The sequence below is a fragment of the Chionomys nivalis genome, chromosome 4 (genome assembly GCF_950005125.1).
Source record: "Chionomys nivalis chromosome 4, mChiNiv1.1, whole genome shotgun sequence".
In the NCBI taxonomy this organism is placed as follows: Eukaryota; Metazoa; Chordata; class Mammalia; order Rodentia; family Cricetidae; genus Chionomys; species Chionomys nivalis.
Genome location: NC_080089.1, coordinates 120,090,880 through 120,162,968, shown reverse-complemented (window position 1 = coordinate 120,162,968; position 72,089 = coordinate 120,090,880). Strand labels below are relative to the sequence as shown.

The 72,089-nt window shown below is 40.5% G+C and overlaps 1 protein-coding gene across 1 annotated transcript; it reads left to right on the top strand.

The window, feature by feature from the left end:
* Positions 1 to 36,689: 36,689 nt before the first annotated feature.
* LOC130873070 (signal-regulatory protein beta-1-like) lies at positions 36,690 to 64,102 on the top strand. Its single transcript, XM_057767596.1, has 6 exons — positions 36,690 to 36,802; positions 40,875 to 41,225; positions 49,321 to 49,638; positions 50,079 to 50,393; positions 55,329 to 55,443; positions 62,687 to 64,102. The coding sequence occupies exons 1-5, from the start codon at positions 36,730 to 36,732 to the stop codon at positions 55,439 to 55,441; spliced, it is 1,170 nt and encodes a 389-aa protein (XP_057623579.1). The 5' UTR covers positions 36,690 to 36,729; the 3' UTR covers positions 55,442 to 55,443; positions 62,687 to 64,102.
* Positions 64,103 to 72,089: the final 7,987 nt, after the last annotated feature.

Below are 72,089 nucleotides of genomic sequence, written 5' to 3'. Positions count from 1 at the left end.
GTACATCTTAAATATGTAAAATAACAGTTCTTTTAGGAACGGGAACACCATTTTATCCAGTTCTATTTTAGTCAGACTAGTACAACTACTGTAATTTGGTTTCATAAGTTCGGTTCTTTATCCCGGTTCTTGATTCCTTACTCTGTGGAAGCAAGAAATGGCCAGTCAGAACATTTAGCAATCATCAAAAATTGATTGACTCACTACCTACTTCTTATGTGAGCTATGGTCTAAGGGGGAATGCTTTCATGTTCCTTCTTGCCCATACCTCTCTGTGCTGGAACTATACCTGATTTACAGTTTGTCAGTGAACTCAATTCTTATACGAGTCCCTCTTCATTTGCAAGTTCACAGTAAAATACAGATTAGTTGGAGGACACTCATCTATTTTCCTTCTCACTGACCAATTAAGGCCCAGCCTTGATTGCAGCTGCAAGACTTCCTTTCCAGCACTGAGCTACAGAAGCAGGATTGGGTGTTCAAAACAATTCTAAACTACATAATTGTGAGAAAGGCAGGTCTCTATAAACTCAAGGACAGCCTGGTCTACAAAGCTAGTTTCAGGACAGCAAAGCTACACAAAGAAACCCTGTCTTGGACAACAAAAATGTATTAATTTAGTTGTCTGTGATGTGCCCAACTATAATTCAGGTACATTGAAGATAAGGTGGGCAAATCACGCTGATTTTCTACAAGATCCTAGTCTATACAGTAAGTTCCAGAACAGCCAGAGATTTATAATGAGGCTATTCTTTAAGATAAAAAAAGAAAAAACCAAATTATTAATAAAAGTAATAAACATGATATTTTTGGTATGACTAATTTGGAACAGTGATGAAGATATAAGGTGATTAATTTATCCTTGAGGTCCTAACAGGTTTAGATAGATGGCAAGGGATATACACAACTAAGTTAATACACCTAAGTCATATAATGAAAGCTTTCCCATCTCTAAAACCCTCCCCAAACCTCAGCTCCTGTCTCTCCTGTAAGGTGGTCAGATAAGGAGTAAATGTTTCTTCAGTAGACACGGTCTCACCTGGAGAAGTCAGTCTTTTTCCACAGTGAAATTCCCAGGGAAAGTCAAATTTCATAGTGTCTATTATTTAACTAGTTGTTAGCCAAAGGGAGAAATTTAAATGTATCTTAGATTATCCTTAATCATACCAGGCAGACAAGTAATGGAGATTGATGGGGTGGAGACTAAAGAGCTTTATGCTGCCATGGAGACAGCAAAATGGGGGCTGTAGGATACTGTCACTGACAGTTACTTGAGTTGCCAAAAATGAAAATAGTGAAAGATCTACCACCATAGTAGAGTGGATACAGGGTACAGATGGTTCCAACTTACTTAAGTCCACCCTATGCCTTGCTATTTGGCATTTGATCTTTGAACTTTTGCAAAGCTTCTTTCGAACTCCACAGCTCTTTGTAAATGTCTGAGTAGCTTAGACTTACTTCAGTTCAAGTCTCAGGATCTCCCCACAACCTGGATGTCATCTGGTCACCACCATCCAAAACTCCTAACTAGAGATTTTGTAGGCATCAGGGAAAAACAATATGATTCCATTCAGATAAGTCAGACTTCATGCCTGCAAGTTCCTTTTCTCTCCTTCACAGGAATTTAAAACTCAACCTAGGGTTCATCTGACACCCAACTTCTCAATGGAAACCAAAAAAGCCAGAAGGCCCTGGTCAGATGTGCTGCAGACACTAAGAGACCACAAATGCAAGCACAGGTATCTATACCCAGCAAACCTTTCAATCACCATCAATGGAGGAAAGAAGATATTGTAGTAATAAGAGCTGTGGGCTGCGTTCCTGGTGCCCAGCCGCCCGCACGGCTTTACCCGAAATAATTACACGGAAACTGTATTCTTTTAAACACTGCTTGGTCCATTAGTTATAACCTCTTATTGGCTAGCTCTTACATATTGATCTAACCCATTTATAATATCTGTGTAGACCCACGAGGTGTGGCTTACCAGGAAAGATCTTAACCTGCGTCTGTCTGGAGTGAGAGAATCATGGCGACTCACTGACTCGGCATCTTTCTCCCAGCATTCTGTTCTGTTTACTCTGCCTATCTAAATTCTACCCTATAAGAGGCCAAGCAGTTTTTTTATTAATTAACCAATGAAAGCAACAGATAGAAAGATTACCCTCCTCCATCAAGATATTTCATGACAAAACCAGATTTACACAATATATATCCAAAAACCCAGCCTTACAGAAAGTACTAAAAGGAAAACCACAATCCAAAGAAACTAACTTCACCCACAAAAACTCAAACAACAGATAACCTCACATCAGCAAAACCCAAAAAGGGAAATGCACAACCACTCCCACTGAAAAAGAACAGGAATTAACAATCACTGGTCATTAATAGAACTTAAGATCAATGGTCTCAACTCACCTATAAAAAGACACAGGCTAATAGAATGGATAGAAAAACAATATGCAGCTTTCTGTTGTATACAAGAAACACACCTCAACCTCAAAGACAGACATTACCTCAGAGTAAAAGATTGGGAAAAGGTTTTCTGATCAAATGCACCTAAGAAACAAGCAGGTGTAGCTATCCTAATATCTAACATTAAATTTCAAACTAAAATAAATCAGAAGATGGAGAAGGACACTTTATACTCATAACAGGAACAATTCATCAAGATGAAGTCTCAATCCTTAACATCTATGCCCCTAAAACAAGAGCAATCACATATGTAAAAGAAACACTACTAAAGCTTAAAACATACATCAAAATCCACACGCTAATAGTAGGAGACTTCTACACTCCACTATCCACAATGGACAGGTCCACTAGACAAAAACTTAACAGAGAAATAAGGAAACCAACAGATGTCATGAATAAAATGGACTTAACAAACATGTACAGAACATTACACCTAAACTCAAAAGAATATACCTTCTTCTCAGCACCTCATGGAACCTTCTCTAAAACAGACCAAATGAAAAAGCAACTCAGGTAATGAGGTTTATCTGGTTGATATTCCTAGATCACAGTCCATCCTTGTGCAAGCTTAGGATAGATACTCAAGCTAATAAATGAAGACAAAACATGGGGAAACATTGCTTCCTAGCTTTCTATCTTGTTTTGTCATGGAATCATGCTAAGCTAGTTCTCTTCTGCAGGTCCACTTGCTTAGAGATATTGCCAACTCAGTAGAAGAGCCTTCCAACATCAGTTGAAATCAGTACAATCTCTCTCAGATGCAACAATTAGATGTTATCATCTAAGCACACCCTCAACTAATGCTCCTTCAGACAACCCTAGGCAATGTCATGTTGACAGCTGAGATGAATTAGGAAAAAGACAATAATATACAAGGAGGTTTTATTTTTTTTATTTTTATTCTTTTTTAATTAAAATTTCCACCTGTCCCCGTTTCCCATTTCCCTCCCCCTCCTCCCAAATATTGCCACTCCCTCCACTCCCCTTTCCCTATCCCCACTCCTCTTCTCCTCCCTCCACTCCATTCCCCCTCCCTCTTGATACTGAAGAGCAGTACAAGGAGGTTTTAAAGATCCAAAGTCAATGTATTAATCGCATCCAATCACTTAAACAGCAAAAACCCAAACATGAAGATAGCAAGAACTGGAAAACACAGATATGCCAGGGAATGGAAAGAGGCAAGCCTCAAAGAACAATAAATAAAAAAACTAAAACTGACTCTCCACAGAAACTTCTCAAACCAACTAAAACACAAGGAACTTTTAACAAGAAATTTTCTAGATACAAAATTGTTGAAGGCTGATCTTTTTCCAGAGGAACAATATAATCAGATGATAATAAAACTAACAATATAGATTGCACCACTAAAAAAAATGAGACATAAAAACATAGCTACCAATATAGATTATAATCTCTTAAACAGAAATTATAAGACTCTAATCAAAATCAAACTACAGGAAATCACTGACCATAACTCATCCAGTACACCCCATTCTTTCCTTTGCTAATAATAGAGAATGTGTTGTGTGAGGAGGGTGTTCCACCATAATTGGAGAGATTCACTTGAAGCTTTCTGAGGTTTTAACTTTGTAGAAAATATTGTGACTACTAAAAGGATATCATTCTATTGTGATAAAGAATAGGATGTCTGTTAGGGTCACTTAGACAGCATTTTGCTTACTATTGTTGGGTCCAGGTGTCGTGCAATTATTGAGAAGCGGGCAGACCACTAAAATCTACTAAACCAGAAGCAAACTTTATTCCAGAAAAAGGAAGGAAAAAAACACTGCATGGGGCACACAAAGCTTACCAGTTGTATGTGACCACAGCCAGAGATTGGATTTCTAGATCTGTGGCAATGGGCGATTTCCAAAATAGCCTTTTTATAGCAAGAAGCAAGCATTATGCATGGAAAAAAAAGAATTTTTATAATCTCGAAGTAAAGCTCAGGTACAAATTGCTTTGTTTGTTGTTACAATTTCCATAACAGGGTTTTTCAGTTAAACTTGGGTTTGCATTTAGCCTATGTTTCTCTCTGCCACTTTCTGATGGTGTTTATTGAAGTTCTGCAATCCCTTGATACCGACAGTTTTGCATATCAGGAAAGCATATGAGAGAATGCAAAACAAAAAAGTCATGTGCATCACATCATTTAAAAGTTAACCCAGCTCATGATAGTAGTTAGTCATGAGTGGTCAGGGGTTATCTAAAAGCTGACCCTCAGTTTGAAGAGGGACTCTCAGTTTGCAGAGGGATGCTTCAGGCTTTAAGGCAGAGGAGCTATCAGTTGTAAATCAAACTAATCCACTAATCCTTAATGTTGTAAGAAGGCCACTTGTTGGTTTTAAGCTGCTCAGCAGTTCAGATCTGAAATAATAACAAAGAAACTATATTATTTAAATAACTGCTTGGCCCATTAGCTCTAGCTTGTTATTAGCTAACTCTTACATCTTAATTTAGCCTGTCTCCATTATTCTGTGCATCACCATGAGGTCCTGAACTACCAGCAAAATTTCAGCATGTCTGTATCCAGCAAAGGTCTATGGCTTCTCCTGACTCTGCCTTTCTTTCACCCAACATTCAGTTTAATTTTCCCTGCCTACCTAAGTTCTGTCCTATCAGCAAATCAAGGAAGTTTATTTATTCACCAATGGTATTCACAGCACACAGAGGGAAATCCCACATCACCTTAAGCTGCAGAGAACGCTGCTGACAGTCTGTTCTCATTCTCCTAGGCTTACAACTTTATATTTTGTTACTTCTACAATTCTATTTCTGGAACCTACACTCTTATATTCTTATTCTTGGAATCTTCACTTTGATTTATGATGGCCAATAAGTCTGCTTCAAAGTAAGGAAATGAAAATATTTTAAAACATAATACAAGATAACAGACTATTAAAGAATTGGTATATACCTAAAGCAACTCAGTTTATAATTGTTTTATAAATCACAAGCACTTTTTTTTTATTTGGTTTTTCGAGACAGGGTTTCTCTGTAGCTTTGGAGCCTATCATGGAAATAACTCTTGTAGACCAGACTTGCCTTGAACTCACAGAGATCCTGCTGCCTCTGCCTCCTGAGTGCTAGTATTAAAAGAGTGTGCCACCACCACCCAGCCACAAGCACTTTCGAAAACAAGTTTACTGCTATTTTTTGCAAATGTTTTCACATGAGAATGAATGTTCTATATATGTATGCAGGATCTGGAACAGTAGATATTTATGAGTCTCTCAACTGGAGTGTTGGTATCTGAAATCAGAATATATGAGGAACAACCTGTAAAGACATTTTAGCCAATAAACCAAAAGTCTTTCACAGATTAAGAGCAAAAAGAATAACAAACCCTAAGTAAATAAAGAAGCAAATAATTCCTGAGAAAATGATGCCTCAAAACTAAGATTCTGTGTATAGTAAATTTGCAGCATAAAATGAATACAATTCAATGACAATTTCCAACAATTTATAACAGAAAATTTGATTACAAAGTGACATTCATAGTGGAAACACCCAGAATGATCAATGAGATTATGGAAAAATAGTACACAGATTGACATAATATGACTTCTTGCTGGAAAGTGGTAATGTACATCTTTAGTCCCAGCACTTGGGAGGCAAACACAGGCAGATCTCTGTGAGTTCAAAGACAGAGAAACCCAAAAAAAAAAAAAAAAAAACACCTTACAACAAAGCTATAACTATTAAGACTGTGAGCAATATTTAAGATAAATATATAGAAAAATATTTAGAAAAATAGAATTTAATATCTGCTTCCTGTCACAAGGATTATAGCACAAGATATAGATTATGCCATATCTACCTGCCCAACACCATGCACACCTGAGAAAACTTGGTAGCTCTTTTGTCACCTGGAACTAAACAGCACTGAATCATATCATTGTGCCTGATGATAGCAGAAAGTTAGAAACATTCTAATTGTGTGTTGCAAAAATACAATCAACACCACCATAGTTCTACCAACTATTAAACTATTTGAAACATTTATATTATAAACTTGAAAGTGAAATACAATATTCAGAAATTCTAGAAACCCCACCATCAGTTTTCCAATCTGTCTTCTCACTGCACACCAAAAGCATTCCCCTATGTGTACACTAGACAATAATATTACAAGCATAATATCCTACCATACTAGAGCTAAATTATTTCTCTTCCCAAGAAATCCATATACTGGGAGACTCAGAGGACAAGAACCACTGGCCAGGTCAATACATAAAAAAACAGAACCATAGCCTGGCTCATGGTCCATACAAATCCCAGCAGAAATGACAGCTCAACAGATCATCTCTGAACACCCTGCACTCACCATGGCATAGCTTGTGGTCTTCCTTACAACTCATTACAACAGAAGCAGAGAAGAATCCTGGAAAGAACCACCTGTAAGCTACCTACCAGTATTGTTCCTGCTTGCTAAGCTTTCGCAGAGTCCCTCACTGGCTAATGCCACCCAGCTGGGCATCAGAATATTATCAGTTCCCCTACTGGGTGAACAAAGATCAAATTACTCAGATATCACAGAAGTTTCTGCTCTGCCCTTCCAGTCCAGTGCATAGGGCCCTAGTCTAGAAAGTTAGTATATCTGAGAGCATATCCTGTTCCTCATCCAAAGCACAGGGTCGTTTGTATGCACTTCCCATTACACACTCCATGTGCAGCCAACCCATCGTCTCATACCTAGGAAATCCTACAGCCAAACACAGATCACATTCACAACTGTTGTTAAAGAAAAGCAGGCCATGAATTAGAAGACACTGAGGGGTCATGGTAGGGCTTGATCACAGAAAAGAGAATGTGGATATGATATAGTTATACTCTCAGGAAATTATTTTGAAATGTTAAAACAGAATTTATGGCCATGTGTTCCAGAAACTAGGGATTTGTATTAGAGCACATCAAAGGTATCTCAAACCTTTTACCTTATGGTATATATCTAAAACCAGTAAAAATAACAGTCCTTTTAGACAGTGCCACAACATTTCACTCTGATCTATTTTGGTTACTGTTGTAACTATAACAATTTGGTTTCATAATAAGGTCAGTCCAGATTATTGATTGCCTGGTATGTGGACACCAGGAAATGACCATCAGGACATTTATGGAGCATATAAAATTGATTACCTAGTTCCACATAGCTAATCTCAGCTACTGTTGAAGTAGGAAAGTTCTCAACCACTATCCTGTCTCTCCCCTTCTGCACTGTGACTCTAACAACTTCAAGTTCTGTCTATGCACTCAATTCTTGCACAGATCCCTCTTCATCTATAATCACACACTAAAAGTCAGAGAGACTGGAGGTCACTCATTAGCTGGTTTATATTTCCTTTTTACTGACCAGTCAAAGCCCAGTCCTGAAGAAGTTGTAGGGCTATCTACCCAGCACTGGGCAGCAGAGGCAGGATTAGGTGTTTAAAGAAATTCTCAATTACATAGCACAAGGCAACATATCACAAGCTCATAGTCTCCCATGCCAGGATGGCAGAGCCTCCCCACACTCAACAAAGGTCAAAGGCCAAGGGCCACTAAACAGGTAAACACAAAGAACAAAAGAAACCTGTCTGGCTCATGGTTCATTCCTGTCCAAGCAGCTCTGACAGCTCAGCCAACCTGCTCCAGTGTAGCCAACCCTTTACTACATAGCAGGGAGGTCCTGCAACCAAACACAGATCACATTCAAACAGTAATTGTTGTTAAACAAAAAGAAGTCATGAATTAGAACACAATGAAGGGTCTATGGCAGGGCTTAGAGGCAGGAAAGAGATAGTGGAAACAATGTATTTATAATCCTGAAAAATTCTGTTCAAAAGTTGAAACAGGCTTTATGGTCATGTGCTCCAGAGACAAAAGATTTGTATTAGAGTACACCAAGCACTAGTCATATCATCATCCTCAGAGTATGCATCGTAAACCTGGAAAATAAATCATGGTAGACAAGGCCACACCATTTTATCCAGCTCTTCTATTTTACTTTAACTACTGTAACTACAGTAATTTGGCTTAATGATAAGTTCAGTTCTTTATAGAGATTCGTGAATGCATGGTCTATGAACCCATGAAATGGCCAGACAGAACATTTATGGAACATCTAAAATTAATTACCTCACTACTCACGGCTAATGTCAACTATTGTCAGAGCAGAAAAGCTTTTACCATCTTTCTTGGTCATCCCTTTTTCTGATGTGACTCCACTGGCTTTGCAATTGGTCAGTGAACTCAATTCTTACACAGGTCCCACTTCACTTGTAAATTCATAATAAAATCTAGAGAAGTTAAAGGATACTCATTCACTGATCTATTTCTCCTTCACACAGACCAGTCAAGGTCCAGCATGGTAGGAGTTGCTGGACTGTTTTTGCAGCAGTAAGTAGCAAAAGCAGGATTAGGTGTTCAAAGTAGTTCTCAGTTACATAGTATGATGCAAGCCTGAGCTACAGGAGACATTATTCTAAACCAGTTGTTCTCAATCTTCCTAGTGCTGTGACTCTATTCAGTTACTCATGATGTAGTGATCTCCCAACCTATAAAACTATTTACCCTACTACTTCATAAATATGTTTATGCAAGTTATGAATTATAAATATCTGTACTTTCTGATGGTCTTAGGCCTGTCCTATGATAGGTTCATTTGATCCCCCAAAATGAGTCATGACCCACCAGGTTGAGAATCACTGCTCTAAAATGATATAAATAAAAAAATGAATAAATAAACAGCACTTAAAATGGAATGAAATTCAAAACCTGGGAAACATTAGAAAATAGAAACAAAGAGATTATAGAAGTAATGCCTTTGAAGAAAATGAAATCTAAAATATGATAACCAATAATTAACTTCTTAAAATGATAAAAAAAATAATTGAACACTTAGTTATACTGACTTTGAAACAGAGTAGGCACTTCCCTGGTAGGGAGAATGCCATTAGTAAGAGAAAACATGACTTTGTCCCATGTAAAATGATAGCTGCTGAGTGCTGTAAGCTGATGTATGGAGTTACAGCCAATGGCCTGTGTTTCAAGCATCTGAGCTGACTTAACTGTGTCAACCAGGATTGAACATATCTGCATGGGAGTGTTCACTAACTGGAAACTGAATATGTAGTAGTTCAAGCTATCCTCCCTAAATTGTACACCCATTGGTGTCTGTCTTCACATTCACATGCAAGGAATTAATGTATGATGGGAAACTACACAGAAAGTCACACACTGTGCCCAATCAGGTCCTTCTATGTAATGGATACCCATGAAGCTCACTCCCTTAAACTTCATTCTGTGATCAAGTCATTGTCCAGTATTTTTCCCCCTTCCAATATACACAGTATACTGTTCCTACTCTTCTAGTCTGGAGGGAGAAGCCATGCTTCATGCAAATCCTTTTATTGTTATTGCAATGGACGCAACAAGATATGACTCAAACTGGTAATTTTAGAACTTGTAATCCAAAAATTTATGACAGTTAGTAAAGAGGATAGCAAAGGTAATGCCCTGTGGGGCTACAGACAGGATTCAAATCCACCTCAATCAGTATAGGGGACATTGACTGTAAACTGCGTTTCTAAAAACCGAAAAATGCCGCTGTTCTAGAATTATTATCCTTTCATGGCACACAGGTTGTGACCCTGTAATTGCCTCGTGGGCAGCATGTTAGAGGTCTTTGATGGGAGAGTGGGTCTTTTGGCTGGTTGTAAATCATGGTTGGCTCATTTGTTATAGGAATGTACCTTAATGGATTATTAATCCTGGTGAACAAACGTTTATATCTCATGATATTAATCTCTAACAGGCATGGTTAGCATACTACTTATCTTTAGGGAATTTGGGATGCAGCCCTCCCTCACTTAAATTCTACTCTGTGCTTCTTAATGTCTCCTAAGAACTGGCAAATCCTTAAACCATTAATTCTATTATCAATTATGCAATCCTACTTCACAGTTTAGCAGTGGAGTGCTACTCTACACAGGAAAAACCATTTTTGAGTTCCACAAAATTAACTACAGATGGATCCTAAACCTAAATGCTAAAAATGCAGAACTTCTGAAGATACTGGAGAGACCAGGAGTCTTCGAGTTTGGCAAATTTGGTCATATCTCTCCACATGCGACAACATAAGCACTACAGGCACCACAATTTGTGGCTCCCAATGCTCTGCTCTGTGCAGACACAGCCCAGGCAGTGAAGTTATTCAGAGACTGCCACGGGGAGTTACAAGGATCACTTAGGACTACTTAGGATGAGGCAGGAACACACTAAACTCTGTGTTTGTCCGCTGGCTCCCACCCAGCCAGGAGAAGGAGCGTCACATCGGCCACAAGACTCAACAGGCTGCTCCACCTAGTTTGAGGACAGCGGCCCCTCACCCACCAAGCCCAGTCACTCCTCCGCACCTGGGGAGCGCAGCCCCATGCACCAAGCCCAGCCACTCCTCCACACGTGGCAAGAGCAGCCAGGCTCACCAAGGAGGACCACTACTCCCCACCTGGAGACATTGGCCTTGGCCCACCACTTCCCCCATCTGTGGAGAGCAACCACTCACTCACCATGGTGCAGCTGCCTAGCTGACAAACTCTCTCCCCACAAGGGAGCCCAAGGCGCAGTGCCTGAGAAAGACTGTGATTTCCTCAGGAAGCGCTAAACCGGAAGCCTGGCTCCCGGAAGAACCCTCCCATTTGACTGGTAAAGGCTCTGATTGGCTAGTGAGGTGTGAGTGTCAACCAGGTGAGCAGAAGGGACACAGCACAGTGTTCCCAGTACTGGCTGCTAATCGACAGACAGACATATTCCAGATTGGCTGGAGATTTACTTCAAATTCAACAGCAAGTCTCTTGCTAATGTAAATCAATGGATTCGGTTTTACAAGGAAGCATACAAATTCAGAAGGAGGCTAATCAGACAATGTTGAAGAAGATGAACATTTGGGTAAACCAAGAACATTATAAACAAAGTCCACAGTGGAGTTGGAACTGATAACCACAGTTTTAACACTTCTATGAAAAGTCTTGGGTTCTAAGGATCGGAAACAACCCTTTTCCAAAGGCCCTGACCCCACATCTTTACCAGCTCTCCCAAGCGTACCCCGAGATTAGAGACAGAGCTCTGTTGTTGCTCTATACATCAGGGCCTTAGAGAAAACTCCCAAAGCCTAGGCAGGTTGCCAAACTCAGAGAGGCCTAGTTTCAAGGATTTTCTAGAAGTTCTTCACTTAGCATTTGACATTTAGGTGTAAGATCCATTTAAAGTTAATTTGTGGAAGTTGTAATTGGGATCTCAAGTACTGTGTAGTACTCCACTACTCAGTCACAATGTAGAAGAGGAGAATTGGTGACATAAAGGATTGACCAATGCTTAGGAGAGAGTAAGTCACACCAAGTAGAATTTAGCTGAAGGAGGGCTGCCTCTGAAATACACCCAGAGACAAGTAGTATGTTAATCGGGACTATTAGAGATTTGGATGCTAAGATGTAAATGTTTATTTACCTTTTGTGTATACATGTCTGTAGTAAAAACTGCAAATGAGATGCTCACCAATAGAAAGGATAGAGAGTCTGCCTGTATAACTCTCTAGAGCAAGATGGAGCATAATTGTTTTAAGAGGTATTTCTTAGTTGTGTTGTACTGGATGCTGTAAACATCAATTCCATGATATTTTGTTATGTATTTGTGTTTCTTGGTATTAACTACATACTTACATTAAAATCCAAAAGCATGGTGATAGTAGTGATGTCATGTACCATATGAATGTCTTGTGTTTTATCTAAGGTTTAGTTGAACAGTTTGTACCTAGGAAATACTAATTACATTATCATATACAGTTTCTATTCAGTTTTCTTTTATTTATTGTTGTTCAGCACTATCTTAAGACAAACAATTGGTACCTTCCTGTGATCACCCGTGACTGCTTACAAAGGATGACCACCACCAGGTGCTGACTGTTGATATTCTATCATGAAAGAAGGTATCCCCTCCATCTGAGTACACAGCCTCTTTTCCAGGCAACTGTATGCAATTCATCCCTAATGACATGTGACCTTGTGGTCTTAGGAATGAGCTAGAGTACATTGCCAGGAAAAGACTTGGGAAGATGTAAATTCTGGAAGAGTAGAGAGAAGGTAAGCTCCACATATGCAGCTATGGGAGAGCTATTGTACATACTGGATGGAGACTTGCCTGTGTGGCTGCTTTTGGGTATCTTAGTTAGAGCTTCTATTGCTGTGAAGAGACACCATGACCACAGCAACTCTTAAGAAGGAAAACATTTGATTGAGGACGGCTAACAGCTTCAGAGGATTTAGTCCATTATCATCATAGCAGAAAGCATGGTGGATGCAGGCAGAAAAGGTGCTGGAGAAAGAGCTGAGAGTTCTCCATCCAGATCAGCAGGCAGCAGAAAGTGACTATGACATACCTACTCCAACAAAGCTGTACCTCCTAATAGTGCCACTCTCCATGGGACTTTGGGGGCCATTTTGATTCAAACAACCACAGAATCAAAACCCTTGTATATTTCCGACCATGCTCAATAAGTAAGCTCAATAAACTCACTGGATCCCCAGAATGGACTTTGGTTAAATTGTACTAACTTTCTTCGTTGGGGCTTATGGTTATAGGATAGAAACTGTTTCTTCACCCTTCACAGGGGAGAAAATTCTCACAACAGATAATAAACATATTTGATAATGTTCCTACTTCTCATGGTTATTAGAAAAAGGAAGCAGTACTTAAAAGAATATGTTAGAAAAATATAAATGTGTAGATGACCATAGTAAAAAAGGACTTAGATATATAAACATGATTATGTCTACATGACTCCAGGATAAAGAAGACTGGAAAGGTTTTACAAGCTATGAAGGTATGAGTAAATTGTTTAAGGTACATAAGGATGAGACTTAGGGATCATATATTTATTAAAGTTTGCAAGGTCAGCTTCCAACTATTTCAAGAACTGGTTAAAAGGTATGCCAAACAAAGTTTATTGAGCTGTGTCTGACTATTGAAGTATTATAAAGTAGTTAAAAGTACAAAACTATTATAAAACTGATCTTCTAGGTGTTTAATAATCATTCTTAGAGGCTATTCTAATATCATTAGATGGACAAAATGGGGAACTATTTCTCTCATTTCTTTTCTTTTTTTTTTTTTTTTTTTTTTTTGTTTTTTCGAGACAGGGTTTCTCTGTGGCTTTGAAGCCTGTCCTGGAACTAGCTCTGTAGACCAGGCTGGTCTCGAACTCACAGAGATCCGCCTGCCTCTGCCTCCCGAGTGCTGGGATTAAAGGCGTGCGCCACCATCACCCAGCTATTTCTCTCATTTCTATACAAGGTCAATGAGGTCCCTAGGAACAAAGGCTATTTATTAATCATTTATTATCCTGTCCATGGAGGCCATGGAAAACCCAATCAATGAACTGGAATCATTATTAAGAATACAAAAGGAGGTTCGATGTGGGAAAGTTTTCTTCAAGGCTTCAAAGAAAGCCACAGTACATAAAGCAACTTATCCTCACATTGATGGACAACTGATAATAGACAGACTTGAAGAATGAGATTCCTTCCAATCACAAGTGACCTCTAAAGACTAGATGCTCAACTGGCCTTGACAACACAGAAAGAAAGATTAATTTCTGCCACCTGCATTGGTCTTCAGTACTCAAGAAGAAATTTTAATCAAAGGATAAGAGGATTGGTACCAACACAAGGGATCACACTCCACAGACATTAGATGCAGCTCTACATGGGATGTTAGTCAGAAAGCAAATCTCAGTAATATTTTCCTGATAAAAAGATTCAGTACAGATGTGAGACATCAGACCTTGGCTCCTAGAACACCTGCACACAACAAAGAAGGACAGGCCCAGGATTGTTTTAAAATCCAAATTAAAGGATGCTAAATACCTATCCTCTCCTATCCAGAAGCCACATGGGAAGGGCATCATGCTGACTTTTGGACGATGAAACAGGTATAAAAGGGTGTGACAGTTGGTTGTGGGCTCATCACTCTGGAGACCAACTGTAGAAGTTACATGGAAACCTCTCACAGATGGAAGCTATTGTGAGCCCATCAAGAATGTCTTATGGACTTTGGTTATGTTAGTGCTTCCCAGACAACAGTACATCTTCCCAGAGAACTCTGTCTACATCTGAGAGTTTGGTCTTTCTGAGAGGCTCTATGGAAGGGTATCTTAATACTACCACCTGATGCCCCAAATTCAGCTGAAATAAACCAATCCCATAATGGTAGTTAGTGTTACCTCTTCAGAGGAAGGTGGGATAAGAACTGGAGGTAGAAATCAACTATACAATTTAGAAAAAAAAACTCATGGCTCCCTATTGCTGATGGAGGACTGTCATTTGTTAATAAAGAAACTGCCTTGGCTTTTTGATAGGGCAGGATTTAGATTGGTTGGAGTAGACAAAACAGAATGCTGGAAAGAAGGGAAGTTAGTTAATTGCCATGCCTCTCATCTCTGGGGCAGATGCAATGCCCAAGATGGACATATGCTAGAATCTTCCTGGTAAAATGGGTTAGTCAAGATGTGAGAGTTAGCCAGTAAGAGGCTCGAGCTAATGGGCCAAGCAGTGTTTAAATGAATACAGTTTGTGTGTTGTTATTTCGGGACATAAGCTAGCCAGGCGGCCAGGAACTGGGTGGCAGGAAAGCAGCCCACAGCTACTACTACATATTGGCTCCCTATTCGCTCCCTCATGGCTCACAATCTACTTCCCACTGGTGCTCCTGATTGCTAGGCTTGCCCAGAGTCCCTCAGGAGCTAGAATTGCCCAGCTGAGCCTCAAGACAGTAGCAGTTCCCCTACTAGATGAGCAGAAATCAAATGACTAAGCCAGCACAGCCCTCCCCAGTTCCACCCTAGGGGAACACAGAGCTCTAGTCTGGAAAATTGGTATTTTAGTAGAAACTCTTCCAGTCTCTTAGAGCACTTCCTGTTCCTCTTCCAAAATATGGTGTCACTAGTGTTTGTGTGTTCCATTACAGTGTCATGGATTACCATGACTAACAGTGTAATCAACCCTTTCCCTCATAACTCAGATATTCTGAAGACAAAACTAGGTCACATTCAAACAGCAATGCTTGATAAAGCAAAATTCATGATTTTTCTCATTTCAGGAAAGTCTTAGAGGCAAGAAAGTGATGACATAAATGATGTAATTAAAATCCACAAAAATTGAATCTAAAAAGGTGAAACAGGTTTATGGTCATGTGCTCCATAGTTTACTAATTTATATTAGAGCACACCAAGAATTAGTAACACTAAGGACAGGCTTTTAGGCAGTGCCACAACATTTTATCCAGTTCTATTTTGGTCAGACTAGTGCAACCACTGTAATTTGGTTTCACAGGTTTGGTTCTTTAGCCCACTTCTTGATTACTTACTCTGTGGATGCAAGAAATGGCCAGTCGGAACATTTAGCAATCATCTAAAGTTGATTGAATCACTACCTGTTTCTTATGTGAGCTATGGTCTCAAGGGGGAAAGCTTTCATGCTCCTTCTTGCCCACACCTCTCTGTGCTGGGACTATGCCTGATGTACAGTTTGTCAGTGAACTCAATTCTTACATGATTCTTTTTTTATTTGCAAGTTCACAATAAAATATAGATTAGTTGGAGGACACTCATCTATTTTCCTTCTCACTGACCACTTCAAGGAACTCTAAAGCACAAGCTGGGAGAGCAACCCAGGAGAACAGAGCAAGAGAGCAAGCTAAAGGAGACCTCAGTGGCTCCCTGAGACACAGAGCAGACCAAGAACAGTTCCCAAAGACTCAGACAGTTACTGTAAGAATTGGACCAAGAAGCAAGGAGCAACAGTGCCAACATCTATTGAAGAGATGGGTAGGCTCCAATGCAAGAATTTATCCAACAACCTAATAAGCCACATGGTAACATCAGAAAGTAGTAATCACAAACCAGGGAGACTTGACCATCCTAACCAAGTAAAAGCAGGAGAAAATGATTTCAAACATAAGTTTATGAAGAGGATAAAGACCGTTAAAGTGAAATGAAAAACTCCCTTAATTAATGGAGAAAAAAACCAACAAAAAATTGGGAAAAATTAATAAATCCCTCAAAGAAACCCAAGAAAACAAAGAAAAAACAGTCAAACTGTTGAAGAAAATGGTTCAAGACTTAAAGACCAAAATAGAAGCAATTAAAAAAAAAGGAAACTCTGGATATGGAAAATCTGGACTGTTGTAATAAGTGCGGCGGGGCTGCGTCCCCGGCACCCGGCCGCCCGCATGGCTAGCTTATGCCCCGAAATAATTACACGGAAACTGTATTCTTTTCAACACTGCCTGGCCCATTAGTTCCAACCTCTTATTGGCTAGCTCTTACATATTGATCTAACCCATTTCTAATATTCTGTGTAGCCCATGAGCTGGCTTACCAGGGAAGATCTTAACCTGCGTCTGTGTCTGGTGGGCAAATCATGGCGACTCCTCACTCGGCTTCTTTCTCCCAACATTCTGTTCTGTTTACTCCACCCGCCTAAGGGTTGGCCTATCCAATGGACCTAGGCAGTTTCTTTATTATTTAACCAATGACCTTCCTCCATCATTTCCCCTTTTTCTGTTTAAACAAAAAATGGCTTTCACTTTAACATAGTAAGATTACATATAACAAAATAGTTATCAAGCAATAATTACAGTTACAATATTTATATCTATTTTATCTTTTATCATAACTAAGGAAAACTATAACTATAACTAACCATTCTTCAACTCCATCAAAGACTCCAGAAGGATATAATATTACCTAAGTAAACAAGAAATCCAAAACTCTAGAAATGACAGAGACATCTTGCTGCCTGGACAGTCACCCAAAGTTCTTTTGTACCGTTGGGGCATCCATCTTCGGCCTACAGGCCATAGTATTCAGCAGACATTTCCATGAAGCAGGAAATTTCAAAGACAGTTCAGTCACTATCTGCTGTGTCCTGCAGAATGTCTCACAGACTCTTTCATGAGTCAGGAACCCCGAAAGATCATCTCACCTTTAGGCAAGTTCAGCAGTCCTCTCTCTGCGGGTTCTTTGTATCCAGTTTATGCATCAGTCCATGCAAGAGCAGTTTCTTGCCCAAATGGCTATCAAACTCCTTAAGGAGCCTCTTCGGTGCCCATCATCCTCTTGAAGTAGATTGGTGCTGCCAGGAGCAGACGTGTCTCATTGTCATGAAAAGCCCTAAGTTATTAAAACATTAAATGCCATATTCTGCAGTCTTTGAAAGATATGAAGAATGCCTATCTAGCTGAAATATATCTCTATATATCTAGAAAATCTAACTAACATGACTACAAGCTTGACTATTGATGATTATCCATTAATCTATATTTCTTAATTATACATTACATTTTTAAATGAACTACACAATCACAATACCTTAATCAAAATTAGAAATATGCATATACATATAACAAAATTGACCTTCAAATCTATACAAATGCAAATTATTCATATCTATATCATATCCCCCTTTAAATGTAAAACAATATTCATAAACAATATTTGGGAATATGGGCGCAGTTTTTTTCTCTCCAAACTGCTTCCTGCTGAATGGGGGCGTCGTTAATTAGGTCTTTCATGGTATAACCTGTGTGTCAGGGTCATCTCAGTTGGCAATTGAGTGAAGTAATTTTTTGAGGGTGTTCACAGTAACCTTTCAGGAGGGCGTGGTCTATCATACCATATTGGGATAGAAGAAATCCACAGGGTCGCATCCTCTGTGAAAACAAAAGAAGACCCTCTCCAAAGCATCATATCCTTAGACCCATATTCTGAAATCATAATACCCTTATATCCATTCTGGTTTAGCTTGGCAGCCCATATAATGAAATGTCTCTCTGCACTTAGCTCCTTTACAGTCAAAAATTTTAAAGAAAACACAATAATACAAAGAATCCAGACTCTCTGTGAATTTTCCATTTTTACGTGGCTTATTTTTCTTTAATTCTTTTAATCTATAACTATCTGTACTCTGTCTCTTTAAAGAATTTACCCCCCTTTTTTTTAAGACATTAACTTTATTCTTTATATATTTTTTTTCTCTCTCGAGCCTACGTACATTCATCCAACAGTGTCTGAATCAGTTCTATTGTGAATCTGTAATTTTTTTACTATCCAGGAGCATTTTTTAAAATGTTAAGCGCTTCTTAAAAACCTAAGTTGCAACATTTAGAGGTATTACGGTACTGCCTGTGTCCTGCCCAGTCTAAACCTTAACTGCACTGTTATTATGGTAATTACGGTAGTTCCTGCCTGAGACCAGCAGAGTTCCCCATGGCAGAGCGGAGCTGATCCTGCATCAGAACCATTTGGTGCCCCTGAGTCACACACAGTTCCAGGCACATAGCAGTCCACATTGCCATCAAGCAAGCTGTAGCACTTTACTCCAAAGGCTCCATTCAAAGACTCTGTCTCCCGCAGGAGCCAGACAGAGATGGCAATGGCGGCACATCCCAGAAAGCCGGCATTTTAAAACAGCCAGTTTTTTCCTCTTGCTGAGTCAGGACAATTTCTTTGCCGCACGCAACCCACAAACAGCAAAAATCTGTCTTAAATTCTCTCTGTGTCCTTTTTAAGCCCTCTCAGGTTTTACGTGGAGTTCATTAGCACGTTGGGTGCCACTCTGGTGTCAGAAGTGGGATCACTGGACAAATGAACAGAAACTATACAGAGGGAAGTATAACCACCAGAATAGAAGAGATGGAAGAGAGAATCTCAGGGGTTGAAGGAAGCTAGATAAAATAAATTCATCAGTCAAAGAAAACATTAAGTGTAACAAATTCTTAACATAAAACATCCAGGAAACCTGAAAAAACATAAAAGACCAAACCTAAGAATAATAGGGATGGAAGAACAACTCCAGCTCAAAGGCAAAGAAAATATATTCAACAAAATCATAAAAGAAAACTTTCCCAAATTAAAGAAAGATATTCCTACAAAGGTAGAAGAAGCTTACAGAACACAAAATAAACTGGATCAAGGTTAATATTCAGGGGGATGCTTATATGTTTTTCTTTGGGTTCACCTTCTTATTTAGCTTCTCTAGAATCACGAATTATAGTCTCAATGTCCTTTATTTATGGCTAGAAACCAAATATGAGTGAGTACATCCCATGTTCCTCTTTTTGGGTCTGGCTTACCTCACTCAGGATAGTGTTTTCTATTTCCGTCCATTTGTATGCAAAATTCAAGAAGTCATTGTTTTTTACTGCTGAGTAGTACTCTAATATGTATATATTCCATACTTTCTTCATCCATTCTTCCATTGAAGGACATCTAGGTTGTTTCCAGGTTCTGGCTATTACAAACAATGCTGCTATGAACATAGTTGAGCATATACTTTTGTTGTATGTTCGGGCATCTCTTGGGTATATTCCCAATAGTGGTATTGCTGGGTCGAGAGGTAGGTTGAACCCGACTTTCCTGAGAAACCGCCACACTGCTTTCCAGAGTGGTTGCACAAGTTTGCATTCCCACCAGCAATGGATGAGAGTGCCCCTTTCTCCACAACCTCTCCAGCAGAGGCTATCATTGGTGTTTTTGATTTTAGCCATTCTGACAGGTGTAAGATGGTATCTTAATGTTGTCTTGATTTGCATTTCCCTGATTGCTAAGGAAGTTGAGCACGATCTTAAGTGTCTTTTGGCCATTTGAACTTCTTCTGTTGAAAAGTCTCTGTTCAGCTCAGTGCCCCATTTTATAATTGGATTGATTAACCTTTTACGGTCTAATTTCTTGAGTTCTTTGTATATTTTGGATATCAGACCTTTGTCAGTTGCGGGGTTGGTGAAGATCTTCTCCCAGTCAGTGGGTTGCCTTTCTGTCTTAGTGACAGTGTCCTTTGCTTTACAGAAGCTTCTCAGTCTCAGGAGGTCCCATTTATTCAATGATGTCCTTAGTGTTTGTGCTGCTGGGGTTATACGTAGGAAGTGTTCTCCTGTGCCCATGTGTTGTAGAGTACTTCCCACTTTCTCTTCTATCAGGTTCAGTGTGTTTGGACTGATATTGAGGTCTTTAATCCATTTGGACTTGAGTTTTGTGCATGGTGATAGATATGGATCTATTTTCATTCTTCTACAGATTGACAACCAGTTTTGCCAGCACAATTTGTTGAAGATGCTCTCTTTTTTCCATTGTATACTTTTAGCTCCTTTATTGAAAATCAGGTGTTCATAGGTTTGTGGGCTAAAGTCAGGGTCTTCTATTCTATTCCATTGGTCGACTTCTCTGTTTTTATGCCAGTACCAAGCCGTTTTCAGTACTGTAGCTCTGTAATAGAGTTTGAAGTCAGGGATGGTAATGCCTCCAGACGATCCTTTATTGTATAAGATTGTTTTGGCTATCCTGGGTTTTTTGTTTTTCCATATAAAGTTGATTATTGTCTTCTCCAGATCTGTGAAGAATTTTGATGGGATTTTGATGGGGATTGCATTGAATCTATAGATTGCTTTTGGTAGAATTGCCATTTTTACTATGTTGATCCTCCCAATCCAAGAGCAAGGGAGGTCCTTCCATTTTCTGGTGTCCTCTTCAATTTCTTTCTTCAAAGACTTAAAGTTCTTGCCAAATAGATCTTTCACTTCCTTGGTCAGAGTTACCCCAAGGTATTTTATGCTATTTGTGGCTATCGTGAAAGGTGATGCTTCTCTGATTTCCCTCTCTGCTTCCTTATCCTTAGTGTATAGGAAGGCAACTGATGTTTTGGAGTTGATTTTGTAACCTGCCACATTCCCAAAGGTGTTTATCAGCTGTAGGAGTTCTTTGGTAGAGTTTTTGGGGTCGCTTATGTATACTATCATATCATCTGCAAATAATGAAAGCTTAACTTCTTCCTTTCCAATATAGATCCCCTTGATCCCCTTATGTTGTCTTATTGCTATTGCTAGAACTTCAAGCACTATATTGAAGAGGTATGGAGAGAGTGGACATCCTTGTAGTGTTCCTGATTTTAGTGGGATGGCTTTGAGTTTTTCTCCATTTAATTTAATGTTAGCTGTCGGCTTGCTGTAAATAGCTTTTATTATATTTAGGTATGACCCTTGTATCCCTAATCTCTCCAAGACCTTTATCATAAAGGAGTGTTGAATTTTGTCGAATGCTTTTTCAGCATCTAATGAAATGATCATATGGTTTTTTTCTTTCAGTTTATTTATATGGTTGATTACATTGATAGATTTGTGTATGTTGAACCAGCCCTGCATCTCTGGAATGAAGCCTACTTGATCATAATGGATAACTTTTCTAATGTGTTCTTGGATTCGGTTTGCCAGTATTTTATTGAGAATTTTTGCGTCGATGTTCATGAGTGAGATAGGCCTGAAATTCTCTTTCTTGGTTGGGTCTTTGTGTGGTTTTGGTATCAGGGTAACTGTAGCTTCATAAAAGGAATTTGGCAATGACTCTTCTGTTTCTATATTGTGAAATACATTAAGAAGTATAGGTATTAGCTCTTCTTGGAAGTTCTGGTAGAATTCTGCATTGAAACCATCTGGTCCTGGGCTTTTTTTGGAAGGGAGATTTTTGATAACCGTTTCTAATTCTTCGCGACTAACGGGTCTATTTAGATCATTCACCTGGTCTTGGTTTAGGTTTGGTATATGGTACTTATCTAAAAAAGTGTCCATTTCTTTTGCATTTTCCAGTTTTGTGGCATACAGGCTTTTGTAGTAAGATCTAATGATTCTCTGAATTTCCTCTGTGTCTGTGGTTATGTCCCCCTTTTCATTTCTGATCTTATTTATTTGCATGTTCTCTCTCTGTCGTTTAATTAGTTTGGATAGGGGTTTGTCAATCTTGTTGATTTTCTCCAAGAACCAACTTTTTGTTTCATTGATTCTTTGGACTGTTTTCTGTGTTTCTATTTTGTTGATTTCTGCCCTCAGTTTGATTATTTCCAGTCTTCTACTCCTCCTGGGCGCGTCTGCTTCTTTTTTTTCTAGAGCTTTCAGGTGTGCTGTTAAGTCCCCAATGTATGCTTTCTCCGTTTTCTTTAAGTGGGCACTTAGTGCTATGAACTTTCCTCTTAGCACTGCTTTCATCGTGTCCCATAGGTTTGAGTATGTTGTCTCTTTGTTTTCATTAAATTCAAGGAAGACTTTAATTTCTTTCTTAATTTCTTCCTTGACCCAGGTGTGGTTCAGTAGTTGACTGTTCAGTTTCCATGAGTTTGTCAGCTTTCTGGGGGTAGCATTGTTGGTGGCTTCTAACTTTAATCCGTGGTGATCTGATAAGACACAGGTGGACACTGATATTTTTTTGTATCTGTGGAGGTTTCCTTTGTTTCCAAGTATGTGGTCAATTTTCGAGAAGGTTCCATGAGCTGCAGAGAAGAAGGTGTATTCTTTCCTATTTGGGTGGAGTGTTCTATAGATGTCTGTTAAGTCCATTTGATTCATTACCTCCAACAATTCTCTTAATTCTCTATTAGTTTTCTGTCTGATTGACCTGTCCATTGGTGAGAGAGGTGTGTTGAAGTCTCCTACTACTAGTGTGTGTGATTTGATGTCTGCCTTGAGTTTTAGCAATATTTCTTTTACATAAGTGGGTGCTTTTATATTAGGGGCATAGATATTCAGGATTGAGACTTCATCCTGCTGAATCGTTCCTGTTATGAGTATAAAGTGTCCCTCTCGATCTCTTCTGATTGATTTTAGTTTGAAGTCAGTTTTGTTAGAAATTAGTATGGCCACACCTGCTTTTTTCTTAGGACCATTTGCTTGAAAAACCTTTTCCCAACCCTTTACTCTGAGTAGATGCCTGTCTTTGTGGTTGAGATGAGTTTCTTGCAAACAGCAGACTGTTGGATCCTGTTTTCGTATCCAATCTCTTAGCCTGTGCCTTTTTATTGGTGAATTGAGACCATTAATATTAAGTGATATTAATGACCAGTGGTTGTTAACTCCGGTTATTCTTACTGCTTTTGGTAGAAGAGTTTGTGTGTCTCCCTTCTTTGAGTTGTGCTGTTGAAGGGTCGCTAGATGCCTGGGTTATTGTAGGCAGTGTTGGCAATGTTGGATTCCTTGGGTTGTGATTTTCCTTCTATTACTTTCTGTAGGGCTGGATTTGTGGCAACGTATTGTTTAAATTTGTTCTTATCCTGGAATGTCTTGTTTTCTCCATTGATAGTGAACGATAGCTTGGCTGGGTATAGTAGTTTGGGTTTGCATCCATGGTCTCTTAGTTTCTGTAGTACCTCTATCCAGGACCTTCTGGCTTTCATGGTTTCCATAGAGAAGTCAGGCGTAAGTCTGATCGGTTTACCTTTATAAGTTACTTGGCCTTTTTCCTTTGCAGCTCTTAATATTTTTTCTTTAATCTGTATATTTTGTGTTTTGATTATTATATGGCGAGGGGACTTTTTTTTTGATCCAGTCTGTTTGGTGTTCTGTATGCTTCTTGAATATTCAAAGGAATATCTTTCTTTATGTTGGGGAAGTTTTCTTCCATAATTTTGTTAAAAATGTTTTCTGGACCTTTGAGCTGTGCCTCTTCTCCTTCTTCTATCCCTATTATTCTTAGGTTTGGTCTTTTTATTGTGTCCCATATTTCCTGAATGTTTTGTGATGAGAATTTGTTGGTTTTGGTGTTTTCTTTGATCGGTCCGTTTATTTTCTCTATGGTGTCTTCAGAATCTGAGATTCTTTCTTCTATCTCTTGTATTCTATTGATTATGCTTGTTTCTGTAGTCTCTGCTCGTTGACCTATATTTGCCATATCCAGCTGGTCCTCAGTTTGTGTTTTCTTCCTTGCTTCCATTTCAGTTTTCAATTCTTGGACTGTTTCCATTACCTGTTTAATCGTTTTTTCTTGGCTTCCCAGGGTATCATTTACGTATTTACTCATTTCTTCAACCTTTTTGTTATACTTCTCATCCATTTCTATGAGGGCGTTTTTTACATGTTGTTTAAGGGACTCTATTGCTTTCAAAAAGTCAATTTTTTCCTCTTCTCCTGTGTTAGGGTGTTCAAGTCCTTGTGTTGTAAGATCACTGGATTCTGGTGTTTTCATGTTGTTTTTCAGATTGTTGGGTGAATTCTTGCCTTGGCGTCTGCCCATCTCCTCTTACCGATGCTATCTATTGGGTTTGATTTAATTGTAGCGGGGCAATCTGCTCTCAGTGCGGGCTTCACTGTTTCTTGCCCGCACTATCCTGCATCCAGTGCCTCCGCCGCCCGGGCCTGCCTGCGTGCCGGTGCCTCCGCCACCCGGGCCTGCCTGCGCACCGGTGCCTCTGCCGCCTGGACTTGCCTGCCTGCTGGTGCCTCCGCCTCCTGGGCCTGCCTGCGTGCCGGTGCTTCCACCGTCTAGGCCTGCCTGCCGATGCCTCTGCCGCCCGGGCCTGCCTGCGCGCCGGTGCTTCCACCGCCTAGGCGTGCCTGCTGGTGCCTCCACCGCCCGGAACTGTCTGTGCGCCGGTGCTTCCGCCACCTAGGCCTGCCTGCCGGTGCCTCCGCCACCCGGGCCTGCCTGCCGGTGCCTCCGCCACCCGGGCCTGCCTGCGCGCCGGTGCTTCCGCCGCCCGGGCCTGCCTGCCGGTGCCTCCGCCACCCGGGCCTGCCTGCCGGTGCCTCCGCCACCCGGGCCTGCCTGCGCGACGGTGCCTCCGCCGCCCGGGCCTGCCTTCGCGCCGGTGCCTCCGCCGCCCGGGCCTGCCTGCTTGCCGGTGCCTCCGCCGCCCAGACTTGCCTGCGTGCCGGTGCCTCCGCCGCCCGGGCCTGCCTGCGCGCCGGTGCTTCCGCCGCCTGGGCCTGCCTGCCGGTGCCTCCCGAGACTTTTTAATTTAAATAAATTTTTAATTTTTTACTTGGTTTATGTGGTTAAAAAGATCGATTCAAAGATAATATTGTCCCTCTGCACTAAAATTCCTGTGGGAGAAATTCTGGAAGGCAATATGACTAGAATATAATTAAGATTTGGATTCACCCTATCCACATGTGCCTCCTGTACTTTCTCCTCAACAATCATCAATTCTTTTTCCACTTCAGCTGTTAATTCTCTAGGACTATTCAAATCTTTATCACCATCTAAGGTTTTGTTTAAATGAATTATTAGATCAGGTGTTATCCCAATAGCTGGTCATAGACTGGAAATGTCTCCTAATAATCTTTGAAAGTCATTAAGAATCCGTAACTGGTCTCTCCGAATTTGTGCCTTTTGTGTTCTAATTTTCTGTAACCTAAGTAATTAACAGAATCTCCTCTTTGAATCTTTTCAGGAGCAATTTGTAATTCCCATTTAGGCAAGATTTTCTTTACTTCTTTAAACATCCTTTCTAAAGTATCTATATTTGAATCAGATAACAAAATGTCATCCATGTAATGGTAGATTATAGACCTAGAAAATTGCTACTGAAAGCCCACATTTTGACCATTTCCCCAACAAAGGACAAATGTAGTCCATAAGCTACAATTGCTTGTTTAATTTCCTTTAGATCAGTCATACATATGGGTTTCATGTATATTCCTTGATAACCTTAGAGTACTTGGAGCTGTATACTCTTTCTGATGTTATTTCTGGAAAGGCAGGCAGAACTCTGGGCAAACTATCCTGGAGAATTTTACATACCAACACGGTTAAATTTTGCCTTTTTACCTTTCGTTCCTGGTTATCAAATTCAATAATTTCCTCAATCTTTTCAAATCTGCTTACCACTGCCTTTTGTAATATCTGGATCTCCTGTCCATTATTCTGCTCTAATGCCCTCACTGAGGATTCCAAGGTGTGAAGTCTGTCCAGTAGAGATAATGTCTCATCCTTGGGCATAATCTTTATAATAAGCATACATATTACCTTCCTGGAGAGACATTCTATCAGTCAATCTGTCATACACCTTTGACAGAGTCTGATTAATACATTCAACAGTGAGAATTCTCTCAAATAATGTTTCATCACCCACTGTCATTGATTGGGTTTTACGTGCCAAGTCAACTGTATCCTTCTCCAGAATCTTTCTTTAAATAAATTACCATCAGCCTGTACCATTTCTAAAAGTACCTCAGTTGACTAAATTTTGTTAATTAAGTTGGTAGTATCCTTCTTCAGATTTATAACCTCTTTCCTGAGAAGCCTGGTATCAATCTGTAAGGACTGTACCATTTCTAAAAATGTCTCATTCTTAGCCCTATTGTTAAACTATTGTGTTATCCTCGGTTGCACTGGCTGCTTCTCCACTCATATGCTCTCACCTCCTCTCTCTCTGAATCATACAGGTCTGTAAGTAGCAACTCTGTTAATAGCTTTGACTTAAACATGACCACAGAGGAACCATGAAGGTTCATACCTCTCTGGGATATTCATCATGTTTGTATGGCTTGTAAAAGTTAAATTTTTATTTGGTTTTGAATGAATGCCTTCTACATTATGAGACTGAATGTATAGTACAGGACAAGAGGTTTCATTTATTCTTACTTTAGCATTGTAAAATTATGCCCAGAAATGTTAGAGTATATAATAACGTGCATTATCCTACCCATGTTCCTGCTGAAGTAAAAACGAGTCAATAGCATTTTGCTTCTTAAAATAGTAATGGCTGCTATGGATAAACATCATTTAAGGCAGAGGCCAGATTTATTTTCCACAGAAGGCAGGAAAGGTCATTTCTATTCCTTTCAGTGCCTGGTGCAACCTGATTTTACCCACCAAGAATAAACATTGACTTTGGACGGATTCCTCATGATCTTGTAGTCATATGTGTCTGAAAGGCCATTGCTGCCTTTGGAAGCTCTCAGGACAAATAGCAGGGACATGCAGAACTGGCGAAGGAGATGCTCATCTCATTCCCACAACGTCTTGGGAGATCATTATTCTGTATTTTTTAAAGCCTGTTATGTTTTCCTTCTCCCTTTTCTTTTTTCATGGCCCAGAGAAGAGATTCTGATGGAAATTGCCTTAATTGTATAATAATTTATTCTATTTAACAGCCACATTGTGAGATTGATTCTGTTTTGTTTGTTCAAGAGAGGCAATGAATGAAGACTGATCTCTGTCTCACCTGGCGTCTCCGATTTTATTTACCCAGACAACCAATTAGAAAGCAGCAATTCTCAAGCGTACTGCTGATCATTTGGGCTTTGATCACAGATCAAAACTATTAATATATGAGGAAAAATGATTCCTACAGTTCAAAAAGGGAAGAAATAATTTCACATTAAAAGGTTTAGTGAATACTCAAAGTAAGCATTACATGGCTTTAATTATATTTCTCTAAAGATCCTTGAATATAAACACAGCCTTGGGGATAGCAGAGTGAGGAAACGGAATATTTTGACCAAAGAAGTCTTGCTGGGGGACCAGATTCTAAAAGTTTGTGGTCTGGGCATAAAGACATGATCATCAATTCAGACATCACAATTTATGGAGCTCTGTATAGATCAAAGTCTCCATACATCATAGATCACGCCCCTGCCCCCTCTGTCATGTCTGCTAGTCTACATGAAGTATCCTGATGGCCAAACCCTAGCCAACTACCTGAAGAACCCATCATAATCCCAGAGTTTGAATGGTAGCCTCAGTTCTTTGGGGGCCTTTTAGAAACCATACTTCTGGGACGTGTGTCTACAGTTTGGGAGAAAAGTTCAAAAGCCTCAAAAGCCTACAGCAGGCAGGGTCAGGGTCATAATTTCATAACAGGTCAAGGCCCTTACAATCCAAAGATAAGATGCACAAAATAATCTAAGAAATTAATTTATCCATTTATAGTCTATTGATACTCCTACTACAGAATATGAACACTTTAAAATAAAATGATTTATTATCTATAGCACATGACTACATATAATGTTATTTATAAAATTATCGCATGTTTTGACTATCACTATATTTGAGTATAAGAAATAAAAATGGAAAGCCCTGGTTCAAGTTGGTGTATGAGACACTTCAAAGTGTGCCTAACTGTTCCTGAATGCCACCGGTGTTATAAAGAATGGCTACAAAAGGTTATGTATCCACTACACAGAAACTAGACAAATAAAACGAAAAGGGTGAAGAAGAAAAAAAAGAAAAAAAAAAGAAAAAATATTGAGGACAAGACTAATACACAGAATCAAAAATAGTGATGGAGAAGGGACATCATATAAGTCTTGTAAAACCTCATACATGGTGTCAGTAAAAAGGCTATTGAAACCTTGGATGGTTAGGTTGTCTGACATATTGCTCTTTTAAATTATCAAGTTATAAATCTTACCTATGGTTGATTTTGAACTGCAGTAGGTGCAATAACTGTTACCTGACAGTAGGTGTCATGAGCCACCTACAAAACAAACCTAGCTGGGCTTAGCAGCACACCTGGAGTCATGTGACTGGTCTGAATCTGATTTAAGCATGAAATGCTGAAAGATATTCTTAGATCAAAAAAATAATTATTTAATAGAACCACAGACCGTGTACACCTCAGTGGGCCCTGCACAGGGATAACAACATAATGGAAGCCACCCAGGCAAATCCATATTCTGTCTGAGTTTCCACACGGTGTGGGCTGGCAGGGCACAAGCAATGAGGTAAGCTCGTGTGAACTTGAAGCTGCTCCAAGGTGTGTAATGGGATAATGTAAAAAACCGTGGCTGATCCACAGCAAGAAAAACTGCTATGTGAGAATTCTATATGAACTCCAGGCTCCATACACAAGCTGCGGCCCGCTGAGGAAGGGCTTGCACCAAGCAGGGCACACTCCAAGCCAGCAGTGTGCATCAGAGCTGGGGGGTTCTAAAACAATCCCACACCAGTTCAGAATTATGAATAATAAAAGGCTTATAAATTTAAGGGAAAAACCTTGAGATCACTGTCCTAGATAACAGTCCTCTGCATGAACGGGAACAAAGGCTAGAAGCTGGAAGCAAGAGCCAGAAGCAAGAGAACAGGGTCACATTTAAAGTTACTGTTACAGTATACTTGGGCCATGTCCAAGTGGGCTGGTATCTTAAAGGCTATTGGCTGAAGGAGCAGAATGTGTTCCCACAGCACTACCAGTCTTTCTGAGATGCTTCTTGAATAAAAGCCTATAATTTTAAATGTGTATCTGTAAATTATAAAGTCTTTATAGATATGATCTGCCTGTGTCAGTGTACAACAGAGCTACCATTTGCCTTATTCAGATTATTACTATTTTAGTCACCATGTCAATACTACTATAGACCAATAAGTGAATATTTTGCAGCAGTTAAAGCATAGGATGAGGAAATGATAGGCTGCAAATCTACAATATCCATGGTTTTAAACTTAAGAGTTTAACATCCTTTTGGTGGAGCAGTGGTGGTGCATGTCTTTAATCCCAGCATTAAGGAAGCAAAGACTATAGATCTCTCAGTTTAAGACCAGTTTGGTTTACAGAATGAGTCCCAGGACAGTCATGACTTCAGGGTGAAACACTGCTTATAAAACCAAAAAAGAAAGAAAATCTCTTTTTTTCCTGGATCCTAATTGAAGAGTTACTAATACAAGATGTCTTGAAACCATGCAGATCTAGTTTAAATACTATAGAAGGAGAAAAGGTTACTTTCCCTAGGCATATTACTGAGAATGGCCTGAAATTGAGTCCTTTTGTAGGGGTTGCTGTTCTTTTGGAGACAAGGCCACGCATGCGCAGAAAATACAGCCTCCCAGTGGACTACGAATCCCAGAGGTACAATGGAAAGCCACGCATGCGCAGGACATTTTCTCCCAGACACACCTGAACTCCCCCTTAAAAACGGCAGACACCTTAACCCGCCTCTCTTTCCCCCTCTTTCCTTTCGTCTCTTCACCCCCGTCCCTTACCTGTTGTCCCCATTAAAGTTCGCCCACGTGGGACCCCGCGTGTCTCGTCTCTCCTTCTCGAACCCCGCAAAAATAATAACATTTTGGTGCCATCTGCTCGGGGACCTTCTCGCCCGGGGCCCTCACCTGAGGCGTTGACTCTGGGTTTTGGCACCTCCTGGAGCTCGGGGCCTCCCCGGGACAAGGTCAGAACCAGCGACCTGCGACCACTCCACGTGTTCCACTCATCTCAACGCGGCCCTCTCCAACCATCAGCGGCTAATTCGTGAGTTTACCTGGGTTGGCTAACCATCCCCTCTCACCCGGAGGAGGCTGGCCGAGCTCCCAGCTTCCTCTGGCGTGTCCTGGGTGCGGTTGCTAACCCCTTCCCTACCCCGGCCTTCCACCCTAGGCTAGACCTGTTTTTATCTGCGCCCAAAAGTTTGGTGCTTTTGGTTCCTCCTCCTTTCCTTTCTGTTCTTTCTCTGTCCTCTGTACGTACGGCTTCGGCTGCAATGGGCAGCCTTCGGGCTTAACTGTCCCCTCCTAGCCGAGACCCCCCCATCTCCCGTCGAAAACTAGGATTGGGTCAGTTAGCCCATAACACGGTCCTCTGGGCACTCGGACGCCTGTGTCCAGAGCAACTGTGTTCGGAGCATCTTCGGGTGCCTTCTGCAGATATTTTTACGGTTCTAGCCATGGGCACGAAGCCTTCAAAACCAATTCCCCCATCTTCCCCCCTGGGACAGCTGTTGGAAGCTCTACAGCCCCATGCCTTAATTCCTTCTGTTAAATTATCTACACTCATCTGTCTTTGCTCTAAGGTTTGGCCTTCTTACAATTTACAGGGCAGTTTTAAATGGCCATGTCACGGGTCTTTCAACCCCGATATTCTACGGGAACTAGCTAACTTTTGCCACTGCTCTGCTAAATGAAAGGAAATGATGTACATTATGACATTTTTTTACATGGCTTTAAAAACAGACCCCTCTACTGCCTCTCAATGCTCACCTGCTCACATGTTCTTAGCAATGCCACCCCACCTGGAACCTTCTGCTCCTGCTATGGACCCCGCAGACAAACCTCCACCTCCCCGGCCTCGAGGGGCTACTCCTTCCCATTCTGCCAGATCTAACGATGGTTCCTCCATTCCCCTTTCCTCCAAAGTTTCTTTTAGGCACGGAAAATCCTCCTCTAGGTCACCTAACTGTTCTCCGTCTAGTTCCCCAACAAGCTCCCATTCCGGATCTACAGGGATTTCACCCAGCTCCTCCAATGTGGCTTACCCCCACCCCCACCCCCACCGCAGGACACACAGACAGCCGGAACAGAACTTATCATCATTTGGTTCAGGACCTCCGACTCATTACTTCTGCTGTTGTTCCATTGCACCCAGTTGTCCCTAATACTCTCACCCTTCTGTCTAACATTCCTTCAGGGACCTCCCACTTCTCAGTTTTAGACCTAAAGGATGCCTTTTTCTCGATTCCCCTCAGCCCTCAATCTCAAAACATCTTTGCCTTCACCTGGACAGATCCTGATACTAATTTCTCCACACAACTAACTTGGACCGTCTTCCCTCAGGGATTCTGGGACAGCCCACACCTCTTTGGCCAGGCTCTGGCCTCTGATCTGCTCTCACTGTCCCTCCTTAAATCAAAACTGGTACTCTATGTCGATGACATTCTGCTGTGTAGCCCATCTTTGGAGACTAGCAGGACTGATACTGCTGCCTTATTAAATTTCTTATCCAAAAAGGGCTACAGAGTTTCCCCCTCCAAGGCTCAATTGTCCACCACTCAGGTAACGTATTTGGGATTAACCATAACCCCAACCCAAAAGGCTATCACTCTGGACAGGAAAAAACTAATTCAATCTCTTACAGTTCCTTCCACCAAAGAAGAGGTTTTATCATTCCTGGGAGTGGCTGGTTTCCTGCGTTCCTGGATTCCCTCCTTCTCCCTCTTTGCCCGCCCTCTATGCGAAGCAGCTCTCGGCTCTCTGCATGAGCCCCTTCTTCACCCCATCACCAAACCCTTCCGGAGACTCCAGCAGGCCCTTACCCAGGCCCCAGCCCTCCATCTTCCAGATTTAACCCGCCCCTTTTCTCTCTACATAGCAGAAAAGGAAAGTTATGCTCTGGGAGTCCTAGGTCATCAACTGGGACCCTCCTTCGCACCTGTAGCTTACCTGTCAAAGAAAATGGACCTCACTACTCAGGGCTGGGCACCCTGCATACATGCTTTGGCGGCCGCTGAACTTCTTATTCGTGAGTCAAACACCCACTACAGAACACCCACTACAGTCTTCTCTCATCATAACCTGTCCAACCTCTTAACTTACAAAGGTCTACAGACCCTATCCCCTTCTCGAGTTCTTTCCCTTCAGGTGGCACTGGTGGAAGATGCCAGTCTCACATTTCAATGCTGCCCACCCCTTAATATTTCAAATCTTCTACCTCAACCTAATGTTAATGATTCCCCATCCCATTCCTGCGTTGAGGTCCTGGAGGACCTACTGCCTCACCCCTCACATATTCAGGAGGGCAGTCTGTCCCAGGCTACTCATACCTGGTACACGGATGGCAGCTCCTTTCTATGTGATGGGACTTGCAGAGCAGGTTATGCCATAGTATCAGACACGGAGATAGTTGAGGCAAAGGCACTCCCTGCTCATACTACTAACCAGCAGGCTGAGCTGATAGCTCTCACCCGTGCCTTTCAGCTGGCCAAGGGGCAATCTTTAAATGTTTACACAGATTCTAAATATGCGTTTCATATCCTGCTGTCTCATGCGACCATCTGGAAGGAGGGCGGGCTTCTCACGATGAAGGGAGGCTCTATTACCAACTCAGATTATATCATGGACTTACTAAAAGCTTCCCATCTCCCTAAAGCTATAGGAATTATTCACTGCCAGTCTCATCAGTCTGACAGCTCTATTGTCTCCAAGGGAAATAATCGAGCTGACAGAGCCGCTAAGACAGCAGCACTCCAGAGCCCAGGTCTGCCTCAGCTACCTTAGGGAGTACTCACAGCACAGCCCACAGCCTCGCAGACACCTCCTGACACCCAACAGATCCTGTCCTACCTGCACCAGCTATTTCATCCCAATGAAAAAGCTTTACTTAATTTTGTAAAAATATATATTAAACCAACACCTGAGGATATCAGGTTCCTAAAAGCTACCACTGCCTCCTGTCAGATCTGCCAAAAGTCAGATCCCAAAACCAAATATCGTAGCTTTCCTTTCCCTACTCACCAAGCCAGGGGCTCCCTTCTGGGAACTGACTGGCAGCTGGATTTTACTCATATGCCCACAGTCAAAAAAAATTAAATATCTCCTGGTGTTGGTGGATACAATGTCTGGGTGGGTTGAAGCCTTCCCCACCTCTAACAAGAGAGCCCAGACAGTGTCTGATATCCTCCTCTGAGAAATTGTTCCCCGGTTTGGACTTCCAACTTCTCTTTAGTCAGATAACGGCCCAGAGTTTACTTCCCAGATTTCTCAAAATCTGTCTAGGGCATTTGGAATCCCCTGGAATTTTCATATACCATACCACCCCCAGTCTTCAGGTAAGGTAGAACGGACTGACCGCTCTTTAAAGGATGCCCTCGTTAAGATGTCACAAGAACTTCACCTCGACTGGGTAAGGCTTCTGCCTCTGGCCCTTCTCAGACTTCGGGCTCTCCCAAAGGGCCCCCTTTTCATTTCACCATTTGAACTTATGTATGGGCGGCCGGTTTTAACCACTGGCCTCCCATAGGGAACCTCTCCCCTTCCTGATCACCTGCTCACTCCCCTCCTTTTCCACCTACGTTCACTGCTGTGGGACTTCACAGATCACTCACTACCTCAACCATGTGCCAACACATGTCCACTGCCAGTTAAAATAGGAGATAAGGTGTTATTCTCACCTCCAGGTCAACGTCCCTCACCCCTTTCCCCTAAATGACAGGGTCCCCTCACGGTAATTCTTTTAACTCCCACAGCTGCCAAGCTCAAGGGAATTCCTCACTGGATTCACCGGTCACATCTGAAACCATTCATCCCTACGGCTCAAGACAATCCTCCTTACACGGTAACTCAGACGGGACCGTGTTCCCTCAAGTTCCGAAGGACAACAGGTCCAACCCCCTCTACTCCAGCCTAAGGAAAACAATGGTCTCATTTTTCATTTAATCCTCCTGTGCTAATACACCCTCCCTTCTCTAAATTCCTAAATAACCATCCAGTTGTCTCTACAGAAATCATCATCAAACACGGAGTCAAGAGGTTCAGGTGATAAGCAAATTCTTAACAAAGTTCCTGACATAACAGGTTCATCACTGACTGCAGCAGTGACCCCTAAAATGTTAAGGAATATATGATTAAAATCTATTTCTTTTAAGACATTTTCTTTAAGCTCCAAGACACCAGCCTGACCCACCTGGACAAAGCAGACACAAGCGAAACGGAATAAGTATCATTCAATTAACGGAATAAGTATCATTTACTTTTTTATTCTTAACCCCGGCCTCCTCCCCTGACCTCCTAAAGCCCCCCCTCCACCCCAAATTTTCCCTCTAATCTTTTTCTCTCTACTAATGCGACTTTTGTTTTCCAGCATCTTAACGGTGACCCAGCTACTCAAGAGCCAGACAGATGCGATCTCCAGGCAGATGTGATCTCCAGACAGATGCGATTTCTTCAATCAGCCACTCGATGCCAGCGGACAAAACATTATCAACAATACACCATCAGGACAATCCCTCGACGCCCAAAGTCAGCAGGAAGCAGTCATGAGAGACCGGGCTACGCCCCTATCCCCTACCCGTTAAGACCCTCAACCCCCCTCAATTTTTTTTAATAAAACCAAAAGGGTGAAATGCTGTTCTTTTGGAGACAGGGCCACGCATGCGCAGAAAATACAGCCTCCCAGTGGACTACGAATCCCAGCGGTACAATGGAAAGCCACGCATGTGCAGGACATTTTCTCCCAGACACACCTGAACTCCCCCTTAAAAATGGCGGACACCTTAACCTGCCTCTCTTTCCCCCTCTTTCCTTTCGTCTCTTCACCCCCGTCCCTTACCTGTTGTCCCCATTAAAGTTTGCCCACGTGGGACCCCGCATGTCTCGTCTCTCCTTCTCAAACCCCACAAAAATAATAACAGGGGTAAACACAGGACTCAGATGAATTTGCTGGTACCATGTGTACTGGGCTGGCTAGGAAAATGGGAGGACCCATGTTTTGTCTCCAGAGGCTAGAGCAGCTCAAAGGCTGTGTGCTCACACTGCCTTGGTGTAAGTCACAGGGAATTGGGACAAAATGCTCCACTGGGGTAGTTTTCTCCTAGAGTTTGGGTTCTTGTTTTGCTTTTGGCCCTCACCTTTCCCTTCCTCTTTGTAGAGCTGGTTCAGGTTCACCCAGGTTTCACTTATTCCAGAGTGGGAGCTGCCCCCTAGGTCCCTAACTGAAGCAGGGCATTATTCATGTGACTACTAATTGTTTTTATACCTTTTTTTTTCAATTTGCAATTCTCAATATTTTTTCAAGGCTTTCTTTCATTTCTGTCTTCTCCAGCAGGCTTAAATTAGTTATTTCACTCATGGTGTCCTGGTGAAAGGGGGATGGGTGCATGGGGGCTTTGGAATGTTAGGTATTTTCTCTTGGGTGGTCTGTTCCTGGGTGGTGCCTGAGTGATCTTTCCTGAACCAGGTATTGCCTTAGGGTAAAATAAAATTTAGGTCTCTATTGAACTTGTCAAGGCTGGGCCCTACAGTGACTATTTTGTTGATCTTGTATTGGTTGGTGAGGATGTAAAGTAGTATAGGTATTATGGAAAACAACAGAAAGCTTTCTCAAGAATTAAAAATAGGAGAACAGGAGAGATGACTCAGTGGCTAAGAGTGCATAGTGTTCTTGCCAACTTCAATGCCCAGCACCCACACTGGGTGACTCACAAACAGCTGCAACTCTAGCTACAGAGTGACTTACACCCTCTTTGGACTGTAACCTGCACTCATATGCACAGACACACATATGCACACATAATTTTAAAAATATGTAAGCAAATCTTTAGAAAAAATAAAACTACTAGATGATCTAGCAATCTCACAATTTGTATGTATATTCAAAGAAAGTGAAATCGAAATGTTAATTGAGTCTGTACTTTGTGTTCATCCAAGAAACAAACTATGGAAGCAACATAAGTATCAGGGGAGTAAAGACACTGTCATGTATGAGAATTTCATTTACTCATTAAATAAAAATGAGAAAGCAATTCCTAGGCATATCTCAGTCCCTCTAAAATGCATTATAAATAGCTCTTTTATTCCATTAGCCTGCAAGACTGTGTGTCTATTTCAAAACAGCCAGTATGGTTCCTCTTTCAGCACAATACAGTCACACCCCTTATACAAAATAAGATATACCAGATTAGAACCTAGTATCTGCAGATTAGCACCCGGAATCTCGCCAGCACAAACACTGAACTGAGCAAGCTCCTTAGCTCTCAACATGCTTGACCTGGACTCCTGGCCTCACACTCCTCACGGTGTCCTGCTGCTGGCCCTACTGCTGGGACTCTCAGGTGAGCTTATCTTAGGGGTACAACCATATCTCCTGTGTGAAAGGGAAAGTATTGACTCAGGACCCCCAAGTTCAAGTTCTCAGACCCAGTTCTCAGGACAAAGATTTATTTACTACAGAGGGACAAATGAAGAGCAAAAGGAGGGAGAACATGAGCAAGGAAGTCAGGACTGTGAGGGGCATGTCCACCCACTGAGATGGTGGGACTTATCTAATGGGAGTTCACCAAGGCCAGCTGGATTGGGACTGATGGAGCAAGTGATCAAACCAGACTCTCTGAATGTGGCTGACAATGAGGGCTGACTGAGAAGCCAAGGACAATGGCGCTGGATTTTGATTCTACTGCATGGACTGGATTTGTGGGAGCCTAGTCTGTTTGGATGCTCACCTTCCTAGACCTGGATGGAGGGGGGAGGACCTTGAACTTCCCACAGGGCAGGGAATCCTGACTGCTCTTAGGACTGGAGAGGGAGGGGGAGTGGGAGGGAAATGGGAGGAGGTGGAAATTTTTAAGAAAGAAAGAAAGAGAGAGAGAGAGAGAGAGGAGAGAGGGAGAGAGAGAGAGAGAGAGAGAGAGAGAGAGAGAGAGAGAGAATGACAGAAGACAGAGGAAGAGGCATAAGGGGAAGAGAACCAGGGAAGGGGAACTGGGATATTTGTCCTGGAAAGAGATGAGACAAATTTGGCACACAGGAAAATGTAATTTTATAAAGGAAAAATGGGAAAACCCATGTTAGAAAGAGGTGCTTAAGTTTAATTGGGCATGTTAATTATGTGATCTCAGGAAGGGTTTTGATTGCTGGATTTTAATACATTGATAGCAGAACATTAGCAGTCAGCCTCAGGGAAAGGAATTGTCCAAATACTAGAACAGACCTTAGGGGACTAGCTTCAGGAACGTAATCTGATGGTTTTTAGCACAGCAGAAAGAACTGGGGAGAAAGTCAATGTCTGTTAGAGCCACATGCTCCAGTGGGCTAGTGTCCCCTTCACTATGAATAGAACTAAAGGGTTCCAGGTAAACAACAGAACTGCCACAGGAGAGACGCTCAGAACATTGTTCATTTTCTAGAGGCAGTGTCTAAAGCACTGCTCTGTGAGTCCATGGGTTGCCACAGGAAACCAGAAATATTCTATCATAAAGTCATTGAAAAATAATTAAATTTTTCTAATATTACAGCTAACAAATTTAATTTAGTAGAACCCCACATGTAACTCTGAGTCCCATCAGAGACAGCATATCAGTTCCAAAGCTGTTGATGGCCTGTCTCCACACTTGGCACTCTCTGCTCACTTCCTAAGTCAAGGGCAGTGACATGGCAGAGGAAAGTGCCTCTGGCAATGCTCAGCCATCATCCTTCTCACTAAGTTTCCTCATCTGTCCTCCAGTTCCTTCCTCATCTGACCACAAACTTCTCACCGAGTGCTGCTGCTTTGAGAGGCTGTACTATAATTTTGTCTTACTAGTGCTTGTGTTTTATTGGTAGTATTGCCACGGCATTGTACCACAGACTGGTAATCAATACAATAATCATTCATTTCATCATAGTTCTGGAGGCTGGAAATCCAGGGTCAAGATGCCCACTAAGATACTTTCTTCCATGATGCCTCTTCTATTATAAATTATACCTTCTCCTCTCCACACAGGATCTTACTTCAGACTGTCTCTGTGGATCTTCTGTTTCTTGAAATGAAACCAGTAACATTGGGTTAAGATACACCTTAATTTCTATTTACTCCTTCAAAGACCCTGGTTTGAATATAGTCACATTATGAGGTACTGGGCTATGGCTTTGATATGTAGAGTGTAAGCAGTTCATCTATACCAGGTACTCACACATCCCTAATCTTGTTGATATTCTCCAGGGAGCTTTTTCCCCTTCATCTCATGGTTAGGATTATTGACACTGTGAGTGGTCCTTGCTCATGATTCTCAAAGGTTATTTGTCTTCAGTTCCTTCTTTGTTCATGAGAAAAACTTGATGGCTTCAGGTCAGGGCTTATCAGCCCTCAGGCTTCCTATTTTGGTTAGGGGATCTACTGTGTCATCTAATAATAGAAGTCAAACTTTTAATATGTCCTCACTATACTCTCACTGAAACTGATACTAGCAATAATTGATAGGTCCTTCTGATGATTTTAGCACTTCCTGAAACTTTTTGTTTTTAATTTTTTCAAATTAATATATAATTACATCTTTTTCCCTAGTCCCATTCTCTAATTCATTGACTGTTTTTTAACTGTTCTCACTCTCTCCCTCACTCTCTTTATATGCTATCTCTGTTTTTGTCTCTCTTTCAAACACATACACACACACACACACACACATATACCTAAATATATATAAAAAACAATTTTCTCAATCCATATACTGTTACTGGAACAAGGACAACACCAATACACATGATAGCATTAAAGGTGAATATTTCACTGACAGACATTGTGTGTCCTTGCTCTGTCTTTATATTCACATTTTAGCCTTGTTTTGCATTATTGCTGTCTCCCTACCATGATCGTGTTTTCCTACAGTCTCCAATGCAATAGAATAGCCAATGGATTGAAATTTCTAAAATGTGGTATTTAGAGCAACTTTGGTTTTTATTGGCTAATTAATCTTAGGAATTTACTTCAGTATTGTGGACTTTTCTAGTACAAATGTTATACTTTGAGTATGAAATACACCCAAAAACTTATGTATTAAAGCCTTTGTTCTCAACTGATGGCACTGCTATGAGAGATGATTGGGTGTTAGAAGGTAAGGTGGAGGGGCTGGAGAGATGGCTCAGAGGTTAAGAGCACTGCCTGCTCTTCCAAAGGCCTGCTCTTCCAAAGGTCCTGAGTTCAATTCCCAGCAACCACATGGTGGCTCACAACCATGTGTAATGGGGTCTGGTGCCCTCTGCTGGCCTGCCGGCATACAGACAGAATATTGTATACATAATAAATAAATAAATATGTCGTTCTTGAAGTTAATATAATGCTGGGGTCGGAGGGAGATGGTTTGGAGGTTAAGACCACTTGCTATTCTTCCATGGGACTCAGGTTTAACTCTGAGCACCCACATGGTGGCTTATAACTACGTATAACTTACAAGGTCTGTGACACCCTCTTCTAGATTCCTTGACCACTTGGCATATGTTTGGTACACAGACTTATGTGGAAGAAAAATACCAATGCACATGAAATTAATTAATTAATGTGATAATAATACATATTTTAAAAACTGGTAACTTAAAACGGGGTTTTATTTCTCTAATTAATGTGCATGTTATTGCATGTTGGGAAATATCTACAGCTAAATACTATGGCCTGTAGGCTAAAGATGGATGCCCCAATGGTACAAAAGAACTTTGGGTGACTGTCAGGCAATGAGATGTCTCTGTCATTTCTAGAACTTTGGATTTCTTGTTTGCTTAGGTAATATTATATCCTTCTGGAGTCTTTGATGGAGTTAAAAAATGGTTAGTTATAGTTTTCCTTAATTATGATAAAAGATAAAATAGATATAAATATTGTAACTGTAATTCTTGCTTGATAACTATTTTGTTATATGTAATCTTACTATGTTAAAGTGAAAGCCATTTTTTGTTTAAACAGAAAAAGGGGAAATGATGGAGGTGGGTCATCTTTCTATCTGTTGTTTCATTGGTTAAGTAATAAAGAAACTGCCTTGGCCCCTTTAATAGGACAGAAAATTAGGTAGGTGGAGTAGAAAGAACAGAATGCTGGGAGAAAGAAACCAAGTGAGTGAGTCGCCATGATTCTCCCACTCCAGACAGACGCAGGTTAAGATCCTCCCTGGTAAGCCAGCTCGTGGTACTACACAAAATATTAAAAATGGGTTAGATCAATATGTAAGAGCTAGCCAATAAGAGGCTAAAACTAATGGGCCAGGCAATGATTAAAAGAATACAGTTTCCGTGTAATTATTTCGGGGCATAAGCTAGCCATGCGGGCGGCTGGGTGCCGGGGACACAGCCCCACTGCTCATATTACAACAACATTTTTTGATGACAAACTAGAGGAGGCTGTGGGTTCCCATCATGATGAGCACTAACTGATGTTTTCTGCAGGAGCAGCTTCACGGGAGCTGAAGGTGATTCAGCTTGAGAAATCAATTTTTGTCCCTGCTGGAGAGTCAGCCATTCTGAACTGCACTGTGACCTCCAAGCTACCTGTGGGGCCCATTATGTGGTTCAGGGGCACAGGGCAGAGTCGACAACTAATATATAATTATACAGGAAAGAGGTTTCCCAGAGTCACAAATGTTACAGATGCTACAAAGAGAAACAACTTGGACTTTTCCATCCGCATCAGTAATGTCACAACTGCTGACGTTGGTACCTACTATTGTGTGAAGTTTCAGAAAGCAGACTCTGACAAGGAGTTTCTGTCTGGGGGAGGCACAGTGCTGTATGTCCTTGGTAAGTACTGTGTTGTCCTTGTCCCTCATATCTACAACTGGTCAAATTGTGTCCAAGATTCTGTGATCAACAATGAAGAAGCAAGCCTGTAAGTGACCTTCATGCTCATAGGGTGACTTTACCCAGCTGTGGGCCAAGGAAGCTAAGGAGAGGACATGCTGTGTGCAAGTGGTTCCATTTCTGGTAAATGGGGGTGAACCCATACCCTTGTCTGCCTCACAATACCTACGCTTCTCGATCTGTCCCTGTCTAGTGGCTACATAAAGACAGCTGATGCCTTGTTCAGTGACAGGGACAAACCTGGCCTACAGCCTCCAGAGTGTATTACCTCACCCAATTAAGTCTTCTCTTTATGCCAGACAACCTGGGCCTCGTGTATGGCAGGTTCCATTCTAGATGTCAAACAGATAGCAAGAAGCAGGCAAACATGAGCTCTTTCCCCAAGATGTGTGTCACCTCCCTCCCAAGAGGAAAATAAAATCAAGGCAAAAAGTTAAAAGTACTTGGCACAGTGTGCTTTTCTCATTTTCTCTTCATCCACAGCACACTGAGTTTGATATGTGCCCACATTCACTGTAGAATCTCTCACCCTTGGTTTACATCTTTGTCTTGGGTCTTTTGAAACATTTTGAATCCTACTTGCACAGGCACTGAAGGTTCTAGGCAATGTAGAGTTAAGTCCTGGAGTTGGTGACCAGCGTAGGCATCAGGACATTCACTTTGAACTTCCTTGTTGTAATATAAGCGGCAGGGCTGTGTCCCCGGCACCCGGCCACCCGCACGACTAGCTTATGCCCCGAAATAATTACATGGAAACTGTATTCTTTTAAACACTGCTTGGCCCATTAGTTCCGGCCTCTTATTGGCTAGCTCTTACATATTGATCTAACCCATTTCTAATATTCTGTGTAGTACCACGAGCTGGCTTACCAGGAAAGATCTTAACCTGCGTCTGTCTGGAGTGGGCGAATCATGGCGACTCCCTGACTCGGCTTCTTTCTCCCAGCATTCTGTCTGTTTACTCCACCCACCTAAGGGCTGGCCTATAAATGGGCCAAGGCAGTTTCTTTATTAAATGAAAGTAATTCCTCCATCATTTCCCCTTTTTCTGTTTAAACAAAAAAGAAAGGCTTTCACTTTAACATAGTAAGATTACATATAGCAAAACAGTTATCAAGCAAGAATTACAGTTATAATATTTATATCTATTTTATCATAACTAAGGAAAACTATAACTATAACTAACCATTCTTCAACTCCATCAAAGACCCCAGAAGGATATAATATTACCTAAGCAAACAAGAGATCCAAAACTCTAGAAATGACAGAGACATCTCACTGCCTGGACAGTCACCCAAGGTTATTTTGTACTGTTGGGGCATCTGTCTTCAGCCTACAGGCCCATAGTTTTCAGCAGACATTTCCATGAAGCAGGAAAATTCCAAAGACAGTTCAGTCACTTTCTGCTGTGTCCTGCAGAATGTCTCGTAGACTCTTTCATGAGTCAGGAACCCCGAAAGACCATCTCACCTTTAGGCAAGTTCAGCAGTCCTCTCTCTGCGGGTTCTTTGTGTCCAGTTTATGCAATAGTCCAGGCAAGAACAGTTTCTTGCCCAAGTGGCTATCAAACTCCATAAGGATCCTCTTCGATGCCCATCTTCCTCTTGAAGTAGATTGGTGCTGACAGGAGCAGATGTGTCTCATTGTCATGAAAAGCCCTAAGTTATTAAAACATTAAATGCCATATTCTGCAGTCTTTGAAAGATATGAAGAATGCCTATCTAATTGAAATATATCTCTATATATCTAGAAAATCTAACTAACATGACTACAAGCTTGACTATTGTCAATGATTATCCACTAACAACCTATATTTCTTAATTATACGTTACATTTTTAAATGAACTACACAATCACAATACCTTAATCAAGATCAGAGATACGTATACATATAACAAAATTGACCTTAAAATCTATACCAATGCAAATTATTCATATCTATATCATATCCCCCTTTAAATGTAAAAGAATATTTATAAACAATATTTGGGAATATGGGCGCAGTTTTTTTCTCTCCAAACTGCTTCCTGCTGAATGGGGGCATCGTTAATTAGGTCTTTCATGGTATAACCTGTGTGTCAGGGTCATCTCAGTTGGCAGTTGAGTGAAGTAATTTTTTGAGGGTGTTCACAGCAACCTTTCAGGAGGGCGTGGTCTATCATACCACATTGGGATAGCCACAATCCACAGAGTCTCATCCTCTGTGAAAACAAAAGAAGACCCTCTCCAAAGCATCATATCCTTAGACCCATATTCTGAAATCATAATACCCTTGTATCCATTTTGGTTTAGCTTGGCAGCCCATATAATGAAATGTCTCTCTGTAGTTAGCTCCTTCACAGTGAAAAATTTTAAAGAAAACACAATAATACAAAGAATCCAGACTCTCTGTGAATTTTCCATTTTTATGTGGCTTATTTTTCTTTATTTCTTTTAATCTATAAGTATCTGTACTCTGTCTCTTTAAAGACTTTATCCTTTTTTAAGACATTAATTTTATTATTTATATATATATTTTTCTCTCTCTCAAGCTTATGTACATTTATCCAACAGTGTCTGAATCAGTTCTATTGTGAATCTAATTTTTTTATTATCCAGGAGCATTTTGTTTTGTGCTTTTAAATCGCTAAGCACTTAATCTAAGCTGTGACATTCCTAGGTCAAAAACAGGTACTGCCTGCTTGCCCCGCCCAGTCCAATATGGCGGAGCCGCTCGTGCCTCTGATCCTTGCACATTGCACCAGTAGCAGGGTGGAGCTGTTTGTGCCTCTGAGCCGCAGCATAAAATGACTTCCTTTTAGGCACACAGTGAGTCTAGTTGCCATCAAACAAATCGTAGCACTTTACTCCAAATGCTCCATTCAAAAGCTCTGTCTCCCGCAGGAGCCAGACAGAGATCGCAATGGCGGCACAGCCCAGAAAGCCAGCATTTTAAAACAGCCAGTTTTTTTCCTGTTGCTGAGTCAGGACAATTTCTTTGCCACACGCAACCCACAAACAGCAAAAAACTGTCTTGAATTCTCTCTCTCTCCTGTTTAAGCCCTCTCAGGTTTTACGTGGAGTTCATTAGCGCGTTGGGTGCCACTCTGTTGTAATAAGAGTGGCGGGGCTGCGTCTCCGGCACCCGGCCGCCCGCATGGCTTATGCCCCAAAATAATTACATGGAAACTGTATTCTTTTAAACACTGCTTGGCCCATTAGTTCCGGCCTCTTATTGGCTAGCTCTTACATATTGATCTAACCCATTTCTAATATTCTGTGTAGTACCACGAGCTGGCTTACCAGGAAAGATCTTAACCTGCGTCTGTCTGGAGTGGGCGAATCATGGCGACTCCCTGACTCGGCTTCTTTCTCCCAGCATTCTGTCTGTTTACTCCACCCACCTAAGGGCTGGCCTATAAATGGGCCAAGGCAGTTTCTTTATTAAATGAAAGTAATTCCTCCATCACTTCCTGACAGAGGCCTGAAGTCTTATTTCTTGGTCTTGATTCTAGCAATTTTACAGCAGGAAGTATAGTTCATCCTGTTTGAGATGTGAACCCAGTTTGCCAGTGCCCTGCCCATGACCACACAGCCAACTGATGTTAGGATCTGGACTTGAACGTACATCTGACTCTAGACCAGATTCTTACAGTCCAGGCAAGGAACACTGTCTCCACTTAGCAGCCTGGTACATATGAGATGCTGAGTCAGAATATTTCAAACTCAACCATAATTTCCATTCATCATCAGATCCCCAAGGTTACAAGATGTTCCCCACATCAGATGCTAGTAGTAGTGGTGGGAAAGTTACACCAATGTAGCCATACTATCACTCCATATTAAAGTGAGAACTGTTCCTTGTATAAACAAAGTGTCACAGTCCAGCAGCTAGAGACAAACTAATAAATATCCCAGATCATGAATGTTTCATTTGTTTCAATTCATTGCCACTAAAGCAGTGCTACAGTAAAGAAACTTGTATACCAACAGTCCAGGTAACAAGGTCATGCCCTCTGAAGGAGACCTGCTGCATTTGAAGATGAATTAGTTCATAAGGATGCTACCATTTTCCTACCTGGGTATGGTATAGGAAGTCTTCTCACAACCCCTCAATAGAGAGAGACAAGAGGAGTGACTATCCTGACACTATAGATGCCATAAATAAAGACACTAATGTTCTAGGTAATGCAATGCCTGGACAACTACAACCAGCAAGTGGCTCAGTCAATGTACAATTCATAGACTTCCACTGATACTAGATTTATCTGACATGTCATTGTCCCTAAGGACTCCCTTGATGAGAAAGTAGATGGAAAGAGAGAAATGAAATAGCAGTGTGCTATGTGCTGCTTGTCTGTTGTTTTCTACCTAAAAATGTTCTATAGGGGAGAGGTCACTTCTTCCCTTTAGAGAAGAAAACACTGAGGTTCAAAGAGGTCTCATGAGGGGTGAGCAGGTGAGAAAGAGTCAAGTTTGACTAAATCACCCTGCCTCGTAGAGTAACACAGCATACATGGCATTCCTCCTACATAGCTTATTCTCTCTGAACAACAGAAGCCTAGTACATAGTTGCCTCTTGTGTCCAGTCTTGAAAATGTGGTCTATCCATGAAATAAGGAGAAAAGCAGGTTTTGCAGGAGCCCCCTAGAAAAGAGCCTCCTTTCTGGAGTTATCTGGAACAAGGATTTTGGCTAGAATTCCTCAAGTAGAATTCTTAGAGACGGAGAGGCAGCGGCAGAATTACAGAAATGGGGACAGTTACTTTGTTTTGGTAAATGAATGTGAGACACAGAAATGACCTCTGAGACACAGCAGGTCCTCACAGCAGGTCCTCATCTGTGGCATGGTGATGATCACAGATCCTTTAGAGGGAGATGCTGGGCCCTCTGTATATCACACAGCAAAGCAGCACCCCAGAATCCAAGTGGCATCGTCATTGTACAACTTGGATAACTTACTGGATTTGAATGACAGTTTCCCCTTGTAGAACATGGATACCTGCACTCACTTTTCTGTGATGACAACAGCCACGTTCCCTGGTCAATGTTATGAACACATTTTAGATGGTGATATCAGTGACATTTCGAGGCAGCTATAGTGCAGTGGTCTGCAGGAGAGAGGAATGAGACAGTGTCTGTATAGGCATCCCAATATGCATCCCAGCACTCTCCTCTCTCATGTGTGCCCAGGGCAACCCTCCATGGAGGGGGGGGGGAAGACTCACATAGCAGATTCTCTCTCTCTGCCAGCACAGTATATAGGCCTGCTCTAGTGAAGGAGTGAAGTCAACCCTCCACAGGGGGGACTCACTTGGCAGATTCTCCCAACTAGCACAGTATATAGGCCTGCTGTACTGAAGGAGTGAAGCCATATAACACACTTAGAGAAACTCCCAACTTGTAGGAAATGTTTCATCAATGTGAGCTTTGTTACTCAGAAGTCATGTGACCTTGAATTCTTACTTTACCTCTCCAAGCCTTAGTTATCAATTAATTTGGGGGTAGGGGGTTAGTGATTCTCAGCTTGGCTTCTCTTTTCTTGTTGGGAGCTGTGAATCCCCAGATCCTGAAACAACTTGTTTTCCCCTGATTCTGAGTGCCTACAGCTGCTCTAAGCACCAGACCCTCAGGAGTTCCTGATGGCAGGAAAGTGGTTTCTAGTGCGTTTGCCTAGGGCATGGCTATCTCTATATAAACTGCCCCTGAACACAATACAGGGGGCATTCTTGGGTCATTCCAGCTTCAAGGATGACCCGTGTCTCTGTCTCTCATCTCTCTGTCTGTCTTTGTGTGCCTCAATCTCTAGCCCCTTGCCTGGCTCAGGAAGGGTATGGCGGTGCATAGAGCGCAGACGGGCGTGGTGCACCACATTTTCTCTTTGGAATAATGTGGGAAACAGATAAATCTAAGATTCGTGTTTCTTTATTTGGTCCGATATGGGACCATCTAAAACATTAAATGTCTCCAGAATGTTTTAATATGCAGCTTGCGTTTAAAATTTCCTCAGATACAATTTTTTAAAACAACAGGAGATATTTGTGATTAGTCCCTTGATAGACCTGTTACATCACCAAGCTGAGGCAGAACCATCCCTTATGCTTCAGAATAGCAGTGCCCACCATACTGCTCACAATATCCTAAAGCCCACGTAACGTGCCTGGGATATTTCTCAGGGAGGAGATCCAACCAGGGAAGAATGCTGTTCAACTCTAATCTCAGGGTGCAACTCTCATATATTGCACAGGACTACAGAAGAACAATTTCTGAGGTCTGACATTTCTCTCTTTCACTGAGAACTCTACCTTAATGACACAGTATGTGGTGTCCTTCAACCTTCTCGGGCTCTTCTGCTCTCTATAATTAGCCCTCTGGAGGAAGTGCTTGCAGTCCTGATTGTGCTGTAAAAGCCACTGAACAACTTAGTAAGATCACTAAGAAAGAGGAGGATGTCAGGGTGCAGAACAGCGTTTCTCAGTGGTTCAAGACCCGTCTGCTGGTTGAAAAGAACTTTTTAGTCTCATCTCAGATATTTGCATTATGATTTATAAAAGTAGTGAAATTACAGTTATGAAGCAGTAACAAAAATAATTTTATGGTTGATGGTCACCACCACACGAGGAACTGTGTTAAAAGTTGCAGCATTAGAAAGGTTGAGAACTACTAGTATAGGGGCTCTGCTCCTCACATAGGGTTTTCAGAGTAGGGGCAGGAACAATCTAGAGGCATGGCATTTTATGCCTTTATGCCACAGGTTACAGTGGCAAAGAATAAATATATGATCTCACATCTAGTAACAGCTGGCTTGATACATAGGATTTGTAAACACATACTTATGCAAAGTACTCTACCTTTATTTTCATTTTTATGGTGATATTTTTGTTCAGCTTTTATGGAAGGGGACATTGATGCTCATTAGATAAAGATCAAGATTCAAATTAATCACCTGTTGGGATAAGTTTTGTCATTTGGCCTGTGTAAATTGTCCACCCACATGAAATTTGGTATTAATCCCACCAAAGGGTTGGTCACTAGAAACTGAACAATGTCAAGATGACCAGAAACTCCTGATAAATAGTGATTGGTCCCTCAAACCTGGAGGGACATCAGGCATGCTCATGTTTAGATAGATTGACTTCAAACAACATTTGGTTACACTCATGGTTTGATGCGCATTTGAGGAGCCACATATATAGAAATACAAATGTGTATATTTCCAAATACAGCCTATCACACATACTAACCTCAGCACAGGACATCTGCACAGCACACTGTCTTCCTCCCACTAGTCCACTCAAATGTATGCTTTCAACCAGGGAGCATTATTGTCTTTTCAACAAGCTTCTGTCTGTGTCTCTTATGATTAACACTGAGGACATGAACCACCTTTAGCTTTTTCTACAAATGGTAATCACTGTTTTCAACCTCAAACTAAGTCTGACTGAAGCCCATTTAAAGATACAGACTAGTGAGCTCTCAATGTTAAATTCAGGCTTGGCACAGATGAGATCTGTTAGTGTGTAAGTAAAAGAAGAAAAAAACAAATGACTGGGAGAAGTATGAAGGGTTCCAGCTTTGTTGCCCTTCTGTCATGTTATTTCCTGAGTTACTATAAATGTAAATCTAAAAATATTTTCCCTAGATTTCCAGAGGAAGGCAGCAGAGCAAATGATAGAAAATATAAAATACATTGATAATTATCTTCCTTTGTCCAGACTGAGAATTCCACCAGGCTTTGCCCTTCCTCATTAACTGGTGGGGATCTTTGCTAAACTATGGAGACCAAAGAACAAAGGACACAACAGAAGGACAATCCTGTCCAAAAAACAAACAAACAAACAACGAAACGAAGAGGATAAATAGTTAATGTCTGTGTCTGCGGCACAGTTATCACCATGGAGTAGAGCAGGTTCTTAGTATGGCTGAAGCTCTGGTATTGATCCCAAGCACCACAACAAACAATGACAATGGGAATAATGTATATGAAGGTTCCTCCAATGTTATGTCAGCAGTGGTGGCCATCACAATCACACCCTTGTCTATGTGCTCCTTTGCAGCTAAACCGTCTCCTCCCCTGGTCTTGGGTCCTGCAGCCAGAGTTGCTCCTGGGCAGACAGTGAACTACACATGCAAGTCCCATGGCTTCTCCCCTCGGAACATCACATTGAAGTGGTTCAAAGACAGAAATGAGCTCCCTCACTTCCAAACTACTGTGAACCCCAAAGGAGAAAGCACCTCTTACAGTATCTCCAGCACAGCACAGGTGGTGCTGAGTGCTGGGGATGTCCACTCTCAGATCACCTGTGAGGTGGCCCATGACACCTTGCGAGAAGGCCCGCTTCGTGGAACTGCCAAATTATCTGACATCATTCGAGGTAAATGACTCTAAAACAAGCTCAAGCTCTTATTCTTTCAGAATAGTTTGGTCCATAGTTCCCAGCAAACATTCATGCATACCACACAGAATCATAGACTGCGACCATCACATAACAGAAACTGTATTTATTTTATCAGAAGTAATTTCGGTTGTACTGATTAGGAGCCACACACTGATTCCTGGCAGTTTCATCCATTTTACTATTATTATTGCTTTCTCAGTGCACCTGGGAGTTGTGCTTACTTACTTCACTTATTGTGATACCCTGTGCATCCATGTGACAGGAGCTATGTTTGGGGGCTCTCCGCTGGCACAAATAATCAACCTGTCCCCATGATGAACTTGCAATGAGAATGGTTCCTCTATACTTCAGCTTCCCTTCTGGGGTCTTTCTCTACTTAGGCTTTGAAGTTTCAGCTGCTGATTGTATTGTTTCAGTTTCACCCACCCTGGAGATCAGTGAGCAGCCATCAATGGTATGGAATCTGATAGGTGTCACCTGCCAGGTGAATAAGTTCTATCCTTCTAAGCTTCGGTTGACCTGGATAGAGAATGGAAATATATCCCAGATAGAAGACCCTTCTACATTCACTGTAAACAAGGATGGAACCTACAGCTGGAACAGCTGGCACATAGTGAATGTATCAGCCCATGAGGAGGACATAATACTCACCTGCCAAGTTGAGCATGATCAACAGCCACTGGAAATAAAAACTCACACTGTGATGGTTAGTGCACGTCAGAGGGAACAAGGTATTAGCACCATGTCTAGTAAGTTCTCTACCCAAACTTCTTGGCTGTTTGCTAATTTTTCCTCTTTTCGAATGTCAAAGGTAGCATTTTGGTTATTGTGTGATAATCCTAATATCTACAAACTAACTAGAAAGTTAAAGCAAGCTCTCATTGTCAAGCTCCCATGGGTCTCATGCATCTTTTCATTTATGTGTTAACATTCACAGATGTTAAATAAGTGGGACAGGAAGGCATCATCCTACCCTAGAATCTTACCTGTTGACTTTTTGCCCTAACATTTGTTATATCATGTTCATCTTCTTCTTCCTTTTCAGTACCTTCCCTGTCTCCATTCCATTTTACACTTTTCCATTAATATCTGGGTCCTCACTCAGTGTCCTATGCTACCTCTTGAATGTAATTCCAACAGACCTCCTGAGGAGCTGCAGTTTTACTGTAGATTAGCAACTCACTTGACTGTGAGTGATCATATCGGGGGCCTCATTTCCTCCTGTTTTGTTATAAAGGACAAATATCTGTGTATACAGACCATGAATCCACACATACTACATGAAGCTTTCAATTTTTCTGTCATCTTTTGCTCTTCATTAATTACCTAATGAGTCATCAGTTTTATAGACAGTGAATCTGGGGGTAGAGAAGCAATAGGGATGTTGAGTTTTTACCCTGAGACCATGTGATCTTGTCTAAGGTAATGAGGGGAAATCTAAGGCCCGTGGAAGCATGGTCATCAAGAGTGCATAAGGCAAATTTTTCTAGTTAAGTATCTCTCATTGACTTGTTACTATCCTAGGACTTAGAGTTTGAGGACCCTTTATATAAGTATGTCTTATTTCCCATTCATTAAACACCAGGCATGGCCATCAACTCCCTTAACTTTTTAAAACCTCAGGTTCCTGTCATACAGCCTTTGTTGTGAGCTTTATCTGATGGATAAATGATACGTCAACCAAATAGCCATTATACCATTATTAGAACAGTAAAGTCTAGAAAATACAAACTCCCTTAGAGTAGGAAATATATAAATGATACATAATTATTCCTTCTGATGGATCTGTCATGTATGTTCATACACTTGCAAGTACAGTTCACAATGGGTGCTCAGGTAAATAAGAATATTTTCATTCAAATCCAATACCATCATCATATTCAATGAAATTAACTATAATTCCCAACAATATTTCAAATGAACTGTCTTTTCAAAATTACTTTATAGACTTTTTTGTGTGAAACAAAGTTAGGTTCTTCAAAAAGCATCACTTTTCACAGTTTGCCCAATAACAAATAAGTTTAGAACTTTTTGTCTATTTTATGCGAGTTTTAAAACTTTTGCTATAAAATTTATTAGATGATCATATTGTCTTTTTAAAGTCTAAGTGTGTGTGTAACTATAATAATGCTCCTTTCTCAGTATTGATGTGGAAAATTTGTCATATTCCTTTTATTTCATCAGTCTTTCTGAAAGATTTCCAATATTTACAAAATTCTTTCAGTAATCATATCTACTTTTTCAGTTTGTATTTCATTGATTTTCTACTATTCTCTCTTCAAAATTGCTACAAAAATTTGGGGGAATAACTTCTGGGTCAACAAATGATCTATAGGAAATTGGATCCTGTCATGGGATTCTTACAACCATTCATTCAAGAATGGACTCAAAGGACAGGAAGTCCAATGAGAATTTAATTAGAGTTTAAAAATAAAAACATATCCCTTGTGCAGACAAACTCTAAATCTTATCAGATTCTCAGAGTTTGGTAATGTAGAAAAGAATGGGAAAACAAAACAAGAAACAAACAATCAAACAAAAAATCCCATGCTATTCTAGCCAGCACAAAATTTAATCACATGGTGAACAACAAATGGGGAGGGAGCTATAGAAAAATAGTAGTGCAGTCAATAGTATCAGATAAAGCAAGCTTGGGTTCTGACAGGCCCTGAAAGAAAGATGAAAACAGGAAAAGGTGGTTCCTTCTTAGTCAAGTCTCAGAAAGGTGAACTACATTGCTGCTCAGCTAGGAAAAACTGTATTGTAGAAAAAAAAATGCTTTTAACTTGCCCAAGTTGAGTTTCTATTTTTTATTTATTTATTATTTATTTATTTATTTATTTATTTATTTTTTGGTTTTTTGAGACAGGCTTTCTTTGTAGCTTTGGAGTCTGTCCTGGAACTAACTCTTTTTTTTTTTAAATATTTACTTATTTATTTATTATGCATACAATATTCTGTCTGTGTGTATGTCTGCAGGCCAGAAGAGGGCATCAGACCTCATTACAGATGGTTGTGAGCCACCATGTGGTTGCCGGGAATTGAACTCAGGACCCTTGGAAGAGCAGGCAATGCTCTCAACCACTGAGCCATCTCTCCAGCCCTGGAACTAACTCTTTTAGACCAGGCTGGTCTTGACTCACAGAGATCTACCTGCCTCTGCCTCTCAAGTGCTGGGATTAAAGGCTTGCACCACCACCACCCAGCTAAGATTCTATTCTCTTGATGTGACATTTACTTAGTCATTTCTTGCTATTCTAAGGATAGTATTTACCTTATTCTGCTTGTTCCTGATTTAATTTGCTCTTTTTGGTTTAACTGAGGGACAAGGCAATTCACTTCAATGCTTGGAACAAAAGAATTATCTTTCTATGAATAACTATTCCCTGCAAGTTTAATTTAAATAATTATACCTCTACCACAAGCCCTGGGAACAATGGGCATTAGAGTTGGGATCTTCAGTGCCAGACAGCTTAGTAAACAAATTCCAAATTCTCTTATTTAAGAGTATTATCCTGACTACTCTTCCATGTCAGAATTCCAAGGAAATATTCTGTGGTGAATGTAGGAAGGCAGAACTGTGGATATAAAAACAGGTATGAAACAGGCTGCGTAGCTGAGAGATCCAAGGGATCATAGTGCAGGGACAACAAAAGACACAGCAACTCCTCAGAGAGCTGAGCCATGGGATGGCCACTGAGAATTCTTTGGGGATGAAGAGGAGGGAAGAGGCAATAGAATTCATAACTCAACTCTGCTGCATCAAGTTGGGTATCTGCTTCTTCCTAAGACCCCATGAAGACCATTTTCATTCTTGTTTGTTTTGTCTTTGTTATTATCTGTTTGTTTGTATTTTCAGGAAATGTTATAGTTTTATTTTAAACTCAAGTAAATAAATGTGTTGCTTAGTTTGCAATTCCAGGATACACAAGGAAAGTCAATTCAAGAACTCAAACATCACACCCACAGTCAAAAGCAGAGAAAAACAAATGCAAACATAATTATCTGTTTGCTGTGTGATGCTCACCTAACTTTCTTCACTCTTCTTACGCGGTGTTTAACCCTATGTCTAACAAAATGGTGCCACACACACTCATAGTGGTCTTTACCATCTCAACTAACAATCAAGATAATCTGCCACAGATACACTAACAGGTCAACCATATCTATACAATTCCTTAGCAGAAATGTTCTTCCTAAGAAAGTCTAGCTTGAGGTAGGTGGACATTTATAACTACCTATTATAGAGAGTGTCACAGGAAACCTGGGCTAGTAATACTCACACATATGATTCTTTTATTTACATCTTGCTAGTATTAATATTATAGGCAATGGTTACTAAAGTGTTTGCTTGTTCTTGCTGTTGTTGTTATTGTTACTGCTGTTGTAGTTGCTGTTGTGCTAGGGATTGAACCTAGGAACCCAACTAACCTTACATGTTAGGCAATCACTACAACCAATGTACAACCTAATCAGTCTATTTCTATTCCTAAACCAAAATTTTAACCTTTGATTAATTTCTAAATTACAAACACCACTTCCTAAACAAGAGAAAAATTTTAGAAGGCATCTGCATGTTTTCAGCAAGTGTTTTGATCAGGCTGTTTGCCAACTCACCAGGCTCCATTAGCCACGCATCTGAATTTTTTTTCAGGATGCTTTTATATAAACAAGGTATAGTGTCAACAATCTTTCTTCCAATGAACCATCTTTGTGTGCACGTACTGTCACAGCTATTGCTGAGTAACTGAGAGACTGAACCTGTCTTGTCCAAGGACAGTGCCCCAGGGATCGTCCTAGATACCAGCAGTGAGAAGCTTCTCTGAATCCCACTAACCTTGTGAGCCTACCTACAGATCAGCTTCCACAATGAAGAGTAAATAGTAATCCTTAAACCATAATAGTTCATTCTAGATCAAAATATGGGTGATCAAGGCCCAGGAATACAGATTTAGGTCACCTTAAAGGTCACTGTAGAAGAACTTTTAAGCAATTTTTTCAGGAACAAAACAAAGAAAGCCATAAGTTAAGACACTTTTGCATTGTATTGGTAGAAACACAGAAGAGGTGGGTTACACAGAAGAGAACCCTGGTAGAGATTTCAGATGTCATCTAATGACACCCTTGGTATCTTGGTTGGTGGAATTTGCTAAGTTAACACATTTTAAAGAAAAGCTATTATTCTGCTTGTACTTTCAAATTATTTGAATTTTCACAAAGCTTTTATGTCAAGTACAGAAGAAAGCAATTATGGCTATTAAGAGAGCTGAATATGGCCAGATAATTTGGCTCTGGACTTGCAACATGCCAAACTCTCCAATTCATTAAATTCCAAACAGTTAATAATAATTACAGAAGGTACAATTTGAAGGTTCTGCTTCTTTATGGAAACTTTTGTTCATAAAAATAAGTGCTATGCAGCATTGAGTATAAATTCTTACCCAATTTTTCTAGAAGCGCAAGTTGGTGACCTATGGTAGGACCATTGGGAAACTAGGAATCTCTTTACTGCATCTTCTTCTTTGAAGTATTGAAGCTGGGATAGGGCAGAGATCCAAATTCCTCAGAATTTTGATGGGCTTGGAAGTGCACAAATGGCTTGGGTAAAGGTCTCTGATGATAAACTCTTTGTGCCCTCTCTGTTCCTCCTACCACTTGATTTCCAGAACTGAAGACATCAGATACTGCTGAAATCCTTGTAGCTGTGCTCCTTGGACCCAAGCTGCTACTGGTGATTGGTACCTCTGCCATCTACATGCACAAGAAGCAGAAGGCCTAAGTGTAAGTTAGGAGGAATGGAGTGGGTATTAGTTACTATCTGTTGACGTGACAACATAGCATGATGAAAATAATTTATAGAAAAAAAGGGTAATATGATCTTACTGTTACAGCAGCATATGAGTCCATAAAGTCTGAGAAGCTTGGAAGGCAGATCAGGGAGCTAAGAGCTCACATCCTCGGTGGAGAGCATGAAACATAGAGAATAAACTGGAAGTGTGACAAGGTTTTTTTAATATCAAAGCTCACCTCCTTGGCATACTTTCTCTGGAAGGGCTGTACTACCTAAACCTCACCAAAAAGTAACACCCACTGGAAAACAAGTATTAAGATATCCTAGAATATAGAGAATATTTCTTTTTTTTTTGAGGGAAAGAAAATTTTAATAACATACTTATTAACAGTACATTTTAAGGTCCCCCTGTGTGCTAAATCATATTCCAATAGTTTTTTTTACATGAACTCTTTTAATTTGTATCATTCTACCATTTTCCCTACATGGTAACCTTGGAGTTATCTGTTTCTTTACTATCTATCTGAGGCTCATAGGCACTTGACTTTGAAATATTTTTATATTTTATTGCTTTTAATTGATATATGTATTTCCCACTCCACTTCCTTCCCCCTTTCTTCCCTTTCACTCTCAACCTCTCCCCCCACCCATGATCCCAGTTGACTCAGGAAATCTTGTCTTTTTCTCCTTTCTAGGCAGATCCATGTATTTCTCTCTTAGAGTTTTCTTTGTTGTCTAGGTTCACTGAGGTTGTAGACTGTAGGCTGGTTATTCTTTGCTTTATGTCTAAAAGCCACTTATGAGTGAGTACATATTATATTTGTCTTTCTGGGTGTAGATTATCTCACCCAGTATGATTTTTTTATTTTTTTTCTCTCTTTTTTTTCCTTTTTATTTATTTTTATTCTTTTTTAATTAAAATTTCCACCTGCTCCCCGTTTCCCATTTCCCTCCCCTCCTCCCAAATATTGCCCCCTCCCCCCATTCCCCTCCCCCTATCCCCACTCCTCTTCTCCTACCCCCACACCATTCCCCCTCCCTCTCGATACTGAAGAGCAGTCCAAATTCTCTGCCTTGCGGGAAGACGAAGGTCTTCTATCTATGTCCAGGAAGGTGAGCGTCTAAACAGGCTAAGCTCCCACAAAGCCAGTTCATGTATTAGGATCGAAACCTAGTGCCATTGTCCTTGGCTTCTCATCTGCCTTCATTGTCCGCCATGCTCAGAGAGTCCAGAATCAACCCATGCTTATTCAGTCCCAGACCAGCTGGCCTTGGTGGGCTCCCAATAAATCAGTTCCACTGTCACAGTGGGTGGGTGCATCCCTCGTGGTCCTGATTTCCTTGCTCATGTTCTCCCTCCTTCTGCTCCTCATTTGGACCTTAAGAGCTCAGACCGTTGCTCCAAATTGAGACTCTGTCTCTACCTCGATCCATCGCCAGATGAAGGTTCTAAGGTGATATGCAAGATATTCATCAGTATAGGATAGGGTCATTTCAGGTTCCCTCTCCTCAGTTGCCCAAGGTACCAGCTGGGGACATACTCCTGGACACCTGCGAACCCCTCAAGAGTCAAGTCTCTTGCCAACCCTAAGATGGCTCCCTTAGATAGGATATATACTTCGCTGCTCCCATATCCTCCCTTCCTATATCCCAACCATCCCAATCCCCCGAGCTCCTCCCATCCTCCCTTTCTCATGTTTCTCATCCCATTTCCCCTTTGCCCCATGCCACCTCACCCGCAAGTTCCCAGTTTTTGCCCTGCAATCTTGTCTACTTCCCCTCTCCATGCGGATGACCATATGATTTTCTTTGGGTTCACTTTCTTATTTAACTTCTCTAGGATCACAAATTATATGCTTATTGTCTTTTATTTATGGCTAGAAACCGATTATGAGTGAGTACATCCCCTGTTCCTCTTTTTGGGTCTGGGATACCTCACTCAGGATAGTGTTTTCTATTTCCATCCATTTGCACGCAAAATTCGAGAAGTCATTGTTTTTTACTGCTGAGTAGTACTCTAATGTGTATATATTCCACACTTTCTTCATCCATTCCTCCATTGAAGGGCATCTAGGTTGTTTCCAGGTTTTGGCTATTACAAACAATGCTGCTATGAACATAGTTGAACAGATACTTTTGTCAATTGATGGGGTCTCTCTTGGGTATATTCCCAATAGTGGTATTACTGGATCTTGGGGTAGGTTGATCCCAAATTTCCTGAGAAATCGCCACACTGATTTCCAAAGTGGTTGCACAAGTTTGCATTCCCACCAGCAATGAATGAGTGTGCCTCTTTCTCCACAACCTCGCCAGCATCACCTTTTACAATAGCCACAAATAACATAAAGTATCTTGGGATAACTGTAACAAAACAAGTGAAAGACCTGTATGAAAAGAACTTTAAATCTTTGTTGTATAAGACATCAGAAAATGAAAAAAATCTCCCATGCTCTTGGATAGGTAGGATTAACATAGTAAAAATGGCAATCTTACCAAAAGCAATCTACAGATTCAATACAGGATGTTTCCCTGATTTCTTTCTCAGACAACTTATCATCTGTGTATAGGAGGGCTATTGATTTTTTTGAGTTAATCTTATATCCTGATATACTACTAACGGTGTTTATCAATTGTAGGATTTCCTTGGTGGTATTTTTGGGGTCACTTATGTGTCACTATCATATCATCAGCAAACAGTGAAAGTTTGACTTCTTATCCAATTTGCATTCCCTTTATCTCCATGTTTGCCCTATTGTTCTAGCTAGAACTTCAAGTACTATATTGAAGAGATATGGAGAGAGTAGATGGCCTTGTCTTGTTCCTGAAATCAGTAGGATCACTTTGAGTTTTTCTCCATTCAGTTTGAAGTTAGCTGTTAATTTTTTTGTATATTGCCTTTATCATGTTCAGGTATGTTCCTTGTATCCCAGATCTTTCCAAGACCTTTATCATAAAGGGGTGTTGAATTTTGTCAAAGGCATTTTCAACATCAAATGAGATGATCATATGTTTTTTTCTTTCATTTTGTTTGTTTATTTATTTATTTTTGGGATTTTCAAGACAGGGTTTCTCTGTAGCTTTGGAGCTTGTCCTGACACTCACTCTGTAGACCAGGCTGGCCTTAAACTCACAGAGATCTTCCTGCCTCTCAATTTGTTTATATGGTGGGTTATATTGAGGGATTTTCATTTGTTGAACCATCCCTGCATCTCTGGGTTGAAGCCTACTTGGTAATGGTGGATAATTTTTTTGATGTGTTCTCATATTTGATTTGCCAGTATTTTATTGAGTATTTTTGCAACAATGTTCATTAGGGAGATTGATCTGTAATTTTCTTTCTTAGTTATGTCTTTATGTGGTTTGGCTATCAGAATAACTGTCACCTTGTAAAAAGAGTTTTGCAATGTTTCTTCTGTTTCTATTGTTTGGAAAACTTGAGGAGTATTGGTATCAGTTCTTCTTTGAAAATCTGGTAGAATTTTTTTGCTGAACTCATCTGGTCCTGAGCTTTTTTTGTTTGAGAGATTTTTGATAACCGTTTCTTTTTCCCTAGTGGTTATAGGTCTATTTAGTTTGTGTAACTGGTCTTGATTTAGTTTTGGTATGTGATATTTATCAAAAAAATTCCATTTCCTCTAAGTTTTCCAATTTTGTGGAGTACAGGTTCTTGAAGTATGACCTGATGATTCTCTGGATTTCCTCTATGCTTGTTATTATGTTCCCCTTTTCATTTCTGATTTTGTTAAATCTCTGCCTTTTCATTAGTTTGGATAAAGCTTTGTCTATTATGCTGATTTTCTTGAAGAACCAGTTCTTTGTCTCATTGATTCTTTGTATTGTTTTTGTTGTTTCTATTTTGTTGATTTCTGTTCTCAGTTTGATTATTTCCTGTCATCTAGTCATTCTAGGTGAGTTCGCTTCTTTTTGTTCTAGGGCTTTCAGATGTTCTGTTAATTCACTAGTGTGGGATTTTTCCAGCTTCTTTAGGTAGACATTTATTGCTATGAATTCCCCTCTTAGCACTGCTTTCACTGTGTCACATAAGTTTGGATATATTGTACAGTCATTTTCATTGAATTTTAGAAAGTCTTTAATTTCTTTCTTTATTTCTTTCTTGATCCAGTGGTGAATCAGTTGAGTATTGTTAAGTTTCCATGAGTTTGTGTGCTTTCTGCAATTAGTATTTTTGTTGAATTCCAACTTTAAGCCATGATGGCCCAATAAGACACCATGGGTTATTTCTTTTTACTTTTTTGTATCTGTTGAGATTTGCTTTGTTACTGAGAATGTGGTCAATTTTAGAGAAAGATACATGAGGTGCTGAAAAGAAGGTATATTCTTTTATGTTTGGATGAAATGTTCTATAGATGTCTATTAAGCCCATTTGAGTAATGACATATGTTAGATCCTTTATTTCTTTATTTCTCTGTCAAATTTCTGTCTGGCAGACCTGTCCAGTGGTGAGAGTGGTATATTGAAGTCTCCCACTTTTAGTGTGTGGAGTTTGATGTGTGATTTAAGCATTAGTAATGTTCCTTTTAAAAATAAGGGTATCCTTGTATTTGGGGCATAACTGTTCAGAATTGAAACTTCATCTTGATGGATTTTTCCTTTGTTGTATATGAAAAGATCTTCTTCATCTCATTTGACTAGTTTTAGTTTGAAATCTATTTTGTTAGATATTAGGATAGCTACCACAGCTTCTTTCTTAGGTCCGTTTGTTTGGAAAATCTTTTCCCAACCCTTTACTCTGTGGTAATGTCTGTCTTTGTAGTTGATGCATGTTTCTTATATACAGCAGAAGGATGGATTCTGTTTTTGTATCTAATCTGGTAGTATGTATCCTTTTATAGTTATTTGAGTCCATTAAAATTAAGGGATATCAATGACCAGGGGTTGCTAGTTTCTGTTATTTTTGTTTTTGTTGTTGTTGGTGGTGGTAGTCGTGTGTGTTTCTCTTCTTCCCTCACACCAGGGATTTGCTGGTGTGAGGTTATCTAGTGCGGCTGTTTTGTGGTGTAGATAACTTCCTTGGATTGGAGTTTCCTTTTAGTACTTTCTGTAGGCTGGATTTGTGGATAGATATTGCTTAATCTGATTTTGTGATGGAATATCTTGTTTTCTCTGTCTATGTTGATTAAAGCTTTGCTGGATATAGTAGTCTGGACTGGCACCCATGGTCTCTTAGTGTCTGCATAAGCCTGACTAGGACCTTCTGGCTTTTATTGTTTCTAATGAGCAGTTGAGTGTAATTCTCATAGGTCTGCCTTTCTATGTTACTTAGTTTTTTTCTTTGTAGCTCTCAATATTCTTTCTTTAATCTGTATTTTAGTGTTTTGATTATTATGTGTAATGAGGGGACTTTCTTTTTGGTCTAGTCTATTTGGTGTTCTTTAAGCTTCTTGTATTTTCATAGGCATGACCTTCTTTAGGTTGGGAAAGTTTTCTCCTGTGATTTTGTTGGATATATTTTCTGTGCCTTTGAGTTTGACTTCTCCTTCTTTAATTCCTATTATTATTAGGTTTAGTCTTTTCATGGTGTTCAATATTTCCTGGACATTTTGTGTTAAGAATTTATTGGATTTAGCATTATCTTTGACTGGTGAATCTATTTCCTCTATCATGTCTTCATGGCATGAGATTCTCCTTTTGTCTCTTGTATTCTGTTGTTTATACTTGCATCTGTAGTTCCTGATCATTTATCTAGATATCCCATCTCCCAATTTCCCTTGGTTTGTGTTTATTTTAGTTTTCTCTCTATTTTAGTTTCCAAGTCATGAACTGTTTCTTTCACTTGTTTGACTGTTTTTCTTGGTTTTCTTTAAGGAATTTGTTGATTTCTTCCAATTTTTGTTTGTCTTTTCCTCCATTTATTTAAGGCCATTTTTTATTTCCTTTTTAAGAACCCCAATCATCTTCATAAAGTTATTTTTAAGGTCATTTTCTTCTGTTTCATCTGCACTGGGATCTTCAGGCCTTGCAGTTGTAGAACCACCAGTTTCTGGTGGTTCTCTCTTACTCTGTATGCTGCTGAGTGTATTCTTACCCTGTTGTCTACCCATCTCTTTCTCCAATCAGAATAGATAGAGCCTGTGTTTCAGGAGGGTCCATTTTCCTCCAATTGGTATAGTTGGGGGCTGTGGGTCCATTGATTCTTCTTCAGGTGTAGGCAGAGGAGAGCCTTTGGTCATTGCTCCTCCAGGTGCCTATCGGCCCAAGGCTCAGATGATCATACCTCCTAGTGTTGGCAGGGTTGAAGCTGAAGCTCCAGTGGTCAGATAATGTCTAGAGGCCACTGATATTATCATGGCCTGATACATTGCTACTCCCACTTTTCTTCCCAGTGGTCTGTCCCAGTTCAACACACTACTGATCCTGCTTTTCCTCCCAACCGTCTGGCCTGGCCCTTTGTGCTACTGCTCACGTTTCCCCTCCCAGCTGTCTGGCCTGGGCTGGCCTGTTGCTCTGCTGCTTATATTTCTCATCCCAGCAGCCTAGACTGGCTCACCTAGTTGTTGCTCACACGTCTCCTCCCTGTGGTCTGGCCTTGTCTGACCTGTAGCATTGCTGTTTAAGCATTTCCTCTCAGGAGGCTGGCGTGGCCACCCTCACTACTGTTCACCTTCTCCTCCCAGCAGTCTGCAAGAATATTTTTTATTCAAAGCACCAGGGTAATATCAGTCTATGAACTAACATAGAAGAGGCAGGATCAGTAAGAAGGCCGAGATGTTTGTAAAAACAAATTTAGGGTCTGTGTTGATGACATGTTGCTGAGGATTCTCAGGAAATTCTTAGAACCCTTTGAGACATCCCAAGCTCCTACAGTAATGATTTACTCAGGGTCAATAAAGATGTCCAAAGAGGCCTAAAGGATGTGAATGACATGAACCCTAAGGTAGGATATAGGGTATTGGTCTCACTGCTCCTGTTGGAAGTCACCATAGAAAGTAGAAGGCAAAGATCCATGGAAAACAGTAATCTACATTATGGAGTAATTTTTAAAAGTTCCAGAGACCTGTAACAAGGACTGTTTCTGCTTTGATCTCTCCATGAACATAAGGAATAGACTCAAAAAGACTGTATGACTCAGAGACTGGGCTTGGATGACACTTTTGTGACATGGGCATCTCATCCACTCAGGACAGGAGGAGAGCAGTACCAAGAATATTACAGCACTAAGATACAATGCATAAGAGGTAAAAGGAGTAATGAATAAGATATCATTTTCCACAGATCTTCTCTTCATCTTCTGCCACATTGGACCCTGAATATCTGACATCACCTTTCTTGAAAAGACTGAGACTATGGTGAAAAGCTGTGGAAATATGCACAAACGTTTTCATTACAAGGACACCTCCAACTCAGAATTCCCTATTGTTCCTCTGCATAAGCATTGATAGTTCAGAGCTGTAAAGCTTTGATTATTGGATTCTATTTGGGGGGTTCTTAATCTCATTAATAAGAGAAATTTAAAATGTACTCAAGTGAAAGTCCAAAGATAATCTGTTTAAGTTATGAGGGAATATTCTAAGTTCAGGCAAGTATACAACTCAGCAATCTCACAGAGGAGGACCGTGGAAGAGTAAAGGGAGAAATATACTCAAACTGTTTAAAAATCCATGGAGGTCAGTCATATGATGAACAAACTGCCACACGGTATAAAGGGGGCACTTCTAGAAAAGGCAAAGGAGCCTAAAATACCAGAAAAGTTATACTTAGATTCAGTGAGCATCCAAAATCCAAATGAAAGAGACAAAAGAAAAAAGGAAAAGTTTTTCCTGTCTAATCTGGCCACCGTGAGATACACAGACCCAACTGGACCTCAGCATAGCATGTAGGGACTGCACTGGGTAGGGAGAATTCTGGCAATGAAATGGGTAGTAATAATAATAAGGAAAAGTTTTGACACAGAATCTTACTAAATAGCCTTAACAGTCCCATATATTGCTATGTATACAAGGCTCATTAAGATCTTCTTGTCTCTGCTTCCAGAGTTCAGGGATTGAATGTGTGCTGCACCATCATGCCTCTCAAGGAAAAATTATTCTCCTTATCCCTTTGTTTTGGTTTTAGAGGGTTCTATGCCTAGGTGATGGACCCTGCCCACCTGGAACACTGGGTCTCCACCCAGGCCACAGTTTCTGTTCTCTTAACCATGAATTTTCTTTAGTAAGCCTTTATATCTACACTAACATCTTCCTGAAATGGTAACCCTAAAATTACTTTGGGATGAGATAAGCATCAGAGCCTCTAAACACTTTCGTTATCTCTGACCTTTGAAAAGAACAAGACTTCCAAGAGATCCAAGGCCATTTTGGGGCTTCTAGACAAAGAAGAAACTAGTTATTTCTTAGAGGTCTTTTTGCCCTAAACATCCGGTTCAGTTGCAACCTTTTTTTCTTTTTTAGCATAATTCATGATTGATTATATGGGAATTTTACATCATGCACCTTAATCCTGCTCATTTTTCAGTCTCTCCATATCTTCCCACCACCCTTGCAGAACTCTCCCTCCCTGAGAAGAAAACCCTTCAAAAAAGTAATTAACTACACACCACCCAGATCAATGTAACCACAACAGTATGTTTGCTCAACATGGTCTCATCCTCATAGCCCTAGGTGGTAACAGGAGCCACACACATCAATTCAGACCCTGGCCGCTGTAGAGCCATGGAGTCAGACATGGCTCTTGACGGCAGCCCAGACTTGGGCAACCATGGCCCCATGTGGCAGTACAAGCCACTCAGATCACCATGGCCCCTATGGCAGCACAGCCCCACACCAACATAGCCATAGGTTGTGGTAATAACATGGACCCAGACATTGTCCTTGGCAGCAGTCTGAGCCTGGATATCACCATGGCCCAAAAAGGCAGTGCAGATCAATCACCCAAGGTGTTGTATGGCCCTTTGACACCAACATGGCCCCAGGTAGCATCTCAGAACCCCAGGCATTGGCATGGCCTTCAGTGGATTCAGGAGCCACAGACATCAACACAGACTCTGGCTGCATTGGGGCCATAGACATAGACATGGCCCTATACCACAGTCTGGGCCTATATGGCACTGGGTAACAGCACAGTTCATTCAGATCAGCATGATCACAGTGGCAGAATGGTTTTTGGGCACTAAAATGGCCACAGGTGGCAGAAAAGACTTTTTACATCCTTGTGGCCTTTGGTGGCAATATGGGCCATGGGTGTCAACACAGACACTGGCTGCAATAAGACCACAGGACCCTGATATGATCCTCAACACAGTTTGGGCCCTGAATCACCCTGATTCCAGGTAGCAAGCAGCCCACATCAACCAGTTCCTCATCGTGGTCTTTGCTTTTTCAATCTGCTTCTTTCCACAGAACATGAACTGTTCTGCTTTTCTTTCTCTTCTATTTTCCCATCATACCTTTGCTTACTAAACTGGCACCTCCTTATATGGCATAACATGAAGGTGCCTTCAGCCAGCCTGAACTGTGAGAACCCAAGCTGCCCATGGTTATCTTTTACACACATTAGTTTCATGGCATCAAGCAGGTCTGTAGATGACTTCAGCCAGCCCAGATTGTCAACCACTTTTCTTATGACATGGTCTTAATCTCAGGTCTGAAAATTGTTTTGTTCTGAGTGCATCTGGGTGTCAGGAATCCATTGTCATGGGTTGGCCCTTACTATAAAATTTCTGTCTCCTGGATTCCACTATAACTAAACCCTTAACCTTACTATTATTTGCTACATCCCAATTTTCTGAATAAAATTTGTTTGTTTTTTTGCTATTTGCCCAAGTGTCCTCACATAGCCACAATCAAAAACATGAAAATAAAAATATGCTTTCTGAAGTCAACATAGAATCTCTATCACCTTTTTTTCTTGTTCCTACTGTTTATCATACAAACACTATGAAATTTCAGAGTCTGAGTCATTTTTTTCTTCACTTGTCCACATACAATAATGAGTTTAAATAAACATGACTATCTTAAGATGATAAATATTTAAAATTTGTATCTGAAAAGAGGAGAAAGTGTTGATTTGTTGTGTCATTCCATCACATAAGGACTCTCATCAAGGTCAGTCTCAAGTAATCAGCATTTTAAACTCTGTATAGAAAGTCATGATAATTTCTCACAGACAGGGACAACCTGCAGTCACACACTGCATTGTTTATATAATATGAACATGATTCAACTCCTCTGCCCCTCAGCCCTAGTCATAGGATCAGTGACAGATTCTACATCATCTACCAGCTTCCATTCTAGCTATCAGAATGTGTTGGAAAACTAAGTTAAATATAATGACCCTTCTGCTTCTTCCAATATATTTTAATGTTTCATTTTCTCTTTTTTTATCTCAATGCCACTTTGTCACCAATCTTTTCTTACACCACAATATATAAATTTGGGCAACAAAAAGGCAATGCATTGTGAATTTGCTATGATTCTGGAAATAAATAATATCTTAGTTCCATTCACTGATGATCTGATAGAATACCTCAACAAAACAATTTTAAGGATGAAAGGGTTTACTTTACCTGTATATCACAGTTTCAGTCCATTCTGTTGGGAATGTCAAGGTGGCGATAGCTTGAATAACCTGATCACATCATATCTGTGGTCAAAAAGAAGAGAGTGGTAAGTATACCTGTTCATCTTCCTCCATTTTATTAGTTGTGTATTCAAAGTAATGCTACTAACTACTTTTAGGATTGGTCTTCCTACCTCAACTAACCTAATCAAATTATCCTTCATGGGCATCTCAAGCAATAACCTAATCTGCAGAATTCTTCAGAAACATACCCAGAGAATCATTTCCTAGGTTATTATAGAACAAGTCAAATTGATAATCAGTATTAGATATTAACAAATCTAAAGTGGTCAGCTCTTGGCCAGAAAATCCTGAAAGAAGGGTTATGATTGGTCACTAATGGCACTGAACATTTTCAATAGACATGTTGGTCTGTGGACTAAGTCAACAATGACATGTGTGCTTTATGTCATTCCTCAAGATAGAGCTACCCTGCCTCAGTGGCCAGAACACAGGTACCCATATAATAAACATTAGGTGATCCTGTAAATAAATAAATGAGTACGTCATTAACTCTACTGGAATTTCTTAAATGTTGCACTTAAATATAAGACATTTCTTCACATCTCTTGTATCCTCCAGCTAGTTCAGTAAAGGGCATTCTATCTCATAAAATGTCTACATTTTCCAGTAGCTAAGAGTCAGTCAGATTTCCATCATTATGACAAAATACTTGAGATAATGAACTTATAAGGAAGAAAGATTAATTTTGTTTTTTTTTTGTTTTTTTTTGTTTTTTTTTGTTTTGTTTTGTTTTTTTTGGTTTTTCGAGACAGGGTTTCTCTGTGGTTTTGGAGCCTGTCCTGGAACTAGCTCTTGTAGACCAGGCTGGTCTCGAACTCACAGAGATCCGCCTGCCTCTGCCTCCCAAGTGCTGGGATTAAAGGCGTGCGCCACCACCGGACTTAGACTTTGGATGTTTCAGGTCATGGTCAAGTGGGACTTCCTTCCTTTGAACTCATAGTCCCATGGTAAAGCAGCATTTAATAGGGAGATCATGGAGCAGGGGTAGCTACTCAGCTCATGATATCAGAGAGCAAATAGAGTGGAAAAGAGGTCTATCGGGTCCTTCAGGGCATTAATACCAGCTACTAGACCTCATCTCTTAAAGTTCTCACCACTTCATGATTATTTCAAAGGGGCTCATGCCTGAAGCAGGTGAATTCTGGGAGGAAAACAATATGCAATGTATAGCACTAAGGAAGTGCTTTAAAAAAGGAAACATTTATTGATTTAACTCAATCAAAGGGAGCCTAAGAAGCAACAGTTAGAGTTCTCAGCAGTCAATGTTCAGCAACAAAGCAAAATAAATCAGCAATATAACATCAAATACATGTAAAAGTCAATACTGATACATATGAGTGGTTAAATAAATTAGCAAACAAGAGGAAACAAATGTCCTTTTGCAAAAGAGTTCCAGATTATTTATGCACATACTCCTCCCTGAATTGGAGGAACACAGCTCCCCACTCTCAAGTACTGGCAACACTGTGACTTGATTCAAAAATGCAGTGTGGAAGGAATATTAAGATGGTTGTAGAGGAGTTATATTATTTTATGATGGTTAAAACTTACAAGGAATTAAGTGATCAACAATTCATCAACAATCACAGTTAACACCAACATGTGAATATTATGTCAGTCACATTCATCTTTGTTTTGCTGTCTGAGATCTGGTAGATTTCCTCTGCTACCATGAACCACAACCTCATTCTAGTCATGAGGAAAACATTGAGGAGATTCTAAAAGAACATGCTCTTGTATACCTGCCTAACTTCTCAAAACTATCAGTCATCCAAATTAAGAAAATTCTGACCAGAAGCCTCAACAAGTACATTAAGTTAAGGTAACATGGCATCCTAGGTTGTATTGCAAAAAACAGAACAAGAATATTAAGAATGAGATAAAAACAAAGGAATCCAAATAATGTGAAAAGTTTGATAAATTCCTCTGTTGTCATTAAATAAGGTACAACAGGACATAAAGAAATAAAGCAAAAGTTGGAGAATGGCAAATAGAAAATTTAGTATCTCCAATATTTTGGTAGTTCCTGAACCAACCCCCTGTCCCTGAGGCTCCTAGGTGAGAAAGGCAAATAGTCTTGGGAGAACCTGATATAGAAAGAATCACAGGAAGGAAAAAAGTCTCTTAGACACAGAACGTAATTCTTTCTTAGATTATACTGTTGGCAGCGCATAAGTGAGTGGGTCCTTGCTATAGACCTAACCTATCCCTTGATGCTCAGGTTCCTGTACAAGAATCTTCATTCTTATTTTGTGGGTAGTGGTAGGAGATTGTGAGCCTTTTGAAATACTATTATGAAGTTCATTAGACCCTTGGAACTGATCACATGTTGTGTCTTGAGTGACACCAATTGAATCTTAAGAGTGTTATTAGAAAATCCTAAGACTGTCCCTGAGCTTCCTATGCCTGGCTTCATATTTAATGATCCATTTACTTCCCTCTGCATGTACCTCAGCATGCCATGTGTTACATAGCAAAGAAGGAACTTACACCATGGTCCTGGACTTTCAACCACTGAAAATGTGAGTTACACAAACTTCTCTTTTTAAAGTTGGCGTACCTCATGTGTTTTATTTTAGTGATAAAATCCCCAGGGATATTTACAGCAGGGTCTGCCATTCATTAACTTTTCTCTACATGGTTCCATATAATTTTTCTGAGAATATCTAAGTATGGGGATTTTATTGCCATGATAGGAAAGTCAAGACAGTGCAAAAGATAAGAAAATATCCACAATATCTTTTCTTATTATTTAATATCTAAAAAACAAGAAATTATTAATGAATATTACCTAATAATGTATAAAGTTATACACCATAGATAATTGTGTTTATTTTCAATAAATAGGATTTCAAGATTTCAGTCAGTCTCTGTAATCCATCATATTAAGAGGCTAAAGCGAACCATACATCATGTCTATTTGTGCAGAAAAAAAATATCACAAAACTCAACTGTGTATTCAGCTCTTTTTTTTATGGTTTTTCGAGACACCTAAGGAAACTCTCAACATCCTTAATCATCAGAGAAATGCAAATCAAAACTCTGAGATTCCATCTTACACCTGTAAGAATGGCCAAGATCAAAAGCACTGATGACAGCTTATGCTGGAAAGGATGTATGGTAAGGGAACACTCCTGCATTGCTGGTGGGAGTGCAAGCATTGTACAATTGCTTTGGAAATCAGTATGGCGATTTTCCAGAAAATTAGGAAACAATCTCCCTCAAGACCCAGCAATATCACTTTTGGATATACACTGAAAAGAAGCTCAATCATACCACAAGGACATGTTCTTAGTTATGTTCATAGCAGCTTTATTCATACCAGCCAGAACCTGGAAACAATCTAGAGGCCCCTCAACCAAAGAAAGGATAAAGAAAACTTGGTACATTTACACAATGAATTATTTCTCAGTGGTAAGTAATAATAATAATAATAATAACATCTTGAAATTTGCAGGCAAATGAATGGATCTAGAAAAAACATATTGAGTGAGGTAACCCAGACCCAGAAATACAAATATAATATGTGCTCACTCATAAGTGACTTTTAGATATAAAGCAAAGGAAAGCCAACCTACAATCCACAACCCCACCTAGAGAACCTAGACAACAAGGAGGATTCTCAGAGAGATGTACATGGATCTAAATAGGACGGAAAAAAAGACAAGATCTCCAGAGTAAATTAGGTCATGGGAGAGGATAGAAGGAGAGAGGGGAGGAAGGAAGGGGAGCAGAGAAAAATGTATAGTGCAATAAAAATAATAAAAAAGAAAAAAGTTAGCATCATAGTAGTAAGAAAAGAAAAACAGAGATCAATTATTAAAATTCACATTAAAATTGACCCCCTTGGGTCAATTTGTAACAATGAAAATACATTTTGTATTTCAGATATTTACATCATGGTTCACAACACTAATAAAATTTCAGTTATGAAGTAGCAACGAAATGATTTTATGGTTAGAATCTCCACAAATGAGGAACTGTATTAATGGGCTGCAGCATTAGGAAGGTTGAGAACCATTGGATCAATAGAACAGAATCTAGACTTCAGAAACACAAACAGCTAATCTTTCACAAAAGAGTGAAGATTCTCTCTTATACAATAAAGGATCGTCTGGAGGCATTACCATCCCTGACTTCAAACTCTATTACAGAGCTACAGTATTGAAAACAGCTTGGTACTGGCATAAAAGCAGAGAAGTCGACCAATGGAATAGAATAGAAGACCCTGACTTTAGCCCACAAACCTATGAACACCTGATTTTCAATAAAGGAGCTAAAAGTATACAATGGAAAAAAGAGAGCATCTTCAACAAATTGTGCTGGCAAAACTGGTTGTCAATCTATAGAAGAATGAAAATAGATCCATATCTATCACCATGCACAAAACTCAAGTCCAAATGGATTAAAGACCTCAATATCAGTCCAAACACACTGAACCTGATAGAAGAGAAAGTGGGAAGTACTCTACAACACATGGGCACAGGAGAACACTTCCTACGTATAACCCCAGCAGCACAAACACTAAGGACATCATTGAATAAATGGGACCTCCTGAGACTGAGAAGCTTCTGTAAAGCAAAGGACACTGTCACTAAGACAGAAAGGCAACCCACTGACTGGGAGAAGATCTTCACCAACCCCGCAACTGACAAAGGTCTGATATCCAAAATATATAAAGAACTCAAGAAATTAGACTGTAAAAGGTTAATCAATCCAATTATAAATTGGGGCACTGAGCTGAACAGAGACTTTTCAACAGAAGAAGTTCAAATGGCCAAAAGACACTTAAGATCGTGCTCAACTTCCTTAGCAATCAGGGAAATGCAAATCAAGACAACATTAAGATACCATCTTACACCTGTCAGAATGGCTAAAATCAAAAACACCAATGATAGCCTCTGCTGGAGAGGTTGTGGAGAAAGGGGCACTCTCATCCATTGCTGGTAGGAATGCAAACTTGTGCAACCACTCTGGAAAGCAGTGTGGCGGTTTCTCAGGAAAGTCGGGTTCAACCTACCTCTCGACCCAGCAATACCACTATTGGGAATATACCCAAGAGATGCCCTAACATACAACAAAAGTATATGCTCAACTATATTCATAGCAGCATTGTTTGTAATAACCAGAACCTGGAAACAACCTAGATGCCCTTCAATGGAAGAATGGATGAAGAAAGTATGGAATATATACATATTAGAGTACTACTCAGCAGTAAAAAACAATGACTTCTTGAATTTTGCATACAAATGGACGGAAATAGAAAACACTATCCTGAGTGAGTTAAGCAGACCCAAAAAGAGGAACATGGGATGTACTCACTCATATTTGGTTTCTAGCCATAAATAAAGGACATTGAGACTATAATTCGTGATTCTAGAGAAGCTAAATAAGAAGGTGAACCCAAAGAAAAACATACAAGCATCCTCCTGAATATTAACCTTCATCAGGCGATGAAAGAAGACAGAGACAGAGACCAACATTGGAGTACTGGACTGAAGTCTCACGATCCAAAGGAGGAGCAGAAGGAGAGAGAGCACGAGCAAGGAACTCAGGACCGCGAGGGGTGCACCCACACACTGAGGCAATGGGGATGTTCTATCGGGAACTCACCAAGGCCAGCTGGCCGGGGTCTGAAAAAGCTCGGGACAAAACAGGTCTCGCTGATCATAACGGACAATGAGGACTAATGAGAACTGAAGAACAATGGCAATGGGTTCTTGATCCTATTGCACGTAATGGCTTTGTGGGAGCCCAGGTAGTTTGGATGCTCACCTTAATAGACCTGGATGGAGGTGGGTGGTCCTTGGACCTCCCACAGGGCAGGGAAACCTGCTTGCTCTTTGGGCTGAGGAGGGAGGAAGACTTGATTGGGGGAGGGGGGAATGGGAGGTGGTGGCGGGGAAGAGGCAGAAATCTTTAAGAATTAAATTAATTAATTAATTAATAAAAAAATATACTTTAAAAAAAAGAGTGAAGATTCTGACTTGGAGGAAAGGCAATCTATTCAAACAAACGTTGCAGAATAACTAGACAA

Excerpts from the sequence above, each read along its gene's own strand:
- LOC130873070 (XM_057767596.1), top strand. The coding sequence starts at position 36,730 with ATGCTTGACCTGGACTCCTGGCCTCACACTCCTCACGGTGTCCTGCTG. Across the intron at positions 36,803-40,874 it reads CCTACTGCTGGGACTCTCAG|GAGCAGCTTCACGGGAGCTG; the intron begins GTGAGCTTATCT and ends TGTTTTCTGCAG. Across the intron at positions 41,226-49,320 it reads CACAGTGCTGTATGTCCTTG|CTAAACCGTCTCCTCCCCTG; the intron begins GTAAGTACTGTG and ends GCTCCTTTGCAG.